Here is a 72089-nt window from a genome sequence, read left to right as displayed (position 1 = left end):
ATGTATAAAGAAAATAACATTTAAAAAAAATAATAAAATAAAATCATAGTACAAGAATCAAAGTTCTTATTTCTCAGAATACTACTCTACTATTCGGTGGTTTGTGAGGTAACGTTCTGACGTTCGGATAAAACAAACTGATGTTCACCATGCTAGTTAGCTGGTTGATTAGTCATCTGCCTCAGTATCGACGCTATAGTGTTTATTTCACGGATTGCAGACACACTAACTCTCGCAGCTGGTTGTAAACAATTTTAAGACAGCATTATATTAATATATTAACGTTACTTTGAATTTGTCGAAGAGTGATGGGTAGCACTTTGTAAATGGGATATCGTATTGGTAATATTGCTTCCTATAGAAGCCACTCTTAAAAACAAACAGCGTATACCGCCTGAAGGAAGGTTTTAGCGGTTTTGTAACCGTGACCTTTTAAAAGCACAGTATACCTCGAAACCGGTAACAAGCCCATGCCTACGCGTGGCCATGTATTCTTACGCCACTGCACAATTACTTCATTGTGTGACGTTTGGAACCTCAATATATTGTAAGTACAGTCAATATTTGTATGAAAAACATTTGCTTCAATTTAATGAAAAACATCAAGTATGGCTGTAACTGAGCGTTTTCTTACGCCAATGTGCAAACTGTTCATTGAAAGACTTTCGTCGATACCGTTATAAACTGAGGACCCCCTGTACAATGATGCTTCGGTCGACTCACAACCAAAAGAGCAGATTTCCGTCTGCTCTTACCAGTGTGCACGCTAATTGGAATACTGCAACACAAGAATAAAGCTGTGGGCAACACATTCACCACTAATCCAATGAGGAGGCTGGCTGAAACACTTTCGTACAACAATGCACTGATAAAGGATTGGAAGTCCTGGCTGAACGAAAGAGAGCGCGTGAGGGAAGCTGAAAGAGGTGAGAAGAGAGACAGTAAGTGAGCAAGGCAACGGATAAAGCATCCGTGTGTCTCGTATGCAAATTGTTGCCGACTGCCTGTCACGGTGGGCCCAAATTACCTTTGCTATCTCACAAACACTCATGGCAGCTGCCTTGTCTTACTCGTCCAGATCCAACGGCGCAGCCCCACCAGAGACGCACACTGCGACTCGTGTTTTTCTTACCGGAGGCGCACCTGCGTCGCGGTGCACGTGCCATCAACCTCTTTGCTCCACCCCGCACTCTGCCTAATTGAAACAGATGGAGGAGCCGGGCCTGGCGAGGAGGCGCTCCTAAGGGGAACGGTGATGGAAGAAGAGGCGAGAACGGAGAGCATGTTGAGGTTGTTCGGAGCGTAACGCACTGAAGTGTCACTCACTTGTCCGGCACGTGCGCACAAACATTGAAAAAGGCTTGCAGCACTACTCGGGAAGTAGGAATACTGTAAGTAGTAGGGGGGAGGGGGGGGGGGAATATGGGTGTTAGCAATGACATTAATCAGGGTTTCATTCCAGTTAGAGGAGACAAAGGTTGTGTTTGGAATAATTTACTCATTCATTACTTCCTAATAGGGATGGGAATTGATGAGAATTTAGCAATTGTTATTTCATTAGTTACTGTATACTGCTTATCATGCAATTCTTCTTCGATTGTCATTGGGTGAGGGAATGAAATAATACATGATATCATTGATGTCATTTTCATTATATCATTATACTGTACGATATGATAGTACTGGAGACTGCGCAAAGTATTCCCCACCCTTGACAAAATTAAAGCTTTGCCAGTATTCCAAGTATCATGTTTTCGCGTGAAATATAGTCAAATTTTGTTCTGAGCCAAAATACAGAGAAATATCCATCCATCTTCTTGCGCTTATCCGAGGTTGGGTCGCGGGGACAGCAGCTGAGGCAGGGAAGCCCAGACTGCCCTCTCTGCCCCAGCCACTTCGTCCACAAGGCCTCACCCCGGTGGGACGTGCCCGAAACACCTCACCAGGCATCCGGGGAGTACCCTAACCAGATGCCCATCTGGCTCCTCTCGATGCGGAGGAGCAGCGGCCCGACTCTGAGCCCTTCCCGGATGATTGAGCTTCTCACACTATCTCTAAAGGAGAAAACTATTTTCAGCCGCTTGCATCCGTGATCTTGTTCTTTCGGTCACGACCCACAGCTTGTGACCATATGTGAGGATAGCAACATAGATCGACCAATAAATTGAGAGCTTTACCTTTCAGCTCAGCCTCTTTACCACGACAGACCAATACTGAGTCAGCAGACGCTGCACTGATCCGGCTGTCCATCTCCCGCTCCATTCTTCCCTCACTCGTGAACAAGACCCCGAGATACTTTATCTCCTCCATTTGGGGCAGAATCTCATCCCCGACCTGGAGAGGGAACTCCACCCCTTTCCGACTGAGGAACATGGTCTCAGATTTGGAGGTACTGATTTTCATCTTAGCCGCTTCACACTCGGCTGCGAACCGCTCCAGTTTGAGCTGAAGATCGCTCCTTGATGCAGCCATCAGAACCACATCAGCTGCAACAAGCAGAGACGCAATATTGACGTCGCCAAATTGGACTCCCCCAACGCATCGGCTGCACCTAGAAATTCTTTGGTGAAGGTAATGAACAGAATCGGTGACAAAGGGCAGCCCTTGGCGGAGTCCAACCCTCACTGGAAACATATTTGATTTACTGGCGGCAATGCGGAATAGAACTAGAGTTTCAAATTTTACATAACATTTTTCACAATTTAAACCAGTTCCCAGATGTTGGTAAGAGCATAGCTAAGAGGTGGCTATAGGTTGAGCCTTGAATCTAAAAAAAAAAAAAAAAAAACAAGTGATGCCAAGTGCACTCTTGCACCCTTCACCGCCTCCCACGTTGACAACTTTGTCAAACATTGGATTATATGTCAGTCATCAGAGGTGAACGCTGTTGGTTAACACTAATCTGTTCATGATCATCAAAACCTATTGAATTGTGAATACAAATATGCATTCACGTGATTTTGTCACATATCTTTCAATATTTATATCACAAGAGTCAATAGGTCAATAGGCCCTGTTTGAGAGAAGAATGCTGAGCCTCTCCACACCATGTAATGCACAAGTAGTTTACTTTGACATTCAGCTGCCTCCTCCAGGGCCCATTTAAATGTTGCAGGCTTTTGACATTGTATTGGCAATCTTATCCCCCTTTCTATTTCTCTATGCATCATGCATTGTTGGTGCAGTATAGACCGCCTTATATTTGTGGAGCTGAGATGTGAGTGCAGGTAAAATGTCAAGATGAATATAACAGAAACAATCACAATGGGCTTTAGAGGCCCTTTAGTAGTTGAGAGCAATGACAAAGAAATGCATTGAAGATCAAAAGCAAGGGTAAAGTATTAACAATAGACTGGTACATTATTGCTTCAAATACAATGTTGTCTTCATGTCAAACTAAAGCAGAAAAATACATCAATTAATGTAGGAATCAGAATAATTAAGAAACTGTGTCAATAATTGACTCATTCCTACCTGCGGAGCCGAACGTCAAGAGGTGAGAGAACTTCTGGGTCTCGGCTCCTAATTTACAACAGGAGGGGGGAAAAGGGGAAATAGTTTGGTAATTTAAGGAGAAAAGGCCCTAATTAATTAACACCTGACTGTGTCTGCAAGTCAGCTTCCCAGATGAACGACTGTGTAAAATGTGACTGCTGCTCCCAACCCAAAGTCTGTTTCTCTGTGTGTGCGTGCGCACGTGTGTAGAAGGAGGCAACGCTGGCCTCTCTTTGTTGTCCGCAGTAAGAGGATCCTAGTGGTGAAACAATATCGGGCCATTCAAACGGAGGCGAACACACTCGACTAAGTCAAGCTGAGCCAGCCTTAGACAGACCAGACAGTATATTAAATGCGTGCGCTTGGGTGTGTGTGTGTGTGTGTGTGTGTATTGACTGACTACTTTCTGTGTGTGAGAGGGGAGAAGGAGACAAGCCTGGCAGCACTGGTCACTTATTAGCCATCAATGTGTGTGTTTGTCTATGTGTCTGTAGGTTTCCTCGTGAGGCAAGTTCAAAGGTCACATGGGAAGCAGAATGGCCTTGTTGGAGACGAAAGTTTGAGGAGGAAATTGGGTAAACAGCGTGAAAGATCACTTTTTAACCAATGTGTAAACTCTCCCTCTCTAGGCAGAAGTGATCTAGACATGCATTAATTATTGAATACCATGTGCGCGCGCGTGTGTGTGTGGGGGGGCCTGAGTTGGATCCAAGATTTCTCTCTATCTGCAGTTTGGTCACCGAAAAAGTCAGCGAAATTCCGCTCCTTGGTCGGCAATTTGCCAGATCCGAATTAGGGGGATAAGGATTTGCGTCTGATAATTATCACCTCTAAGCGGTGGCGTGACATTGTTATCAGCGCAGTTACACACTTTGTACACACAGACACACACACACACTTCTACACGAGCTGGCCCAATTATTCCTCTCACTCTCCCACCTGAGAAGGGCAATGCCTGCCACTCATGGCAATGAGCTTCCTGGCTATTTAACAGTCTGCAAATCAGCCCTCCTCTAAACTGATGTGGCCTGTAATTGAGCGCCTCCTGAAAATACAAAACAAGATGAATAACATATTCATGGGCATGACGAGGCTCACCTTCAAGGAACGTTGGATCCCGCTGGGATAGAGATTTCTAAAAATAAATAAATAAATAAATAAAATAATAACATATTAAGCTTCATGAACTGTAATAAGAGCAGGAGACCTTCAGACCTACCGTCGAAGTTATCGGTCCCTAAAAACTAAGGTGGGACATTTGGTATCGGGCCGCACGGAGAGGCTAAAGGAAAAATATTTTATTAATCATCAGTAAGCCTGTAAGGATACCTGAATCAAAACTGAAAACGCAATACTCTAAGACATGTACCTTGGTCGCCTTTGAAATGGTAGAACCACAACATGCCCCTTCCAAATCCCAGAGTTTGTGCCTCCATTACAGATACAGCTGAGACGTCACAGTGCTACCAAACTTAATATAATCATTATTATTATTATTATTAACAAATAGAAGCCTAAATTGAAGATACATTTCTTCAGAAAGCCTCCTCTAACCGCATGCCTTGAGACTACTTTTTACAGTGACAGTCATCTGACCGGAGTGAGCAAAACTAACTTATGCTAGTCCAACTAAGCGAAGCAGACCGAGGGAGAGGAGGAAACACGGCTTGTACGACGAATAATCCTGACATTGCGGACCCGTGAAGATCATTTAGGTCAGAACAGTACGGAAGCATTTCAGCTACCCTGGTTAAGAACAGGGATTGAAATCGCATAGTCGATAAAATCAAGACTATTTGCCGAAAGGGATTCAAAAAACTTCTCTAAGTCATAGTCAACCCATCCAACATATTAATGCACTTTTAAAGACACAATGCCAACATTTATATAAGTGGGGCATAGAAGAAATCCACCTGTGGATAAAAAAAATCGAGTTATGAATTAAATCTTAACTTTTGTGCATCGTTACAGTCATCATCGGTCTGAAAGAAGTATTATTTTTAAAATCAAGTGCCCACAAGCTAGCAAAAATTAGTGACAAAAAAAGAGAGAAGTGTCTTCGGAGAGAGGGTAAAGGCTAAATGATGAGAAAGAAAAAGAGCCTACAACTTCCAAGAAAAATAAAGCTGTATTTAAAACAAACATATCAGCAGTCCTACTTAAAGTACAGGTTTATCGCTGTAGGTGATTTTCATGCACCATGCCCACTCTGCATAAAATGTGGTGAGAGGCTACAATATGACACAATGAAGGCTTCATAACTGCCCAAAAAAAAAGCATTGAATACTTTGCTTCCATTTCCAACATCCTATCATTGTGAGGTGGAATTTTCTGCAATGACGGCGACAAAAACAAAATTACGGGGTAGACCGGACATACTGTCGGTGACACAGTTCAGGTTCACTTCACTTCTGATCTGGTACTAGACATTACCTGGTATTCAATCGAAAATAACACCAATAATGAGCGGGCTAAGCTCAGTAGGGTCGTAGAGAGTAGAGATTTTTTTTATTTTGTTTAAACTTGAGTTTACTCATGGTAAATGTAATTCAATGTAGGTTGCATGAAAAGTACAGCCTATGGACCGTATTTTCACAGCCATAAGGCGCACTTAAAAGTTGTACATTTTCTCCAAAATGGACATGGCGCCTTATAATGCGGCGCACCTTATGTGTGCACAGAGTTCCAAAATCTGTAAATCTTGTTGTGTGACGAGCGCGCCGCTTGACTGACTGGGAGCATTTACTGCCGACACGCTTATACAGAGGAAGGCAGACGTAACTGAGGACAGCATGCAGACGTAAAGGGGGAAGGGTGCGCGTGACAGAGGACGCTAAAGACACGCCCCCAATAGGTATATAGTTCCAGTATGTGCATCGGTTTGGTATGTGCATCGGTTTGGCCAAAAATGGCACCTACGAAGAGACACGCTTACGAAGCACAGTTTAAACTGCAACGCGGAGGAACATGGGAACCGAGCAGCCACGAGAGAATACAAGATCAACGAATCCATGGTTCGCAAGTGGAGGAAGCAGGAAAACGAGCTTCGCCAAGTCAAGAAGACGAAGCTGAATTTCCATGGAAACAAGGCGAGGTGGCCCGAGTTGGAAGACAAACTCGAGCAATGGATTAATAAGCAAAGAACAGCCGAGAGAAGCGTCTCTACTGTCACCATTCAACTGAGGGCAATAATGCTTGCAGAAGAAATGAAAATCGAACATTTTCAAGGAGGTCTGTCTTGGTGCTTTCGTTTTATGAAACGGCACCATTTATCCATCCGGGAAAAGACTACCGTGGCGCAGCAATGTCTGGCGGATTACAAGGAAAATCTTCCGCTCCTACTGCAGTAAAACGATTGCCGACAAACACATCCAGCCCAACCACATCATCAACATGGACGAGGTGGCGCTCACTTTCGACATCCCGGTGACCCACACAGTAGAGAAGAAGGGGACCACCACGGTAGCGATGTGCACAACGGGGTACGAGAAGTCGGCTTTTACTGTTGTGCTTGGATGCCATGGTAATGGACAGAAACTGCCACCTATGGTGATTTTTAAGAGGAAGACTTAAAGAAAAGTTTCCAGCCAAAGTAATTGTTAAGGCCAATCAAAAGGGCTGGATGGACATGGAGAAAATGAGAGAGTGGCTGAGTGAGTTGTACGTAAAGAGACTGAATGGCTCTTTCCACGCGTCACCGTCCCTGTTGATCTGTGACTCCATGCGCGCCCATCTCACAGCCGCTGTGAAAAACCAAGTGCAACTAAGACTAGGAGGCCGGGCGAGTTACGCCACCATATGTGAATGGATTGTGGATGCCTGGGCTAAGGTATCTGCTTTGACTGTTGTCCGAGCTTTCGCGAAAGCCGGCATCATTGCTGAAGAGCCCCTCGGCAATGATACTGACTGAGGGAACCCGCCGTGTTTGTTGGAGAACTTGCTCAGCTGTTCATTTTGAATACAGAAGATGAGGACTTTGATGGATTTGTGGATGAGGATTGTTCAAAAAATAACGTTAATACATTGTTAAATACTTCAATAAAGTACAACCGAACTCAGTTTTTCTCTCGCTGCCTTTTTAAAAACATTGTTTTAGCGTGCATGCATACTACCGTATGTTTTGAGCTAGCGTATGTTTTACCATGCCTGTGCCCAATACTACGGTGCGCCTTATGTATGTGTTAAATACAGAAATAGACCCCGTAACTGAGACTGCGCCTTTTAATACAGTGCGCCTTATGGTCGTGAAAATACGGTAAGTCAGACATTGTCACGGTTTCACTGATCATTGAAAATTCCATTGTGGGTGGGGGAGATTTTATTGGGTCATAACCGACAGTGGGCGTCGCAGCATCTGTTTTTGTGCAAGGGGTTACTTTTGAACTTTTGCCATACCTTAGTTATAACTTTTGTAATTGTCATGTTTGATAATAAATTGAAGATGGTGAATTTGAAATCTGACCAAGTGGTGGTATCATTATTCTACTTTTGCTGTAGAGAAATGGTTATCCCTGTTTTTTGCCAAAAACAGTGCCCTGAAATTGACTGGCGATCAGTCCAGGGCATAGTCCGCCTTTCGCTCTAAGGTAACTGGGATATGGCTCCAGCTCACCCATGACCCTGACCAGGATTAGTAGTATAGAAAATGGATGGATGGATGTTAAATAAGTACCATGTGGTGGGAAAAGTACTGTTCAGCCCCGTTATGTTGTCAACAATACAAATACAGTATTTGATTTCCCTCCTAATCTAAGCATTTGTTTCTTTATTCCACTTTAAAGGATTGCGCCACTGCATAGCCACTCTCCATGGAGCTCTTTGTTCAATGTGTTGTGTTCTTTACGCCATCACGACTTTATCCCCTGATAGAGTTTTTTTTTCCTTTCCACTTATTTTGTGTGACGCTACTGTTTTGTTGACAGCGCAGGACTTGATGTACATATCCATCTGTCTCGCCAGGGAGCGTGTAAGCCTGTGTTGTCAGAGGCGAAGAGGCCTGCATTTGCATCATGAATAAAGAACACAACAGTAGCCTCAGTGCCCAGAAGAAAGTGTACCAGGCCACAGCGCTCTCTGGTGATGACGCCTATTGATCATTCTTGTTTGAAAATGTTGAGCAGCGGCATATTTAAGCAGATGTGGGCGCGTATTAAAGACGTGTTTTACATACTGACAGAGGACAATCAGGCTCACTGTGATCAACGGTGATGAGATCAACATTATTATATGCTCTATTATACATTATACAGCGTAGCATTCCCATTCGATTTAGGGCGATTATGATAGCGATGATAGCGGGAAGTGAAAACACAAAGCACTTCAAACCGAGCTGTAGATCTTCAGATTGATACAAGTTGAATTTAGTTAGAGAGCCACAACCCTCGGTTTACGACGAAGTTCCATTCCTATGGCGGCGAAGGCCGAACATGCTATAGTCCATCACTAACCGACCCTAACACAGTAGTAAAACCATAACTAGAGAATGCAGTTTAACTAGAAGTTTTTGTGAATGCTGATGAATCAGTGTTTCAAGAAATTCAGGTTACGTTGCTGCCATAAGAAAGGAAATAGTGTTGCCTTGACTTAAGTGTTTAATTTGATCCATGTTCACACTCTTAACTGAAAACACTATTGTTATATTATCTGTCTGCATGTGTTGCTGCACTGTGTTCAAATAGTTGTTCCTCTTAAAGCACTACAACACTGCCACGTAGATGCTATTCATTAGCCCATCAATAGCATTTCGCATTAGCATTAAGCTAGCATGTGCTAAGCTAGCATGTGGTTGTTTTAAATACACGAACTGTCATTTTCTTTTGTTTAGTTTGACAAAAACCTTTAACTGTTAGTGGCAAGAAACAGATTGAATCATTTTTATATATATACACTGTATATTTCACTATGTGCCAAACTGCTGCTTATTGTGGAGTGAGTTGAGTTCGCCATCTCACGCTTGTATCTCAAATTTTTGCTTGCAAGTCAAAGCAAAAAATAATAATAATAATCAGCACAGTGACTAGTCAGGTCACTCGTAGGTCAAGGTACCACTGTATGTAGTAAACTGATGATGCCATAGACCTGGATATTGCTGTCCATGTAAATCAAAATAGTCATGTTACAAAAGTGTTCACAAAAATGTGTTGGGCCTGCGTGTGTTTTGTGACAATGACAGGGCCTGTAAGATCCGTGAGACAAGCGAGAAGCTGCTTCAGCACTGCAAGATGAACAATGCGGGAAGACGTGATCAAGCGTGACACAAAGAAATAGGATGTCACTTTGTGGGCACCACATTGGTAATTGATTCAAGGTATGGCAGCTGACATGCACTGTGATGACCTGAATAGCTGTTCGGCTAACCTCTGTGGCTAATAGCTCACCATGCTAATTCAGAGTCAAGAATGCAATTAGACACTTTGAGACGCTATACTTGCTAATTCATTTACGTTCAATAAGCTGCCGGCTTCCTCGTCAAATGAATTTCATGTGATTAAGACAAGCAGACACCGGAAATGGTAACGAGAATGATGAACTGCCGCTCTCCACTCGAGTCAGCGGGGACACTGACGGAGCATCGTTATGCAGCAGAGGAATTCCAATGTGGACATTTAATCACTAATTTAATCCTTCGCCGATGTTAATGATGAGAACGCTAGCAATTAATTCACCATTTAGGGGAAAGAACACACATTTAGCACATCAATGAAATATTTCCATTTAATGCCATATGTTTCATATGGCAACACATTTATGTGGTATTTGATTATCCGAAAGGTTACGTTACAAGAATGACTCAAGAAAAAGTGGAAAGTAGTCCTTCAAACAATTACTTAAGTACTCAGTGAAAAAAACTACTGAAGTACTAAGTTCTGAGTAGCTAAGCCCAACAATATCACTTTAACTAAAACAATAATAAAGTAAATCTCCATAAAATAACAAATTAAGGCACAGCCACGACCAATTGTCTTAAATTAACTTTGTTAACACTCATAAAACAGCACTATAGCCTCACCAGAGATTACATTGAATACCACATGTTTTCTTGAGTTCCAAGTGGAGATTTTGTAGGCTGAAATGTTGACATTTTTAGGCAGTCACAGATGACAGCGCATGACATTGCTGCATTAAAAGTACCGTACTCTTACAAGTACAGGTAAAGGTAACACAGTCAATGTAGCAATTGACTACCCATCTCTGCTAGCCAATAATATGTTCTTAAGATTGGTTTAAATTTTTGACTGATATAGCACAGGAAAGGAACACCGACCAAATTAGGAAGAAAATGATGCTTACTTGTACACTCCCCTTCAAAAATTGGAACAGTGAGGCCCATCCCTTTATTTTTTTGCTGCAGAATACATTTGCCTGAGAAGAGGTAGGTTAGAGGTTCATGACATAAAACCAGAGAGCTGTCTTTGGGGAAAAACAAGCAAAAGGGGTACTGTGTGTGTGTGTGTGTGTGTGTGTGTGTATATATATATATATATATATATATATATATATGTGTGTGTGTGCGTGTGTATGTATTGTATATACAGCAGTAATCCCTAGGTTTACGGTGGTTTCCGTATCTTAAATTTACATAGTACTACACAAACTATTTGTGTCATGCACTAAACGTATTGGAATTGATGTCGGGTTTTTTTTTTCGGGGGGGGGGGGGGGGGGGGGAGAAAGTATATCCTCTACTCTTAATAGGATAATCCCGGTGCCCAGCATGAGCAGCAAAGTCAACTATGTTTACCAGCAGCTGATCAAGATAACCTCTCGCACAGGCAAAAACTAATCGTGAGGCTTGCTCATGCATTTTGCATTTATTATAGTATGTGCCTCTGAAGTCATAAGAGTGATCCGCTTCCATACTGTAAAAGAGCAAACCGCTGAAGCTGCTAATGAAGAGCCCGGTAATCTTGTTTACATCTTCCAGTGTCAAATATATTCTGCAAGTGTTTGACATCATTTTGCTCCATGTGAGGAGTATAAATTGTGAATACATTTGAATAATTTGACACTCAAAATGCATTACTCCAGGGGGGACCGTGGGTTTTCTGTTCCTGTGTAACAAATACTGGAAAAAAATAAACGGTGTGCAAGAAGTACAGGGATGCCTCAAAGGAAATGCTCAGTTAAGATTTAGCAACAATTCCTAAAAATAGGTTAATTGCTGTTTGAAGTAGTAAAACAAAAACTGTTTTAATTTCAATGACAAAGGCATAAAACCAAGTTGATTCATAACTGTCAAATAAGGGAAACAGAAGTGAAACGTGGAAAATACAACAACAACTTCAAAACAGTCTGCCATAACTTAGGCGTCGCAATGTCAATGATGTAAAGGCCAATCAAAAATGCCATGTTGTATGACGTGAGCTTTCACAACAAAACTTACATTTCTGGGTATGAAGGGAGATCGAGCCACCCACCACTAAGCCGTACCAATTCAGTACTGCATATACAATAAATATATATCATGTCTTGCAATAATACTTCAGTAATTTCATATGTACCTGTGGCTAAAAAGCAAAACGTCGCCAAAATGCACAAGTGCGTTCAGTGAATGGGACAATGATCGCCAACAGCCTCTCAAATAGCCAACACGCTCTCCTTTATTTTTCCCGCTTCCACTCTTTATATAGGAATAATAGTATAGCTACAGCAGCCAGGGCAATCCGCTTCTTCCTTGACAATTGCACGATGTTATTTGTTGTTCAAGGTGGTGCCTCGTAACATTGTTTCCAAACAAAAAACACCAAAGGTCACAGCTTTTCAATTGCAGTGAGCTGGTCACTGACTGTAATTTGTTTGCGATTGTCCAGATCAATCGCATTTAGCCGCAACACTCGCTGTGTGGTGGACCTATGACAACACAAGTGATGATAATGCGGATTGGAAAATAAAAAGAAAAGGACAATTTACTTCTAACAAGAGGCATTTGGGGTGAGTACGGAAATGGCGAGGTGAGGAGCGGGTCTTGGAGACGACACACTCATTGCAGATGATGATCAATTCCGACGGAGCAGTTTACAGTCAGAGCGGAGCACCCGAGTACAACCGAATCTCAAGGTGACGAGGACGATAAATCTTAACACCCAAATCCCACCTTTAGAATTTACCCCATGTAACGCTTATCGGAATATGTTTAGACTGTACTCTTGGCATAAATCTGCTCCTCATAGCTCTACATATGCGGGTAAAGTCATTTTTTCCGTGGTATTCGTCGCTGTGGTTTACTCAGAAGCAGGGGTAGGGGCAAGAGTCAGCCTGAAAAGAAATAAATCACTTCTGGAGCTTGGCTGAGTAGCAGCGGACAAGACTGGAGGGTAAAGCGGTAGCCACGAGGACGACTCAGGCTGCCTTGCGTTTAATATTTTTTCAATATCACCAGGCAGGTCCAAAAGGAAATGGTCAATGGATCACTGGAGTTAATTCAATCTGGCAAAATGTGTCAGGACTTTGAATTTAGTGGTCCGTGGTCAGACGTGCTTGAAGCCATTTTCACACCGAGACAGATATGACGTCGTCATCAACAAGCCTTGTCGTGATTGGTGATTAGAGTTCAAATCTTTACCGTAGGCCAAATTTATAGTCGACAGCATATACTGCATACACTGTGCACCCCTAGATGCAAACCTAGCATGTTGTTAGTGTCTTTACCTGATTTAATCAAAAACAAAATCCTTGAATTCTGATGTAATGACCTTTGGAGGTCTCTCCATGATACTTGGTTTCACGAGGTGGCCTCTGCACGCTGGATAATAGCATATTGCTGGGTTGAGCGCACTACACACAAAATAACGTTTCCTTTAGAAAAAACTAAGAAATGACATTCTACCTAAAAGTGTAGCTTTTCAAACGTAAACAGTTAAGACTAGTCAAGTCATGTAGTCCAAGTCTTTCATATGTTTTAACCAAGCAAGTTCTAAGTCCTAAAATTGGTGACTTAAATCTGACTCTAGTCAAACCGTGTGACTCAAGTCCCCCATATCCGGTCAAATAACAATCACAACGTCCACTGACAATTTTGTGCACAGGCAATGCCATCTTGCCTGCATCTCCGAGTTTGGAACAATGACAACGCGAATGTGCGAGCTAATAATGTCAATATTAGCCCAGCAGCTCCTCAAACATTAATGAGTTCCCGGGCTCGCGTTGCTCCACCGAGGCCTGTTAGATTTCACTCCATGATTCCGCTCGCTTGCTCTTCCAGCGTCTGTTGTGCCAGATAGCGCCGCCGCCGTAGTTGCCAGCGCGTTCTCCGTTGCTGGTCCCCCGGCACACGAGCCAGACGCGCAATGGCTTTCATCATAAGGGCCGCTTGATATCCACTCAAGCAGGAGATGGATGGAAAATGTGCCTTGAACAAATACCACAGGCTGCCACTGTACTCTATTCAATCTCTTGTATAAATAAAACACTTAATGTTTACTTTCCATTGACACTGTGCTTTATTTGAGTACTTACCGTAACACGCACAGATCTACGGAGCCCTGTTTTTTTTTTTTTTTTTTTTTTTTTTTATTAAATTGTGGTCACAATATAGATAGTGGATATAAAAAGCCTACTCACCCCTGTTCAAAAGACAGTTCTTTTTTGTGATATAAAAATTAGCCCACGATAAATCACTCCAAATGGAAAGCAAAAATACACAACTGAGGCTGTGACTTTAAAAAGTCAGGAAAAGCCTACAAGAACAGCTGAAATTTATTTGGTGTTAACCAGAAGCACTTTAGGTGACTGGTATGTGGAGTTTAAATGTGATTGGTTAATTTTGAACACAGCCACATCACCAGTAATGAGGGTTAAGAGGGTGTGCAAACATGTGTAACCACATTATCTCAGTTTATTTTTACTTCCCCTCTTGAAAATATTTTTTTCAGTTGAGTTGTACAAGTTATACGCCACATTCATGATGGAAAATGTTTTGAAATTATTTATCTTGGTGTCATTTCTTTAGAATCACAAATACCTGGCAAACAGGGGTGTGTAGACTTTTTATGCGAACTGTATAACAAGTGTACAAAATGCTCATTTGTGACCACGCAGTAGTGGCACATTGATAATACAGCAATAATACAATTTCTTGGACAGTTAGTTAATCAAAATAGAGTGCACCTACAATATGAGTTTCTTAAGACAACCCAGACATTCAAATTGTTCAAAATGATACTAAACCCACAAATTAGTATTTCACACACGTTAGATCTATGCTTTGATCACACAAAAAAATCCATGTCATATCTGGGGTTCTTTACAGATCGGATTTGACAGATTGTGGACGGAGTTGACGGTGAAAATCAGAAAGAGTCGAGGGTTTTGCTTCCCCTTGTGGACTCAAATTGTGATCTTTTAGCGCCCACTAGTGTTTATTGGGTTACTTGCATGTTTTTTGAGACGCTTTCTCACAGCCAAGCAGTGCAACGAGGCTGTGCACCTTCATGAAAGGAAGAGGAGGGAAGATTTCCCTTTACCTCTATTCCTTATGACCAATTACCCACACGGAATGAAAAAAAGTATAAATTTAGTTATTCGTCTATTTATTGGGCTATCTAATTATTATTTGTTTATTTGACAACGGATTGCTATCGGTCTATGGATTCCCCAAGGGTTCGGGTGTCAGATTACAGTCTCAAAGCAGGGATGGGGTTTCAAATCAGGTTTTCAAGCCAGGGTTTGGGTTTCAAACAAGGGTTAAAGTGTCAAGTTAAGGTCTCAAGCTAAGGTTGGGGTTTCAAACAAGGGTTATGGTGTCAATTTAGAGTTACAAACTCAGGTTAGGGTTTATTTTGGGGATTCACACTGGTGGGTTGGGATTTATCATTTTGTCTGCATGCTTCTTGTTTTCAGCACACGTTCCACCGGCCTACACACACACACACACACACACACACACACACACACACACACACACACAGCTATGAAAGCAGATGTTCAAAACATTTCCAAAGCTACTCAAGACTCCATCAAGGGAATTACAAATCAGAAGACTCGCCAACCTATCACAGGACGCCCACATTGGAATCCAAAAAGCTGCAGCTTCCGGACATGCCAATTGATCTGTGCCAGTGTGTGTGCACGTGTGCGCCTGCAGTTATTTATGTACAGTAAGTCAAGTGAGGTAAGTTCCTCTGAGATGAGGCCATTACATAAACCTCTGCAGAAAAACAAAGACAAAGCAATTAAAAAAAATTTAAATTTAAATTTAAAAAAATAAAAATAAAAAAGACAAAGTTTGACCAAAGTTTTGCACTTGTGTTTTGTGCTTTTTTTGTGGAACATAATGGAATTTCCATTCATTTAAATAGGGAAATATGAATTAAAATTAAATTAAAATAATTACAAAGCAAATTGAATTCATTTTCCATTATTTTCTATGGGTAAAAGAATAATACTGACCCTGTCCAGCCAGCATCCTGGAATGGATTGCAGTCGACCACAAAGCTTCCACTGTACACGGGGAAAACAAAAACAAAAAAACTTGCACAACTGACTTAATGAGTCAAGTGAGAGATAAAAGCGCTTGCGCCATTTCTTCAATGGCTATACAGAGTCTCATTTTAATATACTCCTTTCATAGTCTCTCTCTCGCACGCGCGTGCGCACACACACACACACACACAGAGAGAGAGAATTAGAAACTGAATGTAGGTCAGTCCTGCAGAGAGATGTGAAAGTGAATTGTAAATCAAAACTATCTGCAGATGCTACGGCAACACTTCCCCCCACAGCTAAACTGCAGTGTGAGGTAATAGCGCGCGCGCACACACACACACACACACACACACACGATTTGAACCAGAGGTGTCAAATGTACATCCCGCGGGCAAGAACCGGACCCTCAGGGAGTGGAACAGATTGTTATTTGCCAATAAAAGTAACTGCTGTTACTGATTTTGTCCACTGGAGGTCCCACTGACAACCACTTGAATGACATTCTGAAATTGGTTGACACTCAGGATTTGACGCCTGATATTATTGATGCACTCGCGAAGGCGAAAAGATGCCAAGTTTCAAGAGTGAAGTGAGCCTACTTCAAATAAAATCCTGTGCCATCTTTCCACTAAATGAAAAAGAATACTTTCTCCTGGAGAAATATTTCAACACACTGAATATTGTATAATATTAGTCAACAGCTTCACTTCAAAAGAGGTTGGTTTGGTAGAATCCTTTTGCGGGTTTCGTTCATGCGTTGCCACAACTCGTATGTATTTTTATGTATACATTTACAAGGTGGGCCGATACGGCACCCTCTTTCTGAAAAGTTCCCACTTTAACTTCTAAAGTGTGATGAGTCAGTTGAGATTGTCAAGATGGATGCAGAAATTATGTCAATTTGAAATAATTTCTTGGTCTTAACACATTGTTTTCAAAAATTTACATAGAGTATATAAAGTAGATCCATTGTAAGATGAAAGTTGCACATGTGAATGAAAACACATTCCTTATAGTTTTAAAATTGCACTCGTTTTTGTTAAGAAATTTCAATTCACTCATGATTTGCAAGATAATAATCAGTAAATGGAACCCCTCCCACACATCCATCCATCCATTAAAAAAAATAAAAACTGTATCCAAAAATCTATTAAAAATTTAAATGTTAAGATTAGAGTTTTAAACCAGAGTTAGGGCTTCAAATTAGGGTTCGAAGTTTCAAAAAAGGGTTAGGGTATCTAATTTGAGTCTGTAGCCAGGGTTAGGGTGTCAAACTAGGGTTTCAAGTGAGGGTTATGGTTCAAACAAGCTTTAGAGCAGATGACTTTAGAGCCAGATGACTATGTGGCCCGCGAAGGCAAATCATGTATGTGAACTTCCATGATTCTTGTTAAAATCTGCACAAAATTTCTAATTGTCATACATCATAAATGATAATGTTGAGATATTGCAAGCATTTGTGTAACCAAACGAACAATCGTTGAAAAAAAAAAACAAAAAAAAAAAACATTACCCTTGATTTCTGATTCCAAAACTAGTTCATAAATTTCGTCTGTAAATATGATGAGGCGATTAAAGATGTTTTTGGTTTCACAGTCATAACGGCCCTCTGAGGGAAACCGTAACTACAATGTGGCTTGTTACAAAAATGAGTTTGACGCCCTTGCTTTAGGGTTTCAAGTTAGGCTCTTGTGTTCAGGTTAAGGATTCAAGAAGCATTAGGGTTCCAATTTAGTGTTTAGAGACAGGGTTAGGGGTTTAAAACAAAGGTTAGAGTCTCAAATTAGGGTCTCGTGCCAGGGTTAGTGTTTCAAACTAGGGTTAGCGCTTGAAATTAGGGTCTCAAGCCAGGGTTAGGGATTCAAATTGGAGTTTCAGGGCAATCTTAGAGTTTCCAACTACTACGTCTAAAGTTTAAAATTGGGGTTTCAAGCCAGGATTAGGGTTTGAAAGCAGGGCTTTAAAACAGAGTTGTGGTTTCAAATTAGGGTTTCAAGCCATGGTTAGGGATTTAAATTTGGGTTAGGGGTTTCAAGCCAGGGTTAAGGTGTCAAATTGGGTTTTCAATACAGCGTTAGGGTTTCAAAGTAAGGTATAAAGCAAGCATTAGAGTTTCAAACTAGGCTTATGGATTTAAATCAGATAAGGGCTTCTAATTAGGGTTGCGAAGCAGGGTTGGGGTTTCAAAGTACAGTCTCAAATCAGGGTTAGGCTTCAAGCAAGGGTATGGGTTTCAAATAAGGGTTAAGGTGTCAAATTAGGGTTTCGAGTGAAGGGTAGGTTTTCAAAACAGGATTGGCGGTTCAAGCTAGTATTACGATTAGGCATTCAAAGTATGCTACAGTCACTAAACAGTGTATAGAATGGAAGTTATTTTACACAATACAAACACAGTATACCACTACAACACGGTATGGGGGGGTGGGCTGTGTTGTAACAGCCTCGTTGCTACAGTGGGTACGGAAAGTATTTAGACCCCTTAAATTCTTTGTAATATTGCAGCCATTTCCTAAAATCATTTAAGTTTAAGAAAAAAAATGTACTTGTTGAAATTTTTGCAGATTTATTAAAAAAAGAAAAACTGAACTATCACACAGCCATAAGTATTCAGACCCTTTGCTCAGTAATTAGTAGAAGCACCCTTTTGAGCTAATACAGCCATGAGTCTTTTGGGGAATGATGCAACAAGGTTTTCACACCTGGATTTGGGGATCCTCTGCCATTCCTCCTTGCAGATCCTCTCCATTTCTGTCAGGTTTGAGGGTGAACGTTGGTGGACAGCCATTTTCAGGTCTCGCAAGAGATGCTCAACTGGGTTTAAGTCAGGGCTCTGGGTGGGCCATTCAAGAACAGTCACGGAGTTGTTCTAAAACCACTCCTTCGTTATTTTAGCTGTGTGCTTAGGGTCATTGTCTTGTTGGAAGGTAAACCTTCGGCCCAGTCTGAGGTCCTGAGCACTCTGGAGAAGGTTTTCATCCAGGATATCCCTATACTTGGCCACATTCATCTTTCCTTCTATTGCAACCAGTCATCCTCTCCCTGCAGCTGAAAAACACCTCCACAGCATAATGCTGCCACCACCATGCTTGGGACTGTATTGGACAGGTGATGAGCAGTGCCTGGTCTTCTCCACACGTACGGTTTAGAATTAAGGCCAAAACATTCGATCTTGGTCTCATCAGACCAGCGAATCTTATTTCTCACCATCTTGGAGTCCTTCAGGTGTTTTTAGCAAATTTCATGCAGGCTTTCATGTCTTGCACTGAGGAGAGGCTTCCATCGAGCCACTCTGCCATAAAGCCCCGACTGTTGACCTCATTCACCAAGGCTCTTCTCCCCCAATTTCTCAATTTGGCCAGACAGCCAGCTCCAGGCAGGGTTCTGATCGTCCCAAACGTCTGCCATTTCAGGATTATGGAGGCAACTGTGCTCTTAGGAACCTTAAGTTCAGCAGACATTTTTTTAGAACCTTGGCCAGATCTGTGCCTTGCCACAATTCTGTCTCTGAGCTCTTCAGGTTTCCTTTGACCTCATGATTCTCATTTGCTCTGACATGCACTGTGAGCTGTAAGGTCTTATATAGACAGGTGTGTGGCTTTCCTAATCAAGTCCAATCAGTATAATCAAACACAGCTGGACTCCAATGAAGGTGTAGAACCATTTCAAGGATGCTCGGAAGAAATGGACAGCACCCGAGTTCAATATGAGTGTCACAGCAAATGGTCTGATTACTTATGGCTGTGTGATATTTCAGTTTTTTTTATTTTTTAATAAATCTGCAAAAATGTCAACAATTCCGTTTTTTTCTGTAAATATGGGGTACTGTGTGTACATTAATGGGCGGGGGGGTAACTTAAACGATTTTAGCAAATGGCTGCAATATAACAAAGACTGAAACTTTTTAAGGGGGTCTGAATACTTTCTGTACCCACTGTAAATGACAAACAAAAATTAACACCATTCAACCAATGTCAACCATTCAATGTCTGAGCACATTGCCTAATTTCCCACAGAAGAAATGTAAAAAGAAAACTTACATAAACTGCGTATTTTTTGTAGACAGCATCCATGTCATTCGAGGTTCATTAACCCGTTTCCGAGACAAGTCATTTTCTGTCGCAATGGAGGCTAATGTTGCGGTTGTACTGTAGTTGTTCATTTGTTTTATGCCACCAAACTTGTTTTTTATAGACATCAACGGATTTTAGCGCGTGCTACTAGCTAGCAACAAGTATGTGCACTTCACACAGGGGTAGTCGTGTGGCGGAATAATGCCACTTTATTGATGAAATACAAATGACTATTTCATTTAGATGATAATATACGATGCAGCGATTCAGATTATAACTATGTATCGTGGTTACGATCTGAATCCGTTTTTATTTCACACAAGGACGAGCGCTTGTATTTTGTAGTCCAAATGAGAACGCTGAGGTGGGTGGACTACATTTCCGCTTGTGAGTGACGTCACCTCCACGCGACACACTATTTGCTGTGGTTCAGCTTCTGTTGCGAGTTCGCATTGATTACTGAATTCCTTCTTTCATGTGACAAACATCGCAATGGACTTCACCCGTCTGGGGTTTGTGGCCTTGTTATGCGTTTGTGCACACGCCGCTTCGCCGCCCAATTTCCTCGTGCTCTTCGCCGATGATTTGGGTTTTGGGGACTTGGGCTGTTACGGACACCCCAGCTCGCTTAGCCCGAATCTGGACCGACTTGCAGCTGGGGGGCTCCGCTTCACGGACTTCTACTGCACCAGCCCCCTCTGCAGCCCGTCCAGGTCAATACTTTGTTATCTATGAACATAAGATACCGTTATTTGCTGATCTTATTTGAATAAGAGTGCCACGCGCACGTTTGTTTAAAAATTCTGGAATTACTAATCTGTAATTTTGGTTCTAAGTGTACCTAATGAAGTGCATATTTGTTCAATTATTATATTAAATGAACAAATAATAATAAAAGTAATAATGATAATCATAATATACGTTGAAAAAATATGTCATGAATAATCTTTAGTATTATTGTATTATTAATTGTATTTCATAAAGGTTTGAAATAATAAATATGTATTGTGGTTGTGTCATGTCATATTTATATTGTATTAAAGTCCCTGCATTATATTATAATTATTTAATTGTATTATATTATTATTATATTGATATTTTATTAATAACTTATGACAATTAAATAATTAAAGAGTGGAAATAATACACTACGTACGACAAATAATACACATTGTGTATTGTAATTGTGTAATACATTAAATGGTGTTTTTATTTATTTATATTTTCTTCCTTAATATTATTCAATAATTACAGGGTGGAGGTAATAAACGAATAATGTAATTTGTAATTTAATAATAAAAATAGTGTTGTATGGTTTGTCAGTTTTGTTTTTTTTAATTTATTTTTTAGGCAGCACGGTGGAGGACTGGTTAGAGCGTCAGCCTCACAGTTCTGAGGACCGGGGTTCAATCCCCGACCCCGCCATGAATTGGAGACTCTAAATTGCCCGAAGGTGTGAATGTGAGTGCGAATGGTTGTTTGTTTGTATGTGCCCTGCGATTGGCTGGCAACCAATTCATGGTGCACCCCGCCTCCTGCCCGATGATAGCTGGGATAGGCTCCAGCACGCCCGCGACCCTAGTGAGGAGAAGCGGTTTAGAAAATTGATGGATGGATGGGTGGACTTATTTTTTAAATAACATAATTATTAATAGGCGGCACGGTGGTCGACTGGTGAGAGCATCTGCCTCACAGTTCTGAGGACCGGGGTTCAAGCCCCGACCCTGCCTGTGTGGAGTTTGCATGTTCTCCCCATGCCTGCGTGGCTTTCCTCCGGGTACTCCGGTTTCCTCCCACATCCCAAAAATATGCAGGGTAGGTTAATTGAAGACTCTAAATTGCCCGTAGGTGTGAATGTGAGTGTGAATGGTTATTTGTATGTGCCCTGCGATTGGCTGGCAACCAGTTCAGGGCGTACCCCGCCTCCTGCCCGATGATAGTTGGGATAGGCTCCAGCACGACCACAACCCTATTCAGAAGAAGAAGCGACACAAAAAATGGATGGATGTATAATCATTATAATCAATAATTAAACAATTAATAATAATAATAACATTGTGTGCTGTACTTGTGTAAAATATATTTTTATCATTTGATTTTTTTAATATATCAAAACTGTAGACATACTGAAAATAAATACAAGTGAATTGTATTATTTCCACTATATATCTATTTAATAATAATAAGGAAGTAAAAAAAAAATTCAAAAATATGAAACTATCACAATACAGAAGTATTATTTTTATTATTAATTGAAAAATCTAAATGTACTACTGTACTATCATTTTATTAATTATTATTCTATTTGTTCAATGGTTTAATTGCATTATCTGTCCAGGGCATCGCTGCTGACGGGGCGCTATCAGACCCGTTCGGGTATCTACCCCGGAGTTCTGTACCCCGGTTCCGTAGGCGGCCTCCCACTAAACGAGACCACCATCGCCGAGGTGCTGAAGCCTCTGGGCTACGCCACGGCCGCCGTGGGCAAGTGGCACCTGGGAGTCGGGCCCAACGGAACCTTCCTTCCCACCAGGCAGGGCTTCGACGAGTACCTCGGCATTCCGTACTCGCACGACATGGTCAGTGTTGCCAAAAGTATTGCAACCCATGTGACTGACAGGTGTGTCCTATTTAGAGTTGCAAAGGGGTGAAAAGTTAAATCGAGGGATTTTGGAAATAATAAGCATACTGTAAATAAATTTAAAGAAACGTTGTTTTGTCTTCAGCAGACATCCATGCAAAATCATACAAGTTAAAAAGCATTTCAACAGATTTACTGTATGTGAGCCACTGAGAACTAGAGTGGGATAACTAAATTTTCCTCATTTTGCAGTAGTGTTGCAACTACAATAAAACTTAGGGGGATTTATATTTTGGGGATTTATATGGCACTGTTTACTTCTGAATACTTGTTTTTACAGACATTGTGGTTTTCCTCATATTTACAATACAATGATTTGGAACTTGGGCCATCTTAGATACTTAGATATTTTAATTGCACTTTTATCCACAACCGTGGTACTGTTATCATCGTCAGTTCCATAGGTTGGATCCCAGTCTGTATCCTCGAGGTTGCCGAAAAGAAAAGAAATAAACTCGGATTAAAAAACAGTGCTCAAAATCCGAACATCCCTCAAATCTATCAATAGTTCTTGAAAGTTGATAAATAACTCACTTGACTTATACTAACATGCAGATGCATGTAACTGAAACATGGAGTTAACCCACTCTCGTTCTCAGTGTTCTCAAGCCTTTTTGTTTTTGAGGGAAAAAAATGGACGATTTCCTTTAAAGGCCATATCACACCCTAAAAAGCAAGCTGTTAAAAAGTCAGTTTGACATAATATCTCCCCGTGAAATGTTTTGGGTCTTTTTATAATTGCTTATCTTTACCAGGGTCCATGTCACAACCTGACCTGCTTCCCTCCGGACGTAAAGTGCTTCGGGATGTGCGACGTGGGCACCGTGCTGGTCCCGCTGATGCACAACGAAGACATCAAGGAGCAGCCTGTTAACTTCTTGGATCTGGAACGAGCTTACAGCGACTTCTCAGCCAGCTTCATCGCCTCCGCGTCCAAGAGGAAACAACCTTTCTTCCTTTACTATCCTTCCCATGTAGGCAGCCAACGACGTTGCTTTTTTACTTCAATGTTATAACATTTCGGGTTGTCACTATCAAATATGGCAGCACGGTGACCAACTGGTGAGAGCATCTGCCTCACAGTTCTGAGGACCGGGGTTCAATCCCCGGCCCCGCCTATGTGGAGTTTGCATGTTCTCCACGTGCCTGCGTGGGTTTTCTCCAGGCACTCCGGTTTCCTCCCACATCCCAAAAACATGCGTGGTAGGTTAATTGACAACTCTAAATTGCCCGTAGGTGTGAATGATTGTTTGTTTGTATGTGCCCTGCGATTGGCTGGCAACCAGTTCAGGGTGTACCCTGCCTCCTGCCCGATGATAGCTGGGATAGTCTCCAGCACGCCCGCTACCCTAGTGAGGAGAAGCGGCTCAGAAAATGGATGGATGGACTATCAAATATTTTTAGAATCGATTCTCCTACTGACGAGTGAAAGAGTAATTGAATAATAATTGACCAGTAAATTGAGAGCTTCGCCTTTCGGCTTAGCTCCTTCTTCACCACAACGGACCGATACAAAGTCCGCATCACTGCAGACGCTGCACCGAGCCTGTCGATCTCCCGTTCCATTCTTCCCTCACTCGTGAACAAGACCCCAAGATACTTGAACTCCTCCACTTGGGGCAGGATTTCATCCCCGACCTGGAGAGGGCACGCCACCCTTTTCCGACTGAGGACCATGGTCTCAGATTTGGAGGAGCTGATTCTCATTTCAGCCGCTTCACACACGGGTCCGAACCGCTCCAGTGAGAGTTGGAGATCACGGTTTGATGAAGCCAACAGAACCACATCATCTGCGAAAAGCAGAGATGCAATACTGACACCACCAAACCAGACCCCCTCTACATCTCCGCTGCGCATAGAAATTCTGTGCATAAAAGTTATGAACAGAATCGGTGTCAAAGGGCAGCCTTGGCGGCGTCCAACCCTCACCGGAAACGAGTCCGATTTACTGCCGGATATGCGGACCAAACTATGACTCCGGCCGTACAGGGACCGAACAGCCCGTATCAGGGGGTTCGGTACCCCATACTCCCAAAGCTCCCCCCACAGGACTCCCCGAGGGACATGGTCAAACGCCTTCTCCAAGTCCACAAAACACATGTAGACTGGTTGGGCGAACTCCCATGCACCCTCAAGGACCCTGCCGAGGGTGAAGACCTGGTCCAGGACGAAAAGCACACTGCTCCTCCTGGATCTGAGAGTCAACTTCCCAACGGACCCTCCTCTCCAGCACCCCTGAATAGGTTGGGAGGCTGAGGAGTGTGATCCCCCTGTAGTTGGAACACACCCTCCGGTCCCCCTTCTTAAAAAGGGGGACCACCACTCCAGTCTGCCAGTCCAGAGGCACTGTCCCCGATGTCCGTGCAATGTTGCAGAGGTGTGTCAACCAGGACTGCCCCACAACATCCAGAGCCTTTAGGAACTCCGGGCGAATTTCATCCACCCCCGTGCCTTGCCACCGTGGAGCTTTTTAACCACCTCGGTGACCTCAACCCCAGAGATAGTAAAGCCTGCCTCAGAAAACCCAGACTCTGCTTCCTCGTGGGAAGGCGTGTCGGTAGAATTGAGGAGGTCTTTGAAGTATTCTCCCCACCGACTCACAACGTCCCGAGTCGTGGTCAGCAGCGCTCCATCCCCACTATACACAGTGTTGATGGTGCACTGCTTCCCCCTCCTGAGACGCCGGATAGTGGACCAGAATTTCCTTGAAGCTGTCCGGAAGTCTTTCTCCATGGCCTCACCGAACTCCTCCCATGCAAGTTTTTGCTTTAGCGACCACCAAAGATGCATTCCGGTGGGCCAGCTGGTACCCATCAGCTGCCTCAGGAGTCCCACAGGCCAAAAAGGCCCGATAGGACTCCTTCTTCAGCTTGACGGCATCCCTCACCGTTGGTGTCCACCAACGGGTTCGGGGATTGCCGCCACGACAGGCACCAACCACCTTACGGCCACTGCTCCGGTCAGCCGCCTCAGCAATGGAGGCGCGGAACATGGTCCACTCGGACTCAATGTCCCCCGTTCTGTCGGAGGAGGGAGTTGAAACTCCTTCTGACAGGGGATTCTGCCAGACATTCCCAGCAGACCCTCACAATAAATTTGGGCCTGCCACATCGGACCGGCATCTTCCTCCACCATCGGAGCCAACTCACCACCAGGTGGTGATTAGTTGACAGCTCCGCCGCTCTCTTCACCCGAGTGTCCAAGACATGCGGTCGCAAGTCCGATGACACGACTACAAAGTCCATCATCGAACTGCGACTTCGGGTGTCCTGGTGCACGTGTGGACACCCCTATGCTTGAACATGGTGTTCGTTATGGATAATCCGTGATGAGCACAGAAGTCCAATAACAGCACACCACTCGGGTTCTGATCGGGGGGGGGGGCGTTCCTCCCAATCACGCCCTTCCAGGTCTCACTGTCATTGCCCACGTGAGCATTGAAGTCCCCCAGCAGAACGATGGAGTCCCCAGCGGGAGGGCTCTCCAGCACCCCCTCTAAGGGTGGATACTCTGATCTGCTGTTTGGTGCATAGGCACAAATAACACTCAGGACCTGTCCCCCCACCCGAAGGCAGAGGGAGGCTACCCACCGGGGTAAATCCCAACGTACAGGCGCCGAGCTGGGGGCCAATAAGTATTCCCGCACCTGCTCGCCACCTCTCACCGTGGGCAACTCCAGAGTGGAAGAGAATCCAACCCCTCTCGAGAGGACTGGTACCAGAGGCGAGTCCGACAATATCTAGTCGGAAATTCTCGACCTCGCACACCAGCTCGGGCTCCTTCCCTGCCAGAGAGGTGACATTCCACGTTCCTAGAGCCAGCTTCTGTAGCCGGGGATCAGATCGCCAAGGTCCCCGCCTTTGGCCACCGCCCAGCTTGCACTGCACCCGACCCCTATGGCCCCTCCCACAGGTGGTGAGCCGATAGGAAGGGGGACCCACGTTACCCTTTCGGGCTGTGCCCGGCCGAGCCCCATGGGTGCAGGCCTGGCCACAAGGCGCTCGCCTTCGTGCCCCACCTCCAGGCCTGGGTCCAGAGGGGCCGTCATCATAAGGGGTCTTTGAGCCGTGCTTTGTCTGGTCCCTCACCTCGGACCTGTTTGTCAGGGCTGACCCTACCAGGGGGTTGAAGCCCCAGACAACTTAGCTCCTTGGATCATTGGGACACACAAACCCCTCCACCACGATAAGGTGATGGCTTCCAGGAGGGGTTAGCCGAGTTATTTGATTTTTTTTTTTTGCCCTGCCCTAATAACATTGATAACATCTTATTCTTCTTTCCCGCACCAGCACACCCATTACCCGCAATATGCAGGGCCGGGGGCTGCCGGGAAGACGTCAAGAGGGCCGTTTGGAGACTCTCTGCTGGAGTTTGACAACACTGTCGGAAAGCTGCTGGCCACCCTGGAGGAGAGTGGCGTGATCAACAACACGCTGGTCTTCTTCACGGCAGACAACGGGTCGGCTATTGTTGGTGGATTTTGTCTCCATGGGCATTTTCATTATATATATATATAATATATATATATATATATATTATATAATATATATATATATATTATATATATATATATATATATAATATATATTATATATGTATATATATGTGTTCAAAAAATTTTTAAGCTCAAAGCGGTTCAGCAAAACTGTCGTAGTTTTCTACTTTTCCCTCATCACTGTCTTTGTGTCAGGCCTTCGCTAATGCGCATGTCCCGAGGCGGCAATGCAGGCGCTCTGAGATGTGGCAAAGGTACCACATACGAGGGCGGCATGAGGGAGCCCGCCATTGCCTTCTGGCCCGGCACCATCACACCAGGTCTGCTGTTCGCTATTTCAATTCAGTCAAAACAGGGCTTGCCAGCATGCTACAGCAGGGTGTGGTACTATACTAAAGATGTGCAATGCTAAATTTGGACTCTCCTATATTCTGTAAAATCCCATACAGTATGTCTTTTGATTTGTCATCATTCTTTGCGTTCTTTTTTTGTTTTCAGGTGTGACTCGTGAGCTGGCCAGCAGTCTAGACATCCTGCCCACCATCGCTAGGCTAGCCGGTGCTAGAGTGCCCCAAGTGGCGCTGGATGGTTTTGACATGACTGAAATCCTTACCAACCAGGGAAAGGTAAAAGCCGTGAACTTTCAGCGGGAAGAATTCAGTTAATCTGACGAGGATATATTTTATCAAAGAAAAAAAATCTGATAATCTTCCAGGAAGAAGAAAAAAATCCTTTTCAAAAAACATAAAATTTTTCAAAAGAAAAATACTGAAAAACTGCAAGATAAAAACTAAAAATTGTCACAATCTCAATGAAGAAAATCATTTCTTTTGAGAAAAAATACTCAAAATTCACAAGAAGATTTTTTTTCAGGAATAACACTGGAATACTGGTAATCTTACAAAAAAAAAAGTCTTATTTGTCTGAGGAGAAATACTGGTAATCTTACTAAAAAATGTCATTTATTTAAAGAAAAAAAAATTCTTGAGGAACATTGTTGTAATTTTGCTTAAAAAAAAATTAAAACTTATTTTTAGAAACTGTACTCATAATTTACAAGGAATAAATCACATTTGTTCCATGGAAAAATACTGGGCACGGTGACCGACTGGTTGGAGCGTCTGCCTCACAGTTCTGAGGACCCGGGTTCAATTCCCGGCCCTGCCTGTGTGGAGTTTGCATGTTCTCCCCGTGCCTGTGTGGGTTTTCTCCGGGCACTCCGGTTTCCTCCCACATCCCAAAAACATGCATGGTAGGTTAATTGAAGACTCTAAATTGCTCGTAGGTGTGAATGGTTGTTTGTTTAAATGTGCCTTGCGATTGGCTGGAAAATACTGGTAATCTTATAAATTTACGTCATAGTTTTTCAAGGAATAACAATTGAACATTGCGAGAAATGTTATTGTTTTTTTTCCCCCCAAGAAAATTTGTCATACTCTTACTGGGGGGGAAAGTTTAGGGTTGTTGTTTTTTTTTTTTTTTTTGTAAAAATACGAGTGAGTTTAAGAGCAAAATGTCATATTTTATTTCGGGAAAATACTGGTAAAAGAAAAAGGTCAGATGTTTTTCATTCATGTCTATTTTCATGACAGTGTTCCAGAATACCTTGGCCTTTCTGTGTACATGTCAAAATTGTCATGTTTTTGCAGAGTAAAAGGGAGGCAATAATGTTCTACCCCTCTGACCCAAGTGAACAGTTGGGCCTGTTTGCTCTGCGACTTGAGAAGTACAAGGCGCACTTCTACACGCGAGGTGAGCTTCATGGGCTCAGTGCACCCCGGCTCCCCAATCCTAACCTTCATCCACATTTTAACCGCTAGCCCTCTAAATCCTAACCATAACGCTTAGAACCACATCACTTGAGTCATATCATTCTGAAGTAACAGTACTCTTACTTGAGTGCAATTTGTGGCTACTCTACCCACCTGTACTCGTCACAGTTGTTCCTTTCCACCAGGTTCGACGCATAGCAGCACCACCCCCGACAAAGAATGCTCAGCGTTCTCCGTCCTAAATTTTCACGACCCGCCGCTGCTCTTCGACTTGGAGGCGGACCCCTCGGAGCGCTACCCGCTCGTGCCGGGCGGCGAGACGGACGTCCCAGCATTGCTGGAGAGGATCAAGAAAGTCAAGGAGCAGTTTGAAGCATCCATGTCGTTCGGAGAGAGTGAGATCGGGAAAGGAAGCGACCCGCAGCTGGAGCCTTGCTGCAGTCCGGAGTGCAGTCAGAAACCTCACTGCTGTCAGTGTTGACGGTTCAAAACAAACAGACTGTAGAAATAACCCGAACCCTAACCCTAACCCATGAAGGAGTTAAACAAATGTATTTCTTTGTGGTCTTTCTGTTGGCACTTAAAACTGTACAATTTTATATTTCGTCAGCCTAATAGCATAATTGCCCAAGTCAGATATTCTGAAAGTGTGGTACAAGTACCACGAGTGTTATGCGAAAGAATCACTGAATTACTATATACAGTGGGTACGGAAAGCATTCTGACCCCTTAAATTTTTTACTGTTTGTTATAGTGCAGCCCTTTGCTGAAATATCACACAGCCATAAGTATTCAGACCCTTTGCTCAGTATTTATTAGAAGCACAGTTTAGAATTAAGGCCAAAACATTCTGTCTTGGTCTCATCAGACCAGAGAATCTTATTTCTCACCATCTTGGAGTCCTTCAGGTGTTTTTTTAGCAAACTCCATGCAGGCTTTCATGTCTTGCACTGAGGAGAGGCTTCCATCGAGCCACTCTGCCATAAAGCCCAGACTGTTGACCTCACTCACCAAGGCTCTTCTCCCCCAATTTCTCAGTTTGGCCGGACGGCCAGCTCCAGGCAGGGTTCTGATCGTCCCAAACGTCTTCCATTTCAGGATTATGGAGGCAACTGTGCTCCTAGGAACCTTAAGTTCAGCAGACACTTTATTAGAACCTTGGCCAGATCTGTGCCTTGCCACAATTCTGTCTCTGAGCTCTTCAGGCAGTTCCCTTGACCTCATGATTCTCATTTGCTCTGACTTGCACTGTGAGCTGTAAGGTCTTATATAGACAGGTGTGTGGCTTTCCTAATCAAGTCCAATCAGTATAATCAAACACAGCTGGACTCCAATGAAGGTGTAGAACCATCTCAAGCATGATCAGAAGAAATGGAAACCACCCAAGTTAAATATGAGTGTCACAGCAAAGGGTCTGAATTACTTATGGCTGTTTGATATTTCAGTTTTTCTTTTTTAATAAATCTGCAAAAAAATTCAACAATAAAAATGTTTTTCTGTCAATATGGGCTGCTGTGTGTACATTAATGAGGAAAAAATGAACTTAAATTATTTTAGCAAATGGCTGCAATATACAAAAGAGTGAAAAATGTAATACTTTCCGTACCCACTGTATGTTCAAACTGTGCATAATGTTAGAGTGATTTAAATTTCCTTTTTTTTCTCCAGCACAGAACATTTGTGAAGCACAGTTCACCTGCGTTTAACTTTTAAGTAAAATACAGTTGCATTTAATCTTGTAGGACTATTTTCAAAATTGTACTTAGGTAAAATTTTAATGTAACTCATTCCTTAAGTAGTTTTATTATTCCCTAAATTTACAAGAGAGCTACGTTGTTGTTGTTTTTTGTGGTGGTACTTGATTTTAAAAACTTTCAGAACCACTGGCCCTTTTTTAAATTACACAATAAATTACTGGCCCTTTTTTAAATTACACAATTAAATTACACAATAGCAATTTAAAAAAAAAAAAACAACAACAATGTGCTTGCTCGTTTTTCAGTGTAGATTCTCACACATCAGCGCAATTCACGAAGGTTGAACTGTGGCAGTTGGCTGAAAGCGTTAACAATGACTTGGCCAATGTTGCTGTTGGGCTAACAAGATGTTTGCTAGCACTTAACGTACTGTTCAAGTCAATTCTGACCTGTTTTGACATTTGACAATGATAAAATACTATTACGATGTAATATAATGTAGCAGATGATTTAAAAAAAAAAAGCGAACTGGGCTGTTCCTATTGGTTGAATTTGTTGGTTGTTTTTCTTGTACATGTATACCACAGTATACCCATGTGCAGTAAAAGATCAGATCATCACCTCCAACCATCTTTTCTTGTCTTATTGGGTATCTTTTTATCCACGAAGAATTGGCGTTGTCGGCAGCATAAAGTAGCAAATTGCAAAAGAAAAGGACGAAAGTCGTAATTTGCAATAGAAACCTAATTTTGCGAGAATAAACATTGAAATTACTGAAGAAATAAAGTTTTGATAGCTAGTACAAGAAAACCGTTACATAAATAGTCATTGCAATCAGTTTTAATTTTAAGAGAATAAAGTCATGATGTTAAAACAAAATCTCATGACATTGAAGTCCTATTTTTAAGAGCAAAAAAATTTAATATTTTAAGTATACAATATTACGGTGAGTGTGTGTTGTGTTGTAACAATAAAGACAAAAAGACCAGCTTTGGACATCAAGCATATATTTTATTTTTAAGACCAAATTCATGACAAGGCAGATTCCATTTTTTCTCCCTTGAAATGTACAAGTTTTGAAAGGTAAAAGATAAGATATGTTGCTCAGTCACATACTGCACTGTATTCCTCTTATGTACGTAGTACTGTATACATCCTATCCCATTAGCAAAGTAGCCACGCAGCACCTATTTGTCTCCAAAATCCTTTTTGCCCGAGTGTGTTTGTATCGGGGCACAATAACCCGATCACCGCATTGTGTCCTAAACGTAATGCAAAAAAAAAAAAAAAAAAATGTTGAAACATCCAATTATTGCAGATCACATACATGAATGTGTAGTTTTGTTGTTGTTGTCGTTGTTGTGGTCTCTTTTGAATCCATGACACAGTCATTAGCAGATAACAGACAGAAGAAAAAGGACACAACACTACTTGGGAGTCTCTATGATTATATACACCAGCTAAATAACAGCATTGGGATGGATGGAGATAACGGCCAAGCCTTGCCTTTTTCCTGACAAACACAATTTTCATAAACCCATCTGAGCTTTTATACCATGTCCTAGATAGCCGTTCTATTAGTGCCCTAAATTGTCTCACTAGTGAGGACAAGGAGCGTACTAGTGCATGGACCTTAAGCTGGATATCAAGGAAATGGAATACATTGTCAAACAGCAATCCTTATGTGCCACCCCTTGTATATAAACTGTTAAATACTGGAGATTATATGACCTTGTCACCACACTAGAAAGCAAGAAATAAAACATGAGAGCGCGTGTGACAACCATACCCCTTTTTCTGTCCGCTTTTGTACCTAAGAGCCCAGCTACTTTTTTTTATTATTTTTTTTTTTTAGCTTGTTCAGAACAAAAACAACAGACATGACGTTTTTACTACACGCCCCAACAGTCCTGGGAGTGAAAATATGGCTTTTCAGTGGGCCTCTCGGCTGGCTTACAAACAAGAAACAAAAGTTCAACACAAGCTGCGTGTGCTGTATGGTCCAACCAAGTTTTAGGGCCACACTGAAGAGAAAACAATACTAATTGTACAGCCAGAATACAGGTGTGATGTCATGAGAAGGAAACAAAAGTTGTAATAATACAAGAGAAAATTCAGATTGTTTTTTAAAAAGTCCCTATAGTTACGAGGAAAATCTGTTGTAATATTCCAACTAAAAGTCCAATTTGTTTAGGGAACCAAGACATTTTTGAGACAAAAAAAGTCATATTTTCATTAGCTAAAAATATGTCCTATTGTTCAAGAAAAAAGTCATAATATTATAACAAAAAAAAGTTCTATTTTCTGCTGAGAAAAGGGTAAGATGTTTTTTAATTATGTAATATTACAAGAAAAAAAAGAATTTGAGGAAAATGTTCTCTAGGGAAGAGAAAATGGTCCTATTTGCTAGAGTGAAAAGAAAAGTTGTACTCTTACAAGAAAGGTAAAAAAAAGTCTTAATCGTATGAGGGTAAAGTCATAATATTAAAAACCAAATTGTATTTCTTTTCAAGAAAAAGTTGTAATAATACGAGAAAAAAAGTCATATTTTTCCAGAAAAAAAGTTGCAATATTATTAATTAAATTTCACAAGAAAATATGTAATATTACCAAAGAAAATGACATTTTTAAGTGTTGTAATAGCAATGCTAAAAGCCATAACCTTGTGAGAAGAACGTTGCAATCTTGCATGAATAAAGATAAACGGAATCTACGCAAGAAAAAAATTCCCAAGAAAAAAAGATGCATTATGAAGGAATAGTCATAATGTGAGGGGGGGAAAAAATCCAGACTTTTTTGAAAATAAAATCATAATGTTACAGTAAAAAAGATTGCAATCTTGTGATAAGTCTTTTTTTTTAATTCGCAATCATAATAAACAAAACTAGGAAAAATATGTAGAAAAAATTTCAATATTAAGAGAGAAAAGTGGAATCCCGCCCCCCAAAGCATATGTTGTTTTTACGAGATATATCATATGCCCTAAAAAGTCTCACAAGGAAGGAAGAGAAACTTTCTTTTTTCAAACCTTGGGTCCTAAGAAAGACAGTGAGAAGGTGTCGATAAAGGCTCTAGCGCCAGCCAAGGGCTTTAAAATAACTTCTTACCTGCTGCCCTCTGTCTGTGAAAAGATGGAGAAGCTGCTTAATTTAAGGAAAATGTAAAAATTAAGTTAAATGAAAGTGAAGTAAAACATAGCAATGAAAGAAAAAAATTATTTACATTCTATTTTAGTAGATGGTATGTTTTATATAGTACAATGCTGTCCAGTGCTATTTTTTCTTGTTAATAAATAGATTAGGAAGAAGAAAAAAAATTCGGAAGGGCTGGAACGGATTAATGGCATTCCTATTCATTTCAATGGGGAAAGTTGATTTGAGAGACAAGTGATTTGGATGATTCAACTGTACTCCCCCCGCCTCCCAACCCATAACATTATGACTTTATATTCATAAGTTGCTGACTTCTTTCTGGTCATTGTGCGATGAATTCATCTTTTCAGTGTGGCACCTAACACTACCAATTGGTATTGTCCAAACTGATTCGGTTGATGATATTGACGTCATGTTCCTCAGCCATGAACAACCGCAAGCTTCCTTCATCCCTTTGCAAGTGTGGATGAGGCGCTTGTTTGTTTGTTTGTTGGTTTGTACGTCTACTTCCTATACATCTATGAACAGCACACGTTGTACGCGACACCGAGGTAAGCTCACTGCACTCTCTGCCACTACTTTGCTGCCGTGTGACTACCTGTAGAAACCCGAGCAGCCTTGAACATTACAACAAATACATATTTACAAACCTTGTCAAGCCGCTCGCCGATGTTCCTGAATACGTGTCGCTGTGCACGGTAAATCCTACAAGCCATGCGTTGGGAGAGTGAATGGTCACTAGTAGGTAGGTAGGTGATTTACATGTCAGAAGAGGAACCTTCAAATAGCTCAGCGCTTTCAGTTTGTCTCGTAGAAAACGGTCAAAGGAACGATTCCATTGAGAGGGAAATAAAATGGGTTTGCTGTTGAACTGAAGAGCCCAGTCTCAGAGGAGCAAGAAGAAGAAGAAGACGAAGAAGAAGAAGCCCTCTGATGGCAAAGTGGGTGAGCGTACAAGGCAATGCGTCTTACTCCAGGTAGATGTCCTCGGTGGGGCAGGCGTACTCCACGTGTTCCTGGTAGTATTCCTGGAAGGCCCGACTAAACAAAAGACAGACCATTAAATGTCTTTGCTGATAATTAGATAAATATTAACACATGTACACTGTCCTTATCGTAAATCTCATAAGATAATGTGGTCATATTTCCAAATTTATCCCATAAGAAATAATAGAAATAAAAATAATCTCTAATAATCTCAGGCGTAAACTTTGTCTCATCATAAAACCTTATGTTGTCTCAATACTTTTTCCCCTATGATTGATTTCTCAATACTTTTAGCCACATGGTGTCCCAATACTTTTGCCCCATTGCCGTGCTAATACTTATGTACTTATGGTGTCCTCATACATGTGCCCTTAATGTGTCCCAATACTTTTGTTGTAATTGTGTCCCAGTATTTTTCTTTTTTTCATATAGTGTCTCAATACCTTTGTCCAAACGGTGCCCCAATACTTTTGACCACCACATGAATAAATCTCTCCACATTAACTTGCAAAAGTGACAAGGTCAGGCTGGTCAAAAGTATTAGGACACCTATGTGGCCAAAGGTATTGGGACACCGTAAAGGCAAAAGTATGTCCCAATATTTTAACATTATGTTTTCCCAATACTTTAATCCATCCTAACAATACACATCAAATTCTACAATGCTTAACTTCTTTTTACACTTGTAAAAGAGCTAAGAATGTTACTTGCGTCACTTAAAACTTGTCCTAAAGCTGTTATGATTGGCACAGTTCGATAAACTTGTTTGCACCAGATTATTTAAAGGTGTTACTTTCACCATAAGAGGAGCTGCACTCACCCAACGCACTCCGCTACAGGTCGCATGGATTCCTGGGAAACAAACACGTGGCACGCAAACCTGCTCAGCATAGGGTGCTTAGTGATAAAGCCAAAGTAGCTGTGCAAAAAGAAGAGCACACAACAGACAATGCGTCATCACCGGCGCATTAGGGACGGCGGACCTCTCCGCTTACCAGTTATTCCTTGGATGACAACCGCAGAAGGAGATGTTCTTCATTTGGAAGAAGTGACTGCATCTGTCAAACTGACGACAGAGAGAGAACCAATGCATTCCATTAAATGCATTTATCACTGTTTGCGGTACCAGAATTCAAATTGGATTTAGATTTTCATTGGCGTTTTTTTTTTTTCTGATAAACCTTATTCCCTGCTGTCATAAAACTCTTTTATGACTACTACACCATGTCAGACTTAAGATTCTACAATAATGACCAACAGCTCACCACAAGAAAAGCAAATATCTATTGTACATCCGCTGTAATACGGAATACCTTTAAGAATTGATTCAATATCCTTGATATCCACATTAAGGTCGCTGTACTAGTACACGCTTTGTCCTCATTAGTAAGAAAATTTAGCATACTAGTACAACCAAGTAGTGGGGTAAAAAAAAAAAAAACATTACTACTAAGAGAGTGAGACCACGTACTAGTGCTCTCAAAACTGAGCGTTGTTATCTTTGTCAAAGTAGGAGTATCATTAGATTGTATGTGTGTACGTCATGTTTTGAACATGACAGTATGGGCTCTATGAGTTCTCCTTACCTCGTCCAGACAGTCGTATTCATCCTCCAGACTCATGATCAGCTTCACTCCTTGCAAGCTGATCTCCAGCTCACACAGGGATGGGGGCCGCACGTGCACCGTCCGCTTCCTGGACAGTGCAATCTTCCACAGAGGAGATATCGTCACAAACAAATACAGAGGTTCTTCGCTTCACTCGAGTGGAGGCGTATCTGAAGCTCGCTTGTATAACTTAAATTCTGGCTTGCAACACAAAGCAAAAAAAATCGACCAAGCCATGGCTCGTAAGTCACAAATTGGTAGGGTGGGGCAAGTCGTAAAGTACCACCGTACACAAACACGTGTCTGTTGTAAGTGTTTGGCAGTGTTTGCTTACCTTCTGCATGGCAGCGCAAAGAATTCCGTTGCCTTGATGTTGAGGGACCTCCACGGAACCCAAGAACTGCACGTCAAACGTCTCTATCCACGCTGGGTTACGTTTCATGGCTGGAAAGGACCGAAGTACAGGTGTCAAACATGGATCTGGCCCTGTACGCCATTTTATGTGGGACACCACAAATGTTTGCCGCAATTTTTCCTGAACTTCTATTCAAAACTAGCCATAAAAATTATAAAAACCAAATGCAGGGGCAATTGTGTATATGGTGGGGCGATTGTGCAAACACTATCATCAGCACACACTTTCTTGGGCCCTATGTTTAGAAAAACCTTGAAACCTTAAACCTTAAAGGCAATCAGAAGTTTTGCGCTTACCCAATATTTCTTTGGAGTGACTGATGACCTCATGAGCGTAGAAGGCGGGAAAGATTCCGCGTTCTCCCGTGCGCATGTTGTAGCCTCGGTACCAGTAATCGTCCTCCTCCTCCTCCACGTACAAAGGGTCGTCCACGTCCAGCTCCAGCTCATCTGCGTGTCTGGGGATAAACCTACAGGGGGATGCTCAGGGATTAGGACACCAGAATCACCGCAGATCAACTACATCAATCCTTTTTGGGATGTCCTCATTAGGGTGGCGGAAGAGCTGGAGCCTATCCCAGCTGCCTTTTGGGCGAGAAGCAGGGTTCACCCTGAACTGATTGCCAGCCAATTGCAGGGTGCATATTTACAAAAAAGCATTTGCATTCACAGCTATGGACAATTTAGAGTCTTCCATGTCTTCAACCTAAGAAGCATATTTTTTAAATGTGGAAGCCCCAGTACCTGGAGAAACTGGGAGAACATGAACAACCCAGGACCTCTCCACTGTTTCAGCCTTTTATCTCAATTGCATCAGACATGATGCATCAACAGCATTGGAAATCGATGTATGCTCAGTGACCATAGGTGTGAATCTGAGTACGAACATTTGTCTGTCCATACATGCCGGGGATGTCATTAGGTAATGTATCTCACCTGTACACTGCCCTGTGTGTTTGGTCCCGCTCCTCTCCGTTGATGGTGCAGGAGAAAAGTCCAAAAGATTCCGTACCTACGTGAGAAACAGACAGGAAGCAGTTCTCCTAGATGTTTAACAATGTTTCAATCATACAAATAAAATCCTATAAGGAATAATATACAAACAAATTAAAATAAAGGCTACCACAGGATGGCCTTCTAAATATCTATTGACAATGTTCACATAATAGTTCTGTGACACCCAAAGATTTCCAAAAAGTTATTAGTGTCGTGTTGCTTTTAACTCACTGGAGGAGCGTGACGTGCTATTGACGAAGACATTGAGGAACTTCTTGGAAAACGGGAGTTCCGCCTCAGGGGAAGAGCCTTCGGATGAACTGAGAAGCTCCGGCCTCACTCCCTCATCATCGCAACAATAGTCCACCTGACCTGTCCCTAAAGGCTCTTCATCGCACAGTGTGGAGAGGTCGCTGTCGTCACTCAGGACAGATGTGCACCTGAGAAGATGAAGGCTTTTGAAAAGTGTCACACTGAAAACTAGCTCCTCCCTGCACATATTTTACAGTCAAGCCTACTCTCCAGTTTACGTGTTTCGGTAAAGTAAATGTTTTTAAAGACTAAGTAACAATAACAAAAAAATCATCTTATAAAGATTATTAATATTTTTAATCAATAAAATTATCCCCCCCTTTCCACTGTTTATTCCCTTAGTCAGCATGCATTTATCGGCTGCCCCGTGGCTGACGTTTTCCTTTTAATTCCCTCTTCTTGAATGATCTATTTATACATTGGTCATCTTTTCAGACACTTTATGCAATCGTTGGGCAGCCTACATGTAAGTCATTCCACAGAGAAAGGATTACCCGACTCACCATCTTACATGTTGATAATAGCAAGTAGAAAGTAAGTTTTAGTGAAAAAAGTACAAATGGAAAGTGCCAATTAGTACCAAAAAGAGTAGTCCTTTTAAGATGTTTATCATATGTAATCTGGACAACAACCTTCCCCTAGAATAATTTAAGGTTACTGCCATAGCATACCTTCGAAGGCTGATAAGTTCCAGAGTTGTGTTCTCATCAACCACAAGTGTATACTTCACAGAGTCGTAGGCCAGTCCTTCGTCTTCACTGGGTTCCTTTGGAGAAAGGTCTTTCTCACACGGTGGAAGCTTTCGGTCAGGGCAGGGATGATCCGGCACAGAGAACTCTGCAGGAGGTGAACCGTCGAGCTGTAAATCGCTACCCTTGTAGGACCGTCTCCTCAAGTCATCCAAGAATGGGTACGAGTCCCCTTGGTCATCTTCTTCGCCATTATCCGTGGAGTAAGTGAGGCTGAAGCAACGGTTGGTCTGAGCAGTGGGTATGTCCAGTGTTAGGCTGTGTTTGACCTCAGTGATTCGTTCAAGGGAAGCAGTTGAGCGACTTGTCCTGGGCTCCGTCTCCCGTCCGATGTTTTTGTCGCTTAGGATGCTCTCGCTAAGGTTCAGAGAATCCAGGTCCGTCCTTCCCATCTTGCATCGTCAAGTCATTATTGGGCTCCTTGCTTTCGTCTCGTCTTTTGGTGTTCTTGGAGAGTTTCTCTGTTAATTTCTTCCCTGTGGTGGAGAATCTGGGAGTGCATGAGGAGTAATCGGTGGTTTCTCTTAAATTCTCTGCACAGTGATCGAGACTCAGTGGTTTGATTGTGTCACTGGTGGGGTTACACATATAGAGGCAAGAGTTCATGGCTACACCTTCATTTGAAGACTCCAAAATCTTAATTCTCTCACCTAGCTCGGCCTTAACGTTTCTGGGCCCTTCAACATCCTTCTCTGATCTAACCATTTCTGAGTCTTCATCAGCAAAACTATCTCCCTCACTAATTTCTGAGGATGGTGAGATGGTATCTGACACAGACACCTCCCTCTTGAAGCACTCCTCAGGACAGCTGATTGGGTACGAGCCTGCTGAGATCATCCTGTTGACCAAGTTGCTAAGCAGCCAGGGTGAGTCTGAGTTTTCACTCAGGTCATCCTCACTTTCCGATTCTGAATCCCCTTCACTGGTTTCATCATAATCATCTGTGGCGGGCATGAGACTGGGTCCCACTGGTAGATAGAAGGAGCGTTTGAAGCACTCGAGGCTGTGATCAGGTTCTATCTTGAGCACCATTTGTCTGGACATGCTGTCCTCGCACTGTTGAGGAGGCAGAGTCTCGTCTGGGTCAGCCTGGTGCTCGCCAGACAGATCAACATCCACGTTCTGCAATTCCATCAGAGCTTGGTCACCATCATACGACTTGGGTAGCAAAACGGGCGAGTCAACGGGGGATGGGGTGGCGATCGTTGGAGAGGGTAAAGGAGACGGAGAAGGTATGGGAGACCCTTCTTTGATTGGGTCAGGCTGGCCCAAAAAGAGAGACTTTTTGAGTCCCACAATCCCACTGTCCTGCTCTAACTCTGTATCCGGATCCAGTTCCTGGTCTGATGTGGGTGAGCTGGCCTCCTCGATGGAGTTGGTGAGATGAGAAGAGCGTCCACTGCTGCTATCATCACTAGTCAGGTCGAGCTCAGTTTCTGAGATAGACGAGATCATATTCGAGTGCACGGGACCTTCACAGGCAAATGCTTTGTCCACTTCTTCATCAAGCTCAGAGTCAGAACCTGGCGAGCTCAGTTCCTTGTCCAGGTCTGAAGTCGCATAACCTTGCTGGTTCATGTCTGCTATCCCAGGGTCTGACGACGGAGAGTGGGAATCATGAGCCAAAGCCACCAGACTTGCCAAGGCAGGAGAATCTGAACTTTTGGACTGGTCAGAAGCCTCTGAGTGATTGGAGGCTACACAGCTGGAGAAGGCGGCCTGCTCATAGGGCTCAATGCATGGAAACTCCACATATGATGAAGGATTTTCCTTGCTCACCATATCATATGTCTCCTTGCACATGAACTCAACTTCAAAGTCCTTGTCGAGCTCGTCATCAGACAATGGGGTGTCGGCGCCATCATTGCCTCCCAAAGGAGCAGTCGATGACAAGCAGTGACTGGTTCCCTCTGGATCCAGGTCATTCCCTGCTTCCGTGCCAGACTCGCTTGTGATTGTGTACGTGTCTGTGGCAAGCCGGTTAAGGTGTTTGTGGTTGTGGCCGTTGTTGAGATCGTGGTCCACCTCTGTGTCGGAACACTGGGAATGCTCATCGACAGAGGGTACTCTGGTGGGGTGAACTGAAGGATTGGCCTTTGTTTGGATGACATCCCCAGGGCAAGGATGGGACTTAAGTTGACCAAATGAGCCTGAGAAGATAACATTAACAGAGAAAAATAAATTACTTTAAAGGAAGAATATCAGATGGTGTTTGGAATTATGCATAGGTGCTACCATGAGATCAAATGGGACACAGCTAACAGTAATCTGGTGATGGGCATCACTTTAATGTTGGATGGAATGAGTTCTAAACTAGCTGGGCAGGCCTTCTTTTCTGTTACCGTATGCAAGCCTCTCCCGCCTGTTGCCCTCCATGTCAGAGAGGAGGGGCCTGTGAGGGGAATGGCGGTTCCCACCTTCCCCTGCTTGTTTTGCTGGAGTACCCTGACTCTGGGACCCTGGGGGCTCGAAAACCGATGAGGCTGGACACTGGCCTGTCACGTGGCTACCATCCTCCAGACATGAGCGGGTTGGACTCGTGCGGCCTGGAGATGGAGTACAAGTTTGTAATGAATGAAGAATAAGAATTATAATTCATCCATCCATCCATCCATTTTCCGAGCCGCTTCTCCTCACAAGGGTCGCGGGCGTGCTGGAGCCTATCCCAGCTATCATCGGGCATGAGGCGGGGTACACCCTGAACTGGTTGCCAGCCAATCGCAGGGCACATACAAACAGACAACCATTCGCACTCACATTCACACCTACAGGCAATTTAGAGTCTCCAATTAATGCATGTTTTTGGGATGTGGGAGGGAACCAGAGTGCCCGGAGAAAACCCACGCAGGCACGGGGAGAACATGCAAACTCCACCCAGGCGGGACCGGGGATTGAACCCGGGTCCTCAGAACTGTGAGGCTGACGCTCTAACCAGTCGGCCACCGTGCCGCCAGAATTATAATTCATAGCATATATTTGTAATAGATGAAAGCAAATCTAATGATGCCCTAAGGCTTTTGCAGGGTAATTTATAAATCCATTCATCCATCCATCCAATGTCTGCACCACTTTATCCTCATAAGGGTCATGGGCATGCTGGAGCCTATCCCAGCTATCTTCGGGCGAGAGGCGGGGTACACCTTGAACTGGGCGCCAGCCAATTGCAAGGCACATATAAACAAACAACCATTCGCGCACGCATTCACACCTAAGGGCAATTTAGAGTCTTCAATCAACCTACCATGCATGTTTTTGGGATGTGGGAGGAAACCGGAGTGCCCGGAGAAAACCCACGCAGACACGGGAATAACATGCCAACTCCACCCAGGCGGGGCCTGGATTTGTAACCCAGTCCTCAGAACTGTGAGGCAGATGTGCTAATCAGTCGACCACCGTGCCGCTAATTTATAAATATTAATCCAAAATTAAATAGACAGCAATGAATGGGTCTTCGCACCATGGCAGATCTTTGAGACGATCATTCAACTTCAGGCATGGGTACTTCAGACTTTCTTGTGCGTTCTGTTCATATAGACATGCCTACCCAATTTTGTGTTGTTGGTGAAACTGGTCTCCATCCATCCATTCATCATCCATCCAGTCTCTGTACTGCTTATCCTCACTAGGGTCGCCGGTGTGCTGGAGCATGTCCCAGCTGACTTTGGGGAGAGGCGGAGTACACTCTGACCTGGTCGCCAGCCAATAGCAGTGCACATATAGACAAACATCCATTCTCACTCACTTTCACACCTATGCACAATTTGGTCTTGAATTAACCTTGTTTTTGGGGGTACCCAGCAAAAACCCACACAGGCACGGGGAGAACAGGCAAACTCGAAGCCCAGATTTGAACCCACGACCTCTGAACTGTGAGACGGCTGTGGTAACCAGTCGGCAAACATGCCGCTTGAAACTGTTGTCAGGAGCTGATTTTTTCTTACGTTCCAGGGCACAGGACTGAGTAACTTTTGGAGTGTTGACTCTGTTTGAGGCCCCCTAAGTCACAAAACCTAATCTCACCCTGTGAAATGGGGTTGCGCAACGATTCCTGCCAGCTTCCTTTCTTTGGCGACAGACTGCTGTTGTTGTTGAGAGAATCCTAATTACAAAAAAAAGGACGGAAACTTGGTTATGCATCAGAGGTACTTATATAGAACGTACAGTAGGTTGTGTATGCGAAAGTGTACCTGCGACACAGCCGCGGTGAGGTTTAGCGTGGTGGGTCTGCTCTTTAGGGTGCCGAGAATTGGCGAGGGGGGAGGCGACACTGAGGGAGATGGCGGCGCATCGGGGTCCACTTCATCCTCTTCCTCCTCCTCTTCATCGTCCTCATCTTCGTCATCAATCATTTCAAACTCCTGGAAGTCGTCCTGGAAGGAGCACACCGGGTGGTGCATGTCGTTCTTCTCCAGAATGAGGGCATCCTGGGACAAATAGCGGATGGTATCAAGTTGATACTTTAGCAGCACATTTGGGAGTATGTGTGCTTATTAAAGTGCCTTCTGCGCCAAAAGCAGGTACAATAGAAAAAGTTCTACCATTAACCATATATAGTAAACCCCCCATACATTTGCAGTTCAGCATTTGTGAATTTGCTGTTTTTTTGTTTTGTGGGAGAAGCTAACCTCATTATTTACTTAAAATGCCTTATGTTTGATGTTTTTTGCTCAAGCCAAAGCAATGAAAATATGACTTTCGTGCTATCAGGTGGAATCTTGGTGTTGTTGTTAGGTGTTGTCACCCATTTTTTTCCCGTGTCATGTGTGGGCTTTCATTTTAGAAACCATTTAAGATATTAACCATCGTTTGATATTGTGCAGCCAAACCATGAAGGCGTTTTGCAAACAACAAGTTCACTGACCAAAAAGAATGTGGGTGAAAAACAAAGAGCCAGGGAGGTGGATCAATTTGACATGCTGCTCAGGTTTCATAAGCTTTACGGGAAGGCCCAATGAACAGACCACACCTTCATCCCCACATTTGAGTGCACAATCTATTAAAATTCAGTAGTGTAAAACTGCACTGCATCACATTGCGAGTTGTTTCTAAAACTCACAAAGCAATGACTGGCGACCAGTCACAAATTGTATTCAAGTAAGAGTACTGTTGCTTTAGAATATGACTCAAGTACAAAAGTAGTCATCCAAAAAAATTAAATGAGTAAGACTAAGTATTCAGTGAAAAAAGTAACAGGCTACAAACGTCAGAAGATGAACGTCAAATAAACACATATATCAAATGGTAAATTCAGTCCGTTGTTTGTTCTGCTGTTTCTGCCAAGCATGTCACTTTGAAAACATTGCTTCTGGCTCCGTTGGATTGGTGAAACAGTGTCACGTGATTCCGCCTCGAGACAGAAGTCTTTCTTACAAGCCAAAACAAATACGTTTGTAGATCGCATTTATCAAATAAAGCTACATAAGTAAATGTAACTATGTAAAAGTAGCATGTTACAATGCCAGCTTTTTAGGATGGAGTGTCTTTTTCTCTGTGACCTGAAAAGTGGACGGACGGATGGATGCATGCTAGAGCTAGTCTCCTGTGCAAGTGACTCACTACTGCTTTTAGGGAGAGGCCCTGTGTACATCTGGTTCTGTGTCTCGAGCTCGCTGGAAAGGCAGATGCTCCATTTCACAACATAACTCATCATCCGCTCTTCAGGGAACCTTACATACCCCATATGGACATACGTATTGGGACATAATCCGTCGTTTCCCCTACAGCCTGAAGAGGACCTATTATAGAAAATGTACTTTATAATTGCTTGTGTACAAAGAGTTGGGTCTCTGGACTAGTGATGGACACGGCAGTTCTTTTGAGTGGACTGAATCAGCGAGCTCAGCCACCGACCATCCTTCTGCGTCCCCTGACGTCCAGCTAGGCTCTCGCCGGCCGGCGCGACTTTTCTGCTTTCCACCGCGGGGGACAGCATCGCTGACACCAGACCCTGCCCCCCGGGATGCTCACTCACCTTACTGTTATTGTCATCTGATTAGTGGAAAGCATCTGAATGTCTAGCTCTATAGGTTTAATGTATTATTATAATTATTATGAAATAAAAAGGTTTAATAATCGCATTAGAGACAGAGCGAATGATATGTATGTGTACGTATGTACATTTATTATTCATTTACATTTATTTTAAATATGCGTGCTTGTTTTCATGTGCTTGACTAACTCAACATGAACCGTTAGCTCAAAGAAACGGCTGCTACTGAAATCTATCCCCGCGATGACGTCAGGACTTGCGGTTAAAATCACTCAAGAGTACGTTCACGGCGTAGTACGCCGTTCCTTGCGCAAACGAATCACTCATCGTACTAGTACATCGCTCCTTAGCGGATCACAAACGATAAGTTCAACGAACGAATCACTCTTCAGCTCTTAGGTTCCTCAGTACACCAGTTCACTGAACGAATGACTCAGTTCAATTAAGTCCCTCCCCTGATGAATCACTCTTCAGTTCTTCAGTTCCTCAGCACACCAGTTCACTGATTTGAATAACTCAGTTCAATAACTCAGTTGACCCTGCCAGGGGCATAAAGTCCAAGACAACTTAGCTTGGGATCTTTGGGACACACACACGCCTCCACCATGATATGGTGACGGCTCAAGGATGGGCTTTTTTGTGTGTGTGTGTTATTGTTGGTGCTATACAATATACTGTACAATTATTTGTTCACTAATTATTTGTTTGTTGGTGCAATACAATATACTGTACAATTATTTGTTCACTATTTTGTCTGTCAAAGCATAGCAACGCTAGCTGCAGTAAAATGTGTACGGCACTTGTCGGTTTCCAAAATAAAACCATTATTTTCGACGAGTTTTACATACAGTAAGAGTTGTTTGGTTTTGCAGGGTTAGAAAATGCAACATCGAGACACCGTGATAAGCAGTCTGCGGGAAGGCGTGGCTCAATGTTTTTGTCTCAATGGCGCTTGTCTGCTTTTCCATATGAACAAGTCACATATGTTCAAAACATCTGGACAATACATACGGCCACCGTCTAACAAAACAGACAAGGAGAGTTTTGATTACTTATTAGAGCCGAAAAATGTAACATCATAGCCACTGGCGGAGTCAACTTCACAGACATTTGTGGATTTTGATCTCTATTTTTACACAGACAGAAACAAGAAATAGTTGATCAGGATTAGAGTCTGCACGACGCAGCAGTTTTCTCTGGCTCTCACCCTGCTGTCTTTTTAATGGACCAATCAAAAGCTCTCACATCACAATCCTGCTGACACCGGCTTTATGTGCCACACAAACACTCGATCCTTTCCCAGGAGAGCAACAAATCCTCATTCTGAGCTGATATTAACGCGCTTGTGCTCGTCAAAATCCTCATTCCCTGTCCCTCTAATAAAAGCCACAGTAAGGATATGCAAACGATACATGTCTTCATGCCTCCGCTGCGTTGCGAACCTGCCACTGATCCCGAGGATGATCATAATAACAATAATGGGTTCTGTCAGGATGCATTTGTTTGCATGGCCATTAAAAAGGCATGAGTATGAATAACAACTGTGTATCTGCGAAAAAGGGGACATATTATTTAAAACGGACTTTTTAATGTGATACAAATAGTTGGTGTGTCTTTAAAGTGCCTGTCCACACATCCAATGTAAAATCAAACAATCAAGTAAATCTTTTGTTGTGTGACTCTTTCTGAAAGCAAGTTCTTCAGAATTCTGCTGGACTGTGATGTCACAGTGGGGGTTGTTTACATAATACTGCCCACACACCGTGTTTCTCTGCCCACGAGTTGGGCAAAGATGTGCCATTTTCAAGCGACGGCCAGACGAAGAGCCGCCATCAGACTACACTGTCTGAAACACTATCATGTCAGAACCACAAAGTAAGCAGAGCTGCATTGAGCTTTGCTGGCTGGATGCAAAGATTAGCATTGGCTAACAGCGTTAGCTTCTGATAAGTGGCGTATACTTGAATATTTTTGTTTGGCGATACTCTGATCGGATCTGCTACACTAGCCGACAAGTGTCATTCGCCATCTTGGTAATGAAGTGCTGCCTCCAAGAGTGAAAATATAATCCATGCTTTTACTGCCTTGTCGGGCTCACGTGAACTTTGCAGATTACACTCGCTTTTGTTTTACACTCAATAACAAACAAACCCCTATCTCCACCCCCTGACGTCATGCGAAAACCAAACTCCGCCCCCTCAAAACAAATGAAATATTATGACAGAACTGTTTTAATTGTATGTCTCCTTTAATCAATACCACTTCCCCAGATCCTTTACCTTAACTAACACAAGCACAACAGGATCGCTTCACGGTCAAGCTGGTCGATCATTTGACAGTGTTTTATATATTTCCCTTAATTGATTTGTGTTCTTCAAAAGCACATCGACAGGGGAGCATCCCTGGACAGAGATCAGTTAGCACAAATTGCTCATGCACGTAGGGAAAGAAAAAAAAAAGTGAGCACAACTTTTAGATATCTAATTAGAAAACCCGCCAGACTAATTTTATGTTTCTGCTGTAGTCCAGAGGGTCGTTAGATGGAAGTTTGAGAACCATTAAGACAGTCAACGTCTTGTAATCATGCAAATCAACCAGGCAATTCAGACGCGACAAAAATAAATACGGCGAATCCTCATACCTTCCAGACCGATCCGCAATGGGTGAACATCTGCTATATAGTGAAACTGGATACATTAACATAAACCAGTTTCATTTGTTTGTTTGTTGTATCATTGCACAAGTTCCTTTCAAAGGGGCAGACGTGCACAGATTAAATCCTGAACCCCCCAAACTAATTAGAATAAATTGGGTCTGAAAATAGGGGTCAAAGGATAATCTCACTCTTTAAGGTTGGCTCTACTGTCAACAAAAATCACAACACGTTACGATCATCACCATTTGCTGAGTCAGTGCATGGAAGAGCGACTGCTGCAGGGCTCTGAAGTGACGACATGCGAAAATCCAATCCGAAATGTTGTGTGCGTGACATTTTCCTGTCTCGCTTTTGTCGCTCTTATTCCTAAATGTCGTTATGGAGGTTTGGGGGCAGCTGGCTGAGTCCGATCCAGCTCCTGTCAGGAAGATGGATCCCTCTGGGCTATGGTGGATCCTGATTTGTTTTATTCAGGGGGGCAGGCTGATGTGTATGATTGCGTGTCATATGCACAATGCACGAATTGTACATCAGGAGATTCAATCTCTTTCAGGCCTCTGCTGGATTTTGTTGGAAGTAAAAATATATTGCACAAGGCTAGGACGTGTTCTTTCAACTTAATGTGGGAGAGGGGGAGGAAGGGTTAAAAGTGCTCAAAAGGGAGGAAATTAGTGCAAAACGAGGGAAAGAGGTGGATAGAAGGATGGAGTTGAGGAAAGAAGGAGAGAGGAAAGGAAGGAAAAACAAAGAAGGAGAGCGGGAGTGAGAGTGAGAGAGGAAGAAGCAATGAGTTGGGGAAAGAGGGCAGAGATTGCCAGGAGAAAGGAGAGCGGGACTGAGGAGGTAGATGAAAAGGATATAGGGAAGGAGGTACGGAAGGAAGGAGTAGAAAAAAAGGGGGTAGAGAGGGAACGAGATCAGACACAGAAGAGGACCGAAAAGGATCATAGGACATGAATGAGGAAAGGTGTTAGGACATGAAGGAAGTAGGGAAGGAGTGAACATGAAGAAGGAGGCAGCGAGGGAAGGAGACAGGAAAGGAAAAAGGAGGTATGACATTAAGAAGGAGGCAGCGAGGGAAGGAGCTAGGACACAAAAGAGGAGGTAGAGAGGGAAGGAGGTAGGAAATGGTCAGAGGATACCCCTCACTGTCGAAAAAAAATTGCGTCCGTGGTCGTCTGCCCTCTGCTGCAGTCGTGGCTGTGAGCCGCCGAAATAAAACATTGACACACCAACACCACATGATGCATGCAGAGTCAGGATATGAGAGGAGGCTTGTTAGGAAGGAGCTAATTGAGGATGAACCCGGGATGATACAGCTAATGACGCAATTATAGACACATTCACGTCCTCATAGCGCTTCTTACAACTGGTGTCAACATTGAACCGCTTAAATCATCATTGCCAGCCTCCTCTTGTAACAATGTCGTAATGCAATGGAATGAATTTTCCATATAGTTGAGGTCAGCCATCAAGTGTGAAATTACACATACAAGTAAACTTTTGTTATTTGACTATTTCTGGAAATGTGTCTGTGAGCGAGCGCTTCTGAATCGTGATTGAAGTTTTGTTTTTTTTACCCGTGACTTCCCCACCATTGCTCATAAGAGGTCCAAATTAGGATTTACAGAAACGTTATTAGCCTCACCTTTTCATAGGGATCCGAGTCGTAATTGAGGCCGATCCCGCAGTCGTCTGTGATTTCGGAGAGATCTTCATCGTCAAACTCCTCCAGGCTGATGTCGTGGGCTGGTCTAACAAAACACGGCGGACACACAACAGTCAGCACATTGCAGCATAAAATATCTTGGTTGTACTTGAAATGCAAGGATGCTGTGCAATGAAGAGTCAGGTTTGCATGGAAATTGGTTGAATTGTTTTCATGTTTTCAATTATTCAGTAAAATGGATGCCAAAAAAAGATTAGGTTCGCTGTCGGGACTCGTGACAATTAAATAAATGATCTATTCACATGGATTATGTTTTATGGTTGACGGGATATTTACTCCAAAAGCCCCCTTCTGCCATTTAGTGTGGGTGAGGATGACTACAAAAATGCATTCTTAAAAAAATATTTAAAAAACGTTTTTAAAAAAGCATACCGAAAATCACTTTTTTTTTTAAATCAATTCCATCATGCTACATTGCAATGTCTTATTTATTTATTTATTTAATTTTTTTTTGCATTAAAGAAAATACAAACCAAAAATGCCTCCCACAAATACCAAAATTACCACAAAACAACAAGAACAAAAAACAACTTACAAGCCAAAATTAACAAAAAATATACCAAAAATACAAACCAAAATGATGTTCTGGAATTCAGTCAAGCTACGTTGCTGTGTCTTTTTGCATTAAAAACACAACAAAACGACCCCAAAAATTATAAACCAAAAATCTATTTTACCATTCTGTCAAGCTACATTGATGTGTCTTGTATTACCTTAAATAATACAACTAAACTACAAGAATATAATTTTCTTTTTAAAATACAAAGAAATGAAAAACATAAATAAACAAACAAATCTTCAACAAAAAAAAATAGAAAGCAAAAATTCCTAAAAACCTATTCTGGAATTCGGTTGAAATACTTTTCTGCATTGTATTTCCTGCATTACAAAACACCATAAACAAAACTACAACACCCCAAGAAATAAAACAACAAAAATACAAAAACACAAAAATATACAAGTAAAAAAGTGAAGACCAAAACTACAAAACAAAAATACAAAATATAAACCAAAAATCTAAATTGCAGTTCTTTCTAGCCACTGTACATCATCATCTTTTTTGCATTAACAAATTCAAAACCATGCCACTACTTTTAGCCATAAGAGCTGTTGACAAGTTAAAAAGATGAACCGGAAGCGAGTTCATCAACTCGCATTCACAAGTCACAGCAAGTGAAGTCCATAAAGTTAATGTCGCGTGTAATGAGCCATCGTCGTTAGCCTCAAATTCAACGGTGCCACATTAGCTGCGGCGCGCATTCGTTTTCCACAGCAGCTGCCTTGCAATTGTGTCACAAGGAAATGCTGCATTGCAGTACTGGTAATCGGGAGGGAAAGACACTGCGCACACTGTGCATGGAAGCTTATGTTATGCACAATGTCACGGAGCAAATGCTCAAGTGAAAGTTTGCAGGTTTTAGGATGTCACTTTCGTACAACAATGGACAATACAGTGTACAACACTCAGTTTTCAACCCAGCTGATGAGCACGATTGAAGCAATTCCAGTGCTACTTTGGCTTGCAAGTTTCATTTGGGCTGTGGTCAAGCTTGAAATTCAATTTTTATATGAAGTTACGACATTATGTAAAATGTAAATAAAAACAGAATAGAATGATTTGCCCCCCCAAAAAATAATAATAAATGTATCACTTTGAACATTAAATATCCTATATGTATTCAATTGAGGTTGAAAAGAATTTGCAAATCATTGTAATATTTTTTTATTTACATTTTACACAACGACCCAATTTCATTTGAATTTGGGTTTGTATATGATATGTCAGTAAATTGAATCACAAGTCTAGTCAGAGGCAGCAGAAATTAAACTTGTAAATCAAGGTCGTTCTGTAATTGCTTTGTTTATTTTGGATTAAGGACCTGAGACTCAGTGCTAATAGGACTGCAAATAGTGATTTAAATTTGTATGGGTCTATCAAAAATATAAACCCCAATTTTTTTATTTTTTTGTAGTAATTACTACATGTCCAAATGAAGCTAAGATTAATAAAAATGTCAACCTCCAGCACTGATACAACTCTCACTTATTTGTAATGCAATATTGCGATTAAAGCACTGGCACAGGCACTGTGTGGTGTGTGCTTTACAACACCTTCCAAGTCCTCCCAGGTTCTGTTGGATGGATTCAAACTCTGCCAACGTGCGTTGGCGTCAGTACGGGCTCTGCGGGACACACAAACTGGCTACCAAATGCCTCATCTGTCAAATTGTGTGTGAAAGTACACATTGCGACTCCCAGAAAAACCGCTGGCTCATGCTGAGAGATGCCGTCGAAATAAATTATTCAAGACCAGAATGGCGCTTAAAAATGATCAAATAGCAGGAGGCAGCGTTAGCAGTTGGTCAACATACTGTAAGCCTTTTTCGCACGCTGCATCCGAAGCGTAACAGGAGATCTTGCAATAAGTCACCCTTGCTTTTTACACAGAACCAGGCGAAGGTCGGCTATTGCCACAAATGAAAGCCACGTCCGCACTGCCAAGCGTTTTCCCGTGTTCTGTGTGCCACAAAAAATGGAGGCTTGAAGTCGGCCCGCGAATTCCCTTCTTCCAAAACAGGATACAGTCGCGCCTCAAGATACGAGTGACCCTCTCCTTACGTGTTTTTTTTAAGATACGAGTTGTCATTTGGCCGATTTTGTGCTTTGACTTGAGAGTAAATACTGTATTTGAGTGACAAGTGATCCATGGTGACAGTGAATTAAACTCAACTCACTTCACAACAAGCAGCAGTTGAGAAGATTAAAGCATCAAGCTGTTTATTGCCACTTCCAGTTTAAGTTTACTGTCAAACTAAACATATGTAAAACAAAGAGAATTACACCCTGTGTATGTAAAACAACCACATCACTTTGCCATAATAAAGTCCATTTAGCTTAATGCTAACACACATTGCGAAATGCCTTAAAAGGGCTTACGCATTACATTGCTCAGCATCGTCCTATCTCGCTGACTTAGCGATACCGTATGTTCCGTAACAAAACCTAAATTCGCAACACGCTAATCTTTTGATGACTCCGAAAGCCAGAAAAAAGTCTGCAAGCTCTGTATTTCCTGTTCGGGCTCCAGTACTCTGGGATGGCCTACCTGCGGTTATTAGAGCTGCTACCTCTGTAGAAAGGTTTAAATCCCGACTTCAGATTTATTTTTACATTTTGGCATTTAGTACACATAGGCCTGTTTTACTGCCGCTTCCCCTCTCTCCTCGCCAATCCTCTGAGAGGGGGTTAGGTGGCGATGACCGAATCTGAGGCTGTTGCTGCACGGATTCTGCAGTGTTGGCGCAGTGTTGTGACGCTTAAGCGATGTATATTTGCACACAATTGGTGCATCAACACACGTAGACAGACAATTTAACAAAACTCACGGGTATATATTCTTTATCCTCACAAAAGAACGACAAATATTACTGTAGCTTATTGAGCAGTTGTGACTGTATTCCTCATCTATTTCCGTATGTCTGTATTATACTGCCCCCAGGCGGCAGATGCGCACGCAATAAAAGGAGAACCACAATGTCCATTGAATTGAAGCAAAAAATGTTGCAAACGTTGTTTCAATTTTTTACATTCTATGTAATTATGTCATTTCTGTATGTTTTTATAAAGTACATTATTATAGAGTGCTAGTTTTTGCGGGGACAAGCATGGTCATGGAATACTTAAACTTGTATCTCAAGCCACCACTGTACTGTATAAGAGTCTTCTCATGATAATTGTCTCCATCAAGATATTAACTACAGATGGTTTAAAAATGTTTTAATATCCTGTGTGGCATTCAGAAATGGATGACTAATCCTTGATTAACATTTCAGAGAAAAGGGAAAGTGAACTTTTGCAGGTACTTTTTTTGCAAGTGCAGATCTCACGCCTGTGTTATGGTACCCTCTGACCTCTGTATGTCCTCTATTCCAGTAGAGGACATCCATTGTTCAGTATGTACAGTATGATTGTTCTTATGCTGTTTTACTTTTTCACTGTTTCGAGATTCCTTTACGATGTTTCAAAGACCAACAGGTGCATGCGGTGCTGGAAATTGGCATGTGCGAAGTGTGCGACCGCACAGGGCGGCACTCTTGGGGAGGCAGCACTGGATTTACAATAGAATACCTGTACACTGTAATATAAAGTTGACGATCACGCATTATTTGTACCACCTTGAAAAGTTGAAAAGTTTTTGTCAGCTCCATGAAAAAATCGGATTTAACAAAACAATCTGAATTGGGTTTTATACCCCTGCAGTGTGAATTTAGCCTAATAGAAGCTTCTCCCCCTCACTTCAACATGGTTCCTTGGCAACAAGATGCCACAAGATTTCGCCAAAGCACTGCTTAGACAGTGCTTTTGCGCCATCATGTGGCATCTTAAGGTACTTCATAAACAGCACAAAAAGAGGGAATAAAAGTGAGTTTTTCAGCGAAATGTGGAGGACAGGTTCCCCCTGAAAATTTTAATTTGCAAGTAGCGAATTGAGAATACTTGGGTGAACACTATACATTTACATAATGAATAAACTAAACTTTCCAATTTCCTATTGATGCCACAAGATGGTGCCAAAGCACTTTGTTCTATTAGACAGAGATACGGCCTAACAAAATGTAGCTCCTCCCCTCAATTCAATAAACTTGCAAGGCAGCAAGATGCCACCTGATGGCGCCAAAGCAATATTTAACAGTGAACATGGAAGTTTTTCAGCGCAGAACAAAGGGGTAGGTTTCAAGAAAAATCTGCTAGTTCTCAAAGCCCGAACCTCAAAAGTACACTGTACTTACAAAATATCATTAACTATAAATATTAAATGAAAGCAAGAACCACGTGTGAATAATAAATAGCGCAGCACCTGGTCCACGATGACGTCGTCGTTTTTAAAGAGCCAAGGACATTTATTTAGGGAGTCATTCAGGAGATCAATTTCGCAGGCTTTTCACCCTGCTGTCACTCTCCACTAATGCGTACACACACACACACTTGAGTCATGCCTTTCAACCTAATGAAGGAGTCCTTTTGTTGAGCTTGTCCCATTATACCAGGTGAGTAAGAGCACACGGCATACATTAATGCCATCAAATGATCTAATGTCATTACTATTCTTGATCATATTCATGAAGAAAATATGAGGGGTTGCATTCAAGGACCCCTATGTCTATTTCTCAGTCTGACCTAAGTGTCTCTGAACAAATGCATCAATGGTACAGCTTCCAAGCCCCTCCTTGCCACAACAATAACCTCCAAGCAGACTGCATTAAGTACACTAGACATATCACCCATTTTGTCAAATTTGGTCTCATCCATCAACAGGAAATACTCAACCTAGACACTTTAGTAGGATTTGGACATAAAGGTGGCATGTTTGGAAAATAAATGCGCCGCTATTAGTAGAAATGAACTAAATATACCTTCTGTTTTATGACTAACATTGTTGTACTGTATTCGCATTGTTAGTAATGTAGATTCAAGTTGTTGTTTTTGGTTTTACACTATGCATGTGCCCGTGCGTGTGTGTGTGTGTGTGTGTGTGTGTGTGTGTGTTTCCTTGGTTTACTTTTGATGAATTGACTGATCGAAGCAGAAAGATAGATATAAAATGCAGTACAGCGGCTCATAAAATGGATGGATGGATGTTAAATAAAAAATAAAAAAGTCCTTAACCAGGTAAAATTATTCAAAAAACAACAAAACAAAATATAATGCTGACATTTTTATAAAACCTCTCTATTTACATGTACTATAAACGTGCAAAATAAATAATACATTAATCGCTACACTACTAATATACTAATTATTAAATTATTATTGTATATATTATTATTTACCTTATTTTACAAGAAATATACATCCATCCATCCATCCATTTTCTGAGCCGCTTCTCCCCACATGGGTCGCGGGCGTGCTGGAGCCTATCCCAGCAATCATCGTGCAGGAGGCGGGGTACACCCTGAACCGGTCGCCAGCCAATCGCAGGGCACAGAAACAAACAACCACTCGCACTCACATTTGCACCTACGGGCAATTTCGAGTCTTCAATTAACCTACCACGCATGTTTTTTGGGATGTGGGAGGAAACCGGAGTGCCCGGAGAAAACCCACGCAGGCACGGGGAGAACATGCAAACTCCACACGGGCGGGGCCGGGATTGAACCCCAGCATAATTTTTTAAAGATAATGATCATAATAATGATAATTATGATAGTAATAAAAAATGAGTAGTATTGGTTTCTAAAATATTACGAATAACTAAAATAATGACATGTAAAAGGAACTAATCTCCTAACCAGCTGAAAATTAAAACAAAACATAATGCATTTTTTGGCAATCTCTTAATTTACATTTATTGTTGTTAGGGTTAGGGTTATTACAAAAATAATTACAAATAAATGTTTCTAGTAGGGAAGTGTTACTCTTCGTCACAAGGGAAATAAACTGGCTATAATAAGTATGCAGGGGTGTGCAGACTGGCTCAGAAAGGTCTACACACCCCGGTTCAATTGCCAGGTTTTGCGATATTAAAATTTTTAAAAAGCAATGAAACCAAAAGAAATCATTTCAAAACTTTTGCCATCGTTATTGTACAAGTTTGCACACCCTCTTATAACTGGATCAAAATGAACCAATCACAATCAAACTCACGTTAAATGGGAGTCAGTAGTAGTAATAATACAGAAATACAGTACATGCCAATCACCCTTGTAAAACAAATGTAAAAATATAATATCGGTTTTTTTTCATCAGATTAAAGACTTGATTTGTCAAAATGAGTTCGCGCATTGTTACGTAAAGCAGATTACATGATAGGTGCGTGTTTTTGTCCTCATTCGTCAGACTGCGCATGTTGCACAACCGAATATTGCAATGACACAACAATAGTGATTGCATTTGACATTATGACCATAACATTTTTGGGCCCGATATGATTAACAGCAGAATGGCCAATCATCTGTCGCTGCGGCGTGAGGTCACGTGTTGCCGAGTAGTAATGATCAGAACGCATGTCGAGATAAAGCTGCAACGTGAAACTAAATCCCTCAAAAGTGCACAGTAATGGATAACAAATCCTTCGGGGTTGCTAATGTGATTCTGTGTGCGTGTGATATCAGACATTTAAATTATTTCTGCTGCCCTAATTATTAATAAAGTAATAAAAAATATATATATTGGGTTGTTTTTAGTTGCTTTGGGCTTGGGTTTCAAGGTCAAATGGAAGGAAATGTTTTCAATTATATTGTTTGGCGCCGGCACGGTGGAGACGGGTTAGCACATCTGGCTCACAGTTCTGGGAACCGGGATTCAAATCCCGGCCCCGCCTGTGCGGAGTTTGCAAGTTCTCGCCGTGCCTGCGTGGGTTTTCTCCGGGCACTCCGGTTCCCTCCCACATCCCAAAGACATGCATGGTAGGTTAATTGGAAACCCTAAATTGCCCGTAGGTATGAATGTGAGTGTGAATGATAGTTTGTTTCTATGTGCCCTGCGATTGGCTGGCGACCAGTTCAGGGTGTACCTCGCCTCTTGCCCGAAGAGAGCTGGGATAAACTCCAGCAGCCTGCGACCCTAGTGAGGAGAAGCGGTGAAGAAAATGGATGGATGGATGGATATTGTTTGGCTTTGGAGGCACGGTGGAAGACTGGTTAGCACATCTGCCTCACAGTTCTGAGGTCTGGGGTTAAAATCCCAGCCTCGCCTGTGTGGAGTTTGTATGTTCTCCCCTTGCCTGTGTGGGTTTTCTCCGGGTACTCCGGTTTCCTCCCACATCCCAAAAAACATGCGTGGTAGGTTGATTGAAGACTCTAAATTGCCCGTAGGTGTGAAGGTGAGTGCGAATGGTTGTTTGTCTCCATGTGCCCTGCGATTGGCTGGCGACCGGGTGCAGGGTGTAACCTGCCTCCCACCCGAAGATAGCTGGGATAGGCTCCAGCATACCCGAGACCCTAGTGAGGATAAATGGTACAGAAAATGGCTGGATGGATGTTTGGCTTTGTCCAGCACTCTGCACATCAATACACTTATGCACCCTATATGAAAATTGTAAATGTAAAATATTGTTTCCTCAATAAAATACAAATAAATTCTCATAAGATTCTTGATTTTCTTTTACTGTGCTACCACTTTATTCACATAAGATTACGAGTACTGTATATCCCCAGAGAGACTTTTTTTTCCTCATTAAAGTACGACTTTATTGTCATAAAATTACAGCTTTATTCATGTGAGATCTGAGGACTTAAATAATGTGGAGTAAAAAAAAACAACATTACATCTTCACGTCATTATAGTGAGAGCTATTTATTTCTCATGTACCTAATGATTCGGGTAACCAAAATATTAGAAACAGCTCTAGACCACTGCAGTACAAGCACAATTGGTACATTGCATTGTCTATGAGCATTATTATCTGTGTAAAGGTGTCTTTTTCTAACATTATTTTATTACTTGGAATCATTTTTTATTAATGTTTGAGATTATATTTAAATGATTATTGACAATATTTGAAATGATTGTTATGGAAATGTTTCTTTTAAATTCTTATTTATAATAACATTTGCAGTTGTGATTTCAACTTATTGGAAACATTATTTAACATTATAACACAAATTGTTAAGTGATATGTTTTTTATATTAAGGTCTTTAAAAATATTATCTGACATTATATCTGGATTCCTCTTTGAGATGATGCATTTTTTATATACAGCTCTTGTGTTGGATCATTTGTGATTTGAAATTATTTCAAATGTTATCTGACACCATTATTATCTTAAATCGTATTTGACATGATTTATAGTATAATTCGGTTGTCTTAGTTTTAAAATGTTAACTCACACCTTGATTTATAAAATAGTATAAATTGAGTCGTGCTTAGGGAGGTATTTTGCATCTGGATTTTATACATTTTCTCAATCATAATCCTAACTGTGCATCCACCTTGCGTTTGAAATCAACAATTTAATTATATGATTAATTTTTGATTTTTTTTTATTTTTTTTTTACATCCTCGGATGCCATTGGCTTGTGCAGGCGTCCCTGACGTTGTGGCCTGTCTGTTGCACTGCATGACCAATTCCAAGCAGCTCAAAGAGCGAAAGGAGCCATGCATTGTAATCATTCTGTATGGATTACTGTTCCTAAGTAGTGCACCACCCTGATGATGATGATGATGATGATGATGATGATGCCTGCATCCCACTCACACTCGTGTTTCAGGCATCATCATCACAATCACTTTGCGGGCGCGATCAGGGCGTGGGCCTCGATCCACAACACCGCAAGGCCACAGCAGCAACAGCAACAACAACAGCACCACTCTCGTTATCCACCTTTTGTTGTTAGTTCTAAAAACAAACGTGAATTAATGCAGTGCGCCATCTTCCTTGAATTGCATTACAATGCAGCTTCCCAACACCCCCACCCCACGCACGCAGCACCCACGCGGCGCATTTTCTTACCTGCAGCCCGGAGGAGAGAGGGAGTGGAACGTATTGAGGGAGAACATCTCAGCCCGGTCCGCCATCTTCTCTGACTCAAGAGGAGCCCACTATGTCGTGGAGACGATCGCGGAGGCGAAGGAGCAGTCCATCCAAGGCGAGGACGTTCGTGATGGCTTCCCCCCCCCCCCCTCCACCCTCCACCCCCTCTTTCTTGTTCAATCGTGGATGTTGCGCGTGCACCAGGAGTCGAGCATTCACGCAGAAGGGACGGGAGGGAGAGAAAGAAGGGGAGGGGAGGGAGGGCCGTCTCGGTTTAAATAATCTGCATAGAACAGGAAGAAAAGAAAAGATCCCGAGTTACGATCCAATACGTCCGACGAGGCGTCTGTGCTACCACCCCCCCCACCCCCCCCCCCCCCCAGCCGTGCACACAGGACGAGGATGGAGAGGATGAGGATGATAATGCTGCCGGTGACACACAACGGATGCTCGCAGGCAGCAGTGCGGAGACAGGCGGGGGCAGGGAGGGCGGCGGGGGCCGGGGGACAGCGTCATTTAGCCGTGTGGGATGCGGGCAGAGGGGAGTGGAGGGATTGTCCACCAGCAATGACGTCACCGGGAGCGAGACACAAACTGCAAAGAAAAAAAGAAAAAAGAAATGTACTGCCCATTAATATTATGTCGTTCTGTATGTTGCATTATCATTTGGAATTAGCGTTATTTCAAACATATACGAAATGATTATTCGATACCACTTTTTTTTTCAGAATCAAACCACTGCACTAGTATTTTTGATACGTAACATTTAAGTTACCACAATGATGGATAATTGTAAACAGACCTTTCTTTCTGGCGCACAAGATGAGGTCAGGGTCTCGTCCTGTCGTGAGTGTGAGTTGTGGACTCTTCTCCTTGTCCGCGTGCGAGGGCATCGCAGTTCCTAAATTGTTCCATTTTTGTTTTCACTTCCCCGAGCAGCGGCTTATCTGAAGCCCACACGTGTGACAAATTTTGGCTCGCAACACAAAGCAAAATAACGACCAAGTGACAACTCGAAACACTTGAAAGTTGAGGCACTCGTAAGTCAAGGTATCACTGTTGTCGATACCATAAAGCAATGGACGGAGATCTGGACAAAGTTCAATATAGCAGGTTGGTTGAAAGTGGTAGACGTGTAATTTTAACATTTTTAGTAATTAAAAAAAATGTTAGCTGAAATATTACATATATTACAGCATAGCAACACATCTGTGTAGATTCACATGCTCCACTTGTCTCATGTCTGTTCCTCCTCCTTAGAAGCAAAGCCAGTGCTTTCTGTGGTAACCACCTTTATGTCCAAACCAGCTGGAAAAGGCACCAGGCTACAACCGGTTCGGTAGCTTAGCAACCAGTGCCAAATATGGACAGAGTTGTGCCGGGCCGTTGTCGTTCCTGCGCGTCCGGTCAACGCCACGAAAATCAAGGGCAGCGTGAAAAGGTCTTTAGTCTCTCGGTCGAGATGAATGACTTCCTTGACGCCAATTACTGTTTTAGTATTAGCCCGCGCTTTGGTGCCATCTTAGCGTGTTATGGAAAGAGCATGAAAATAGGTGTGGTTTCCAGCAAATAAGTGAAGATCAGTTGCAAAGAAAAACATTTGAATTTTTGAATAGCGTCACTGTACTGTGTACTTTTATGTTTTTGTAAAGCTTTATTTGAACCTTATTTGGCATACGTTTAGTAGGTTACAGATTGAGAGGCTGTGATAGATGGTTTTATCCAGATCATGACACCAGCGTTTCACACAATTCCAATTTTATTCAAATCCCTGACTTGGGCAAAAATATAGATATATTATTACACAGTGGCAACGCATAATAGGTGACAAATTGTGTACCAAAAGAGTTCTCTTTTTCTGACAAGTGTCCAATTTTGAGTTGTCCCCCTCCCCCTTTGTTTTCTTTTTGTAATGGAGCCAATATGAAGGAGAGTTGGTGTGCAGGGAATAACATTCAGTCAGCCATGATCCAATCAGAATGTTTATTTTTCGATCGCCATGGTCAGATGTTGACTTTAAGCGAGTTTTTCTGCAATTTCGAAGGGACCCAGTGTGACATCACCTCTCCATTCATAAACTGAGAAAGAAAGATGAAACACATGTATTACATATCAATATCAGACACTTTCAAGTAAGGACTGCAATAAGTACCTTCGGCTTGTTTCACTGAACGGCCCTTCCTTGCGCCGCTCCAGTTAGTGCCACTGGATGAACCGCCCCATCCTGGACCCCCGGAGCCACCGGGGGTCCAGGATGGTTTGCCTGCCTGGCCGTCACCTGCTTGAACACTGCTGCTGCTGTGCCAGGTAGTGCTTCCTGTGGCACTTCCAGAGCTACCGCTGCCCCAGGAAGTGCCTGAGAAAACGCCGGTTTGCTTGCCTCCTGGTAGCTTGCCGCCGCCTGTTTGAGAGCCACCACCGCCGCCACCGGAGTTCCAGTTACCACCACCTGTTTGAGAGTCACCGCCGCCGCCACCAGGGTTCCAGTTACCGCCACCTGTTTGAGAGCCACCACCGCCGCCGGGGTTCCAGTTACCTCCACCTGTTTGAGAGCCTCCGCCGCCGCCGGTGTTCCATTTACCACCTCCTGTTTGAGAGCCGCCACCGGTGTTCCAGTTCCCACTGCCGCTGCCTCCACCTCCAGTGGTTTGTTGGTGTCCACCGGTACCACAGGTGCTGCATGCAGAATCCACGCCACTAGCCTCCCTCCAGCTGGAGCGGTACAAAAGCAGTCAGTACCACATGTGCTACAGTATAGGTGCATCTCAATAAATGCGAATATCCTGGAAATCGTCATTTATTTCAGTGATTCAATTCAGAAAGTGAAAGTCGTTTTATACATATTTACTCACCAATAGAGTGAAATATTTCATGATTGAATTTGTTTTAATTTTGATGATTATAGCTTACAGCTAAAAAAAAAAAAACACCATCATCATCCATCATCTCATGAGACCACTACAGTAAACACCCGCTTTTTGCCGGGGATAGGGCTTAATCCCTGCCAGTTAGTGAAAAACCGCGAGTTAATGAGACTATTCATAATTACCTATATGAGTTGTTTAAACTGTAATTATACAACAAAATATGGTCCCAAAACACTTAAAAACCATTTCAAACTCATCTTACATTACACTTAAAAATAAATGGCTTGTACAGCGAATATTTCCCCTAACTTCCAAAAACAACCCAGGCTATCTTAGCTCCTCCCTGACATACAACGACGTCAGTAATTTGTATCTCAAATCATCTTTCCCTATTGAAATGAATGGAAATTCCATTAATCCGTTCCAGCCTGCAAACAAAAAAACAACAAAAATATTTGTAATATGTTTTTAATAAGGAAAACAGCACTCTATATTATTGTGCATGATAAACACAGATAACAATAACAAACATGTAAATAGAATGTAAAGAATTAAACAGTTTGTGTTATACAATTACTGTACTTTCTCATGTACAATGTGCATTTCTTCCCGAAAAAAATTGTCAAGTCAATAGTGCGCATTATACATAGGTATAGGGGGAAATGGGAAAAAAACCTTCACATTTGATAAATGTATGCTGCCATCTAGAGGTTATGAAAAAGCTATATACTTTCATTACAACATGCCACCGCCACCTAGAGGTTATGAAAAAGGTGCACACTTTCATTCTAGTATGCCACCGCCGCCTATTTTTTTATAAATTTTTTTGTCCTGTTCGGCTGTTAGGTCAAGCAGAATGGAGGATCTGTATTCCTTTTATGCTGGAACAGTTTTACTGTGTCAGAGTGGAGTTTTTAAGCTGCCGCTGTGGCTTCTTAGTATTATAATTTATATTTATTGAGAATCAGAGTCAATCAGTCGAAGAGAACAACGTTTCTAGAGGGGAGTGAGAAACTAAGTCAAAAGACAAAGCACTAATTGTAAACAAGATGAGAAAGGTAAATCATTACATATCTAGAAAAATGAAACATTAGATATGAGTGTTGTATGGGGCAGTAGTGCTACACCCTGTTAGGGAAGGACAGGACAAGATAGGACAGGACAAGGACAGGAGAAGACGCATGCAGGACAAGGGTTGTGAACCCGGCTGTAGAACTGGCGGACAGGGACACGTCCCACATTGAGGGACCGAGGGCAGTCCGCCGGCCCCACCGAGGCGCCTCGACAACTGGCCACCAGGGGGAGGCTTCAGGGACCCAATGCCACCGCTCCAGCCAACCCCAACCCCCCTTCCACTGCCCCACGCGCCCCGCCACCCCCCTCCACCCACAGGAGAGCAAGACACCCCCCCAACCTGCAGGGCCCACGATGCAGCCAGTCCCCGCCCAGCCCGAGGGTGTGAGGTGTCCCTTGTTTGTTGGAAAGGAGGGCGGACAGAGGCGCCCGACAAGGGAACAATAATGGGGGGTAACCCAGGGAGCAGCTGCGGGGCATGAGAGGGGAGCCTCAACGGCAAGCAGTCATCCAGCCCGGGGGACTCGGCCTCAGGAGCACCGCCATGAAGCTTATTGAGAACCCACTTTCCCCCCGCCACCTAGAGGTTATAAAAAAGGTGTAGCCTACACTTTCATTCCAATATGACAGGTGTACATATGCCTGCATATATGTACAGTTGTGCTCCTAAGTTTACATACACAGGTAGAATTTGGTGAAATGTTGTTGTTTTTTTTTTTTTTTTTTTTTTTTTTTACGTACAACTGATGACTGAACAACAACATAATTAATTTATTTATGATTGTTTTGTTTAATGGTAATGTTTTTCTGACATGCTTGACAGTTTAATTTGAATCCCATTAAAATAAAATGAAATGTTTTCTTTCAAGAATTGTACACATCTTACAAATTCTGCCTGGGTAATCAAACATATTAGCACAACTGTGTGTTTTCTCATTTACTAAATAAAACTATGTCTGTGAATTTAAAAAGAAGAGCAAGTAAATAAAAAAAAGTATTACGTGTTCAAATAAAGTGCTTAACTTCAGAATAATTCTTTAAAAAAACCAAAATACAAGATATTTAATGTTTTTATGTTTTGTGTTTTGTTTTATGAGTAGAAGCAAAATCCATCCATCCATTTTCAACCCCCGTTATCCTGGTTAGGGTCGCGGGACGCTGGAGCCTATCCCACCTGACTTTGGGCGAAAGGCGGACTACACCCTGAACTGGTCGCCAGTCAGTTGCAGGGCACATATAGACACGGACAACCATTCGCACTCACATTCACTCCGTCACTGAGTGGGAACTGAACCCACGCTGCCTGCACAAAAGTCAGGCGAGTGTACCACTACACCATCACTGACTCCAGAAGCAAAATCATATTGTAAAAATGCATTTTCCAGAATTTTGAGGTCAACTTTGGGAATGTGTATTATACATGGCTGGGCATTATACATGAGAAATTCCCGTAAATCACTGCGGCTCGCCACTGGTGTGTGCAACTTGGCCAAGAGGTGGGAGTATAATATAGTCAAGCAGACAAATGAAGAAGAGATTCACTCACCTACTGTAACTAACTCAGTAATCTGCAGTAATATTAGTTGTTTTTCGCAGAGGATAAAGAAGATGCCTGTGAGTATTGTTATAATTGCCGTCTACAAGCGTTGCTGCAATGTTTGTGTTCAAATATCTGTTCCTTAAAGCGTTAAAACACCACCACATAGATGCAATTCCTTAGCCTATCAATGGCATTTCCCCATATGTGTTAGCATTAAACTAGGTGACTTCAATGCAAAGTTTTGTGGTTGTTTTAAATACACAATGTGTTATTCTCATTGTGTAATGTTTTGTTTGACAGTAAAAATTAACTGGGAGTGGCATTATAGGAGCTTTTCAGCGACAAAAATAGGTTCCACAGAAAAAAAATTTGAATAAGTGAATTTGTGAATAGCGAACCGCAAATAGACAAGGGTTCACTGTACATGAGAAACATTTAAAAAAATAAAAAAAAATATTTAATGAGGTAGGAATTGGCCTGATAAATATTTATGTGTGTTTAATGCATCTGTCAGTTTCACTTTTAGAATTTAACTACTTAAATGTATTATTACTTGATATTATAATTGTAGTTGTTATGTCACAATTATTAAATAACCATTTGGAATTATTATCATTTCAATTATGATTTGACATTATTTAAATTATCTGACATTAGTTATTTTACATTAATCAGAATTCATATTTAAATTATTAGAAAATATAAAATTTTCTTTGAAAATGCCATTTACAGTATTCAGTATGATTTATTATATCACATTATGACATCAAATTGTTTAGTGACATTATTATTTGAAATTGTTTGACATTATTAAAATGATCATTTGACACTATTATTCCTTTAATCAATAATTGACCTGAATTAAATTAGACTTTATTAAATACATTCTCACATTATTTGGAAAATATTAATATTATTAAAATTGTGAATTAAAAATTCAGCTGTAAATATTTTCACTGGAAATTATAAACATAACATAATTCGAAAATGGTTATTATCTAAATTATTTATTTTGAATTCTTTGGAAATGTCAATATAAGTCAAATCATTATTTAAATGTATACTTAAAATTATTCTATTAAAATAAAATGACTTTTCTGCAATATTATCAGAACATGATATACAATAATTATAAATTTATTGCGATCCCCTCGCGTGAGTGTCTCGTCCTTTGTCATCACTCACCCGTTGATGTAGGAGCAGGCCCTGTGGTCAGCATCAATGTCGCGGCCTGTCGACGTTGCTCTCAAGTGGCAGGTAATGTACAGCTGTTGTATGAATGTCATTTTTTTTTTTTTTTAATGCTTTAGGAATTTTGTTTCTTAAAAATCCAGCTGGCTTCTCTTTGAGAGGGGCTCACCATCCCGCTGTCAGCACCCTGGAACCGGAAGGCCTCAAACTGGAACTGAAGCATGTTCTCTACTGTGCGTTGCATGAACCTGGAGTCTGCGCCTGTGATAACCGCGTCGATTAAACACCTGCACGCAAGAGAGGCTGAGTAAAGAGGGCATAACAGTCTCAGACCTGCCATTTCATAAAGTCCTTTTAATAACATAAATTGGTCTTAAAATGGGATTGTGGCGTGGTAATATGAAAAGCAGTATTTTTGCTGTTACACCGAATGTGATATGTTTAATAATTTTACAACTCACAAAGGCCTAGCACAGAATTTTTTAAAAACATTCTTAAAATATGAAGAGTATGATAAAGGCAGCAATGTGAAAAGCTGTATAAAAAAACAAAATCTGACTTGAAAGTCTTTCTAATTACATTTTGAATTATTCTAAAAATGTAATTATTTTAGAGGGCGCAATAAAATAAGATGAAAGCCAATTCATGTCTTTGGGTAGCAACGCTTGGTATGAAAGTTGCATGTAAATACAAATGTGCTGCAAGTATTACGGTCCCTCACCCAGTATCAAGGAAGGAGTATCTGGGGCTGGAGTTCATATCGGGAGTGAGAGTAGCTGTGCAGGTTTCCACAAAAACACGGAGGGGCACGTGGTGGTACTGCATGACAGAGGCCTCGATACGAATCATGTCTCCCAGGTAGTACTGATAGCGGGGCCTCTCGTGAACCCAGTCGTCTGTATGGAGAGACAGAATTTGATCGACATTTTTAAAACTTACACAGTACTGGAAAAGAAAAACAAGTGCAGCACTCACCGGTCCTCAGGGTCAGAGTGAAGTACAAGAACTCCTCGGCAACCCTGACCGCGGAGAACGGTATCCAATTTGGCTCAAGAGGGAGGCTGCTCACGTTGTGGTGCCTGAAGATTTAAATGGGTGTCAAAGCTCGGATGGGACTGCGAGTTTCCTTTTGGATTTTAAGGTGACCAAATTTGGAGACGTTTTGCTTTTTTTTGCTCCTCTCTTTGGTCAATGTTTTATTTTTTGTTACTGAGCTCGATTGCGCAAAAAAAAAAAAATATTTCAGGAAGATGATGGAGCATTTGGTTAACATGTCTGGGTTATTAGTCCAAGAACCTGCTTAGGATTTTGTCCAGTTTCCTCCCACATCCTCCCCTCCAAAAGCATATGTTATTGAAGACTGTAACTTTGTCCATAGGTGTGAATGCTTGTTTGTGCCATGTGCACAATGCTTGTTTTGTTCGGTCCAGGGTGTACCCTGCCTCTCACCCAAAGTTAACTGGGATAGATTGCAGCCCCTGTGACCATGAACAGGATTAAGCAGAACAAAATCAACAGATGATAGGATTTTCAGGAAAACAGAAAGAAATAAGAACCCATTACATTTTGGTCAATTTCCAGATAAAAGGTGCAAATTCTGCACTTCTTTATTCACGTTCAAACTCAACCACAGGGTTTTTAGACATATTTCTAAAATTTGCCCCGTTGAATAATGCATGTATTTTCCTGAAAAAATAATGTGTCACCTTGGGTAGTGACATTCCACAATCACAGCAGCTTCATTGGTCCTCACAATAATGGAGTCACCCACCCTGGTGGGGCTATAATTGAGAGTAAAGGTGTAGATAAGGGCATCATCTGTCATCTGTGGAAGGGCGACAAATAAAAGCAATAAACTGTAGGAAGACACATTAAAAAGTGACGCTTATTCAATATTGTTTCCAATTAGCACATTGTTCCTTACCCGTAACATGCTGCCACAGTCTTGCAGCTCAGTCTCGAATATGAGCACACGGGCTTGAGTGTCCTCAGCCACTGCGCCACAGGGACCCAGGGCGAGATCGTCGGGCTTAATAAACTGGCCTATTCCAAAGAAGTCCACCTGGGCCTCCACGCGTGCTTGCCTCTCCCCGCACTCCACGGAGACTGTTGCTGCGGGGACAGGGTGCCTCTGCTCAAAATCGGGCACATGCTCTACCGCAACCGTAGGCCCTTCGGGGTAGGTCCAGGTGAGCGGCTGCTCAAACAAATGCTTGGCCTGCTGCTGATCGTGGGGCGTCTGACCCGGCTTCTGGTATCCGGAGCAAAGGCTGCCGAACAGCGCCAGTGCCACAAGGCACACAGCGGCGTGATTCATTATCATGGATTCACAACGACCAGTGATCCCCACAAGATGCCGTAAGAACGAGAGGCGCGCTCGCCTACTTTTATAAGATGGCCTTGTGTTTGCCTCCCCTCCCGCCCCTTGTGTTGGAAAGCTCCCATGACAGCTGATAAGCCAACGTGTCAGCCAATCCAGTTGAACTGACTGCAGTTGTGTGGCGCTGTGCTTCAACTATGATGCTGATCTCCACTCGCCTTTGAATTGAAATTGTGCCATCCAGTTGCATAACATCAGATCACAATCTATAGTGTGCCAAAACAAGCCACACTAAGGCAGTAGAATAGTAATCGTAGAGCTTAACAAATGACTAAACCATCACCCAACAGAAGATGTTTGCCACACAGGGGTCCCTAAAACAATAGCATTGGTTATTATATGTAATCACCAAAATCATGTTGTATATTCCCACACAGCTTAATGCACCAGTATATACAGTAGCAGCTCTTCAACCTAAATGATATTTTCCATTTTCAGCTCAGAAAAAATAGGAAAGCACCTGATGATTTCTTGATTAAGATGTAAAATTATATTTATTTACTTGCACTCATAACCGCTGGGTTTGTTCCATTTAGGGGAATCACCATTCGCAGCCTCCCTGGTGTGGTCTATTCAGGGGTTCTGGAAGGAAGGGTCCGTTGGGAAGTTGAATCTCAGATTCAGGTGGAGCAGAGTGTTTTTTTTATGCTAGCTGTGGAACAGTGAACAAGCTCTACACCCTCGGCAGGGTCCTGGAGGATGCATTTGACCGTTGTTGCAGTTTTTTGCACGTGGTTCTGTTGGCTTCATTAAGCCATGATCTTCAACTCTCGCAGGAGCGGTTCACAGCAGAGTGTGAAGCAGTAGTGATAAGAATCAGCATCTCCAACTCTGAGCCCATAGTCTTCAGTTGGAAAAGGATGGAATGCTCTCTCCAGATGAGATCCTGACCCAAGGGGAGGAGTTCAGGTTTTCTGTGGGAGAATGGAGTGAGGGAAGATTGGAGTGGGAGATCAAGAGGTGGATTGGTGCAGCACCTGCAGTGGCACGTGCTCTGTATAGGTTTGTCGTGGTGAAGAGGGGCTTGATTTACCGGTTGCTCTACATTCCTACTTTCAGCTACAGCCACGAGCTGTGGGTCATGACCAAAATAACAAGATCACGGATACAAGTGTCTGAAATGAGTTTCTAAGCCGGGTGTCCAGGCTCTCCCTTAGAGACAGGGTGAGAAGCTCAGTCACCCAGGAGTGTCTAAGAGTAGAGCCGCTGGCCCTCCGCATCGAGAGGAACCAGATGATGGTGGCTCAGGCCTCTGTTTAGGTTGCCTCCTGGACTTCTCCTGTCCAAGGTGTTCCAGGCACAACCTACTGGAAGAAGGTCCCGGGGAAGACCCAGGACACGCTGGAGAGACTACGTCTCTCGGCTGGCCTGGGAACATCTCGGTATCCCCCCGGAGGAGCTGGACGAACTGGTGGGGGAGAGGGAAGTCTGGGCTTCTCTGCTTCACTTGCTGTACCTGCGAGCTGAACCTAGATAAGCGGAAGGAAGGAAGGAAGGAAGGAAAGAAAGAAAGAAAGAAAGAAAGAAGGAAAGAAAGAAAGAAAGAAAGAAAGAAAGAAAGAAAGAAAGAAAGAAAGAAAGAAAGAAAGAAAGAAAGAAAGAAAGAAAGAAAGAAAGAAAGAAAGAAAATAAATAAATAAAGAAAGAAAGAAAGAAAGAAAGAAAAGAAAGAAAAGAAAAATGGATAGATTGATGGATGGATGATTATTTCTTGACGAAGACAAATCATTGTTATTTACTTACATTCCTGAACAGAGAAAATACCGGGTTTTTTTTTTACCGGTTCAATGTACTTCATTATTTCTGGCTCAAATCTGTGTATAAAAACATGAATCCAATTCAAAATTCCACGTTCCTTTTCCAAATGGTAAAACATCGAGAGTTCATTGATATCTTAATAGTCTGCATTAAAGCAGTTTGTCAGACTCGATGGTCTCATGATGACAGGTGGTGTAGTGTGGATCATAAAACATGCAAAACAAAAATGGGACGTATGAATCGTGTTTTCTCCCAATCAGCAAAGAAAATGTTAGAATTAATGAAAATATAATTTTTTTTTAAAAAGAATACTTGTACTAGTGTATAAAGTAGTTATCAAAAACAAGAAGATTCCGAATTTTGAAAATTTAAGACACTTTGTCATATACTGCAATTGATGAATGAAGATAAAACTGTGCATTTTTTTTTTTACATAATCGAGGTATACTGATGGCGGTCACCAAAAGGTTATGTTGACAGTGGGTTAGGGCCACCTGCCCTCCACGGTACATGTTACACTCTAGCTTCTGCCAAAGTAAATTTGTGCCAATCGATGGTGGACCCAAGCACAATATCCAAACCATGAAAGTTGCAAAATAAGAACATCCAGACAACTGTGCATGTCCTCCGTTTTACATATAAAAGGAGCACGGTAACAGCAACTGACCGAGCTTACAGTATCAGATATATTTTTCAATGAAATGTTCAGATTCACAAGAAATTATGAGGAATAATATTATGTCCACCCCTTGATTAGTGTGCTGGGAACTGTATTTGTATAGTATATTAATAAGGAAAGCATTTATGCAAATAGCAGTATGGTATTTTAATGAGGTCTGCAGTGCCTGATGTGACAACTAGGACTCTCGTCAAAGATTTGAAGGATTCAGTTTCACTACGAACCAGTACAGGGTGTATTCTCTCACTCAAAGTTGTTCTCATTAATCCAGGTCATTGTGTTCTCAGGGCAATGAATGGATCGTAACTAGACTGTTGTGGTTGTCTTCAAAGGTGTTTTTTTTTTCCCCCCTCCCATCGAGCAGGATTTATCAGATCCTACACAAAGGCTAGATAGCACAGCACCACAGCGTGAAGTGTGGAAACCCAAGTACAGTATTTATACTCTAATTTAGAGGGATGGCCCAATCAAGAATGGATTTACTCTTGAACGACAGACGTTAAGATACACTGGAGAGAGCGAGGATTCAGCCAACCAATGACAGTCGTTTGGGGGAAATCACCCTTGTTAATTTCCATTCAGTTGTAACAATGGTTGTGGAAGCATCTGCATGCCAAAAGCGACTCTTTATTTGTTTCTTTGGAAGCGAGATAGCTGGTGTTGCAAGTCCCCTCCTCTTTAAGGAAGGTTTGTAAACCTTGATGTAGATGGCCTCCCAATGCAGCCCTATGGGTGGCACAAGTCAGTGCAAACTGTAGGCCGGTCCCAAGCCCGGATAAATGCAGAGGGTTGCGTCAGGAAGGGCATCCGGCTTAAAACCTTGCCAAACAAATATGAGCATTCATCCAAAGAATTCCATACCGGATCGGTCGTGGCCCGGGTTAACAACGTCCGCCACCGGTGCCGTCAACCTGCGGGGCGCCGTTGGAAATTCAGCTACTGTGGGTCGAAGTCAAAGAAGAAGAAGAGGTGGAAAGCGGGTTCTTCGGCAGAAAGAGAAGAGGAAAACACAGAGCCTAGAACTGAATGTGGGGACTTTGAATGTTGGGACTATGACAGGAAAATCTCGGGAGTTGGTTGACATGATGATTAGGAGAAAGGTTGATATATTGTGTGTCCAGGAGACCAGGTGGGAAGGCAGTAAGGCTAGAAGTTTAAGGGCAGGGTTTAAATTATTTTACCATGGTGTAGATGGGAAGATAAATGGAGTCGGGGTTATTTTAAAAGAAGAGTTGGCTAAGAATGTCTTTGAGGTGAAGAGTATCAGATCGAGTGATGAGGCTGAAATTTGAAATTGAGGGTGTTATGTGTAATGTGATTAGTGGCTATGCCCCACAGGTAGGATGTGACCTAGAGGTGAAAGAGAAATTCTGGAAAGAGCTAGATGATGTAGTTCTGAGCATCCCAGACAGAGAGAGAGTCGTAATTGGTGCAGATTGTAATGGACATGTTGGTGAAGGTAATAGGGGTGATGAAGAAGTGATGGGTAAGTATGGCATCCAGGAAAGGAACTTGGAGGGACAGATGGTGGTAGACTTTGCAACAAGGATGCAAATGGCTGTAGTGAACACTTTTTTCCAGAAGAGGCACGAACATAGGGTGACCTACAAGAGCGGAGGTAGAAGCACGCAGGTGGATTACATCTTGTGCAGACGATGTAATCTGAAGGAGGTTACCAACTGTAAGTTAGTGGTAGGGGAGAGTGTGGCTAGACAGCATTGGATGGTGGTGTGTAAGATGACTCTGGTGGTGGGGAGGAAAATTAGGAAGACAAAGGCAGAGAAGAGAACCATGTGGTGGAAGCTGAGACAGGACGAGTGTTGTGCATCTTTTCGGGAAGAGGTGATACAGGCTCTCGGTGGACGGCAGGAGCTTCCAGAAGACTGGACCACTGCAGCCAAGGTGATCAGAGAAGCAGGCAGGAGAGTACTTGGTGTATCTTC

General features: G+C 42.3%; 3 protein-coding genes across 4 annotated transcripts; 1 reads left to right on the top strand and 2 right to left on the bottom strand.

Annotated features, from left to right (window-relative positions):
• The first annotated feature begins 20409 nt into the window (after positions 1 to 20409).
• Positions 20410 to 31220, top strand: arsa (arylsulfatase A). The gene is made up of 8 exons (XM_061676660.1): positions 20410 to 20701; positions 22327 to 22567; positions 23385 to 23603; positions 26919 to 27088; positions 27320 to 27444; positions 27623 to 27750; positions 28774 to 28876; positions 29082 to 31220. The coding sequence occupies exons 1-8, from the start codon at positions 20481 to 20483 to the stop codon at positions 29375 to 29377; spliced, it is 1503 nt and encodes a 500-aa protein (XP_061532644.1). The 5' UTR covers positions 20410 to 20480; the 3' UTR covers positions 29378 to 31220.
• A 372-nt stretch (positions 31221 to 31592) lies between these two features.
• mapk8ip2 (mitogen-activated protein kinase 8 interacting protein 2) lies at positions 31593 to 59176 on the bottom strand. The gene is given in 15 exon segments (XM_061677676.1): positions 31593 to 34786; positions 35553 to 35651; positions 35728 to 35798; positions 36319 to 36441; positions 36674 to 36783; positions 37051 to 37223; positions 37690 to 37765; positions 37981 to 38189; positions 38733 to 39193; positions 39195 to 40960; positions 41153 to 41356; positions 42831 to 42909; positions 42998 to 43234; positions 49104 to 49209; positions 58637 to 59176. Coding segments are annotated over 15 exon segments (3852 nt in total). The 5' UTR covers positions 58702 to 59176; the 3' UTR covers positions 31593 to 34713.
• A 1402-nt stretch (positions 59177 to 60578) lies between these two features.
• On the bottom strand, positions 60579 to 68107 carry LOC133403114 (zona pellucida sperm-binding protein 3-like). Of its 2 annotated transcripts, XM_061677675.1 has the most exons (9): positions 67254 to 68107; positions 67036 to 67154; positions 66305 to 66408; positions 66051 to 66225; positions 65499 to 65616; positions 65324 to 65406; positions 61194 to 61369; positions 60810 to 61106; positions 60579 to 60735 (listed from the first exon to the last, which is right to left on the bottom strand). In XM_061677675.1, the coding sequence occupies exons 1-9, from the start codon at positions 67650 to 67652 to the stop codon at positions 60674 to 60676; spliced, it is 1533 nt and encodes a 510-aa protein (XP_061533659.1). In that variant the 5' UTR covers positions 67653 to 68107; the 3' UTR covers positions 60579 to 60673. The 2 variants fall into 2 exon arrangements, with proteins under 2 accessions (XP_061533659.1, XP_061533658.1); XM_061677674.1 differs by having other exon boundaries at positions 60810 to 61369.
• Between the last annotated feature and the right edge of the window lie 3982 nt (positions 68108 to 72089).

Source organism: Phycodurus eques, chromosome 5 (assembly GCF_024500275.1).
Source record: "Phycodurus eques isolate BA_2022a chromosome 5, UOR_Pequ_1.1, whole genome shotgun sequence".
Classification (NCBI taxonomy): Eukaryota; Metazoa; Chordata; class Actinopteri; order Syngnathiformes; family Syngnathidae; genus Phycodurus; species Phycodurus eques.
The sequence above is the reverse complement of the archived record's forward strand: the minus strand, read 5'-3'. Positions and strand labels throughout refer to the sequence as shown.

What these genes read in the sequence shown, in the direction of transcription:
- arsa (XM_061676660.1), top strand. Translation starts at nt 20,481, where the DNA reads ATGGACTTCACCCGTCTGGGGTTTGTGGCCTTGTTATGCGTTTGTGCA. An exon ending in TTCTTCACGGCAGACAACGG is followed by an intron (nt 27,089 to 27,319) that starts GTCGGCTATTGT and finishes TCTTTGTGTCAG; the next exon opens with GCCTTCGCTAATGCGCATGT. An exon ending in GGCGCACTTCTACACGCGAG is followed by an intron (nt 28,877 to 29,081) that starts GTGAGCTTCATG and finishes CCTTTCCACCAG; the next exon opens with GTTCGACGCATAGCAGCACC.
- LOC133403114 (XM_061677674.1), bottom strand. Translation starts at nt 67,652, where the DNA reads ATGATAATGAATCACGCCGCTGTGTGCCTTGTGGCACTGGCGCTGTTC. An exon ending in AGGGTGCTGACAGCGGGATG is followed by an intron (nt 65,407 to 65,498) that starts GTGAGCCCCTCT and finishes TTCATACAACAG; the next exon opens with CTGTACATTACCTGCCACTT. An exon ending in TTCAGTGAAACAAGCCGAAG is followed by an intron (nt 60,736 to 60,809) that starts GTACTTATTGCA and finishes TTTCTTTCTCAG; the next exon opens with TTTATGAATGGAGAGGTGAT.